General features: G+C 43.4%; 2 protein-coding genes across 4 annotated transcripts; one reads left to right on the top strand and one right to left on the bottom strand.

Annotated features, from left to right (window-relative positions):
• The first annotated feature begins 21115 nt into the window (after positions 1 to 21115).
• CAP1 (cyclase associated actin cytoskeleton regulatory protein 1) lies at positions 21116 to 48412 on the top strand. Of its 3 annotated transcripts, none has more exons than XM_056556614.1 (13): positions 21116 to 21422; positions 24480 to 24583; positions 24666 to 24766; positions 25365 to 25442; positions 27128 to 27268; positions 27951 to 28036; positions 28187 to 28292; positions 28970 to 29156; positions 43289 to 43479; positions 44562 to 44685; positions 44773 to 44855; positions 46743 to 46886; positions 47053 to 48412. In XM_056556614.1, exons 2-13 carry the CDS (start codon positions 24490 to 24492, stop codon positions 47134 to 47136), a joined length of 1419 nt encoding a protein of 472 aa, XP_056412589.1. In that variant the 5' UTR covers positions 21116 to 21422; positions 24480 to 24489; the 3' UTR covers positions 47137 to 48412. The 3 variants fall into 3 exon arrangements, with proteins under 3 accessions (XP_056412589.1, XP_056412588.1, XP_056412590.1); XM_056556613.1 differs by having other exon boundaries at positions 21116 to 21465; XM_056556615.1 differs by lacking the exon at positions 21116 to 21422 and adding an exon at positions 24186 to 24330.
• Positions 48413 to 49767: 1355 nt separating this feature from the next.
• Positions 49768 to 66664, bottom strand: PPT1 (palmitoyl-protein thioesterase 1). Its single transcript, XM_056556616.1, has 10 exons — positions 66539 to 66664; positions 66189 to 66401; positions 66007 to 66116; positions 63101 to 63228; positions 62694 to 62764; positions 59603 to 59705; positions 56709 to 56799; positions 54575 to 54673; positions 54406 to 54477; positions 49768 to 50047 (listed from the first exon to the last, which is right to left on the bottom strand). Exons 1-10 carry the CDS (start codon positions 66555 to 66557, stop codon positions 49925 to 49927), a joined length of 1029 nt encoding a protein of 342 aa, XP_056412591.1. The 5' UTR covers positions 66558 to 66664; the 3' UTR covers positions 49768 to 49924.
• Positions 66665 to 72089: the final 5425 nt, after the last annotated feature.

The raw sequence follows: 72089 nt of genomic DNA, 5'->3' as shown, positions 1-72089 counted from the left end.
AAATGCAAGGGTGGTCTGAACTTCCCTGACATACATCATTACAACTTGGCGTGTCTCTTCCGCCACTGTATTGACTGGGTGCGGGGAGGAGAGGCTTTCTCGAACATGGTCCTGGAATCGGAACTAACCCACCCATGGTCGCTCTCTGGCCTACTTCACACGAGATATGGGTCAATACCTAGGCCTTTACGGAACTCTTGTATAGTTAAGGATACAGTTGCTGCTTGGAAGAGGGGCAGATCTCTTAGGCACCTTCCCTTTTTACTTTTACTTTTTACGGCAAACACATGCCGCTGTGGTCGTTACAGGAGTTTCCCCTGGGGAGGGACAATAGCATGTTTCGAGCATGGAGGGCGGCAAGGATACTTTTCACTAAAATGTGTGTTTCCCCCCCAAATTTCACATTTTTGCAAGGGTTAATAGCAGAAAATACCCCCAAAATTTGTAACCCCATCTCTTCTGAGTATGGAGGTACCACATAAGTTGACCTGAAGTGCACTACGGGCAAACTACAATGCTCAGAAGAGAAGGAGTCATATTTGGCTTTTTGAGAGCAAATTTTGGTCGGGGGGCATGTCGCATTAAGGAAGCCCCTATGGTGCCAGAACAGCAAAAAAAAAAAAACACATGGCATACCATTTTGGAAACTAGACCCCTTGAGGAACGTAACGCGATCCCGCATCATATCGCGTCGGTCCCGGCGCTCATCAACGGCCGGTAACCACGGCTAATACCACACATCGCCGATTGCGGCGATGTGCGGTATTAACCCTTTAGAAGCGGCGGTTAAAGCTGACCGCCGCTTCTAAAGTGAAAGTGAGTGACCCGGCTGCTCAGTCGGGCTGGTCGGGACCGCCGCGGTGAAATCACGGCGTCCCGAACAGCTGACAGGACACCGGGAGGGCCCTTACCTGCCTCCTCGGTGTCCGATCGGCGAATGACTGCTCCGTGCCTGAGATCCAGACAGGAGCAGTCAAGCGCCGATAACACTGATCACAGGCGTGTTAATACACGCCTGTGATCTGTGTAAAAGATCAGTGTGTGCAGTGTTATAGGTCCCTATGGGACCTATAACACTGCAAAAAAAATGTAAAGAAAAAGTGTTAATAAAGGTCCTTTAACCCCTTCCCTAATAAAAGTTTGAATCACCCCCCTTTTCCCATAAAAAAATAAAACAGTGTAAAAAAAAATAAAAATAAACATATGTTGTATCGCCACGTGCGTAAATGTCCGAACTATAAAAATATATCATTAATTAAACCGCACGGTCAATGGCGTACGCGCAAAAAAATTCCAAAGTCCAAAAAAGCGTATTTTGGTCACTTTTTATACCATTAAAAAATGAATAAAAAGTGATCAAAAAGTCCGATCAAAACAAAAATCATACCGATAAAAACTTCAGATCACGGCGCAAAAAAATTAGTCCTCATACCGCCCTGTACGTGGAAAAATAAAAAAGTTATAGGGGTCAGAAGTTGACATTTTTAAACGTATAAATTTTCCTGCATGTAGTTATGATTTTTTCCAGAAGTGCGACAAAATCAAACCTATATAAGTAGGGTATCATTTTAACCGTATGGACCTACAGAATAATGATAAGGTGTAATTTTTACCGAAATATGCACTGCGTAGAAACGGAAGCCCCCAAAAGTTACAAAATGGCGTTTTTTCTTTGATTTTGTCGCACAATGATTTTTTTTTCTGTTTCGCCGTGCATTTTTGGGTGAAATGACTAATTTCACTGCAAAGTAGAATTGGCGATGCAAAAAAAAAGCCATAATATGGATTTTTAGGTGGAAAATTGAAAGGTTATGATTTTTAAAAGGTAAGGAGGAAAAAACGAAAGTGCAAAAACGGAAAAACCCTGAGTCCTTAAGGGGTTAATACCCCACAGGGGTTTCACAACTTTTGCATATGTAAAAAAAAAATTCACATTTTTGGAAGGGTTAATAGCAGAAAATACCCCCCAAAATTTGTAACCCCATTTCTTCTGAGTATGGAAATACCACATGTGTGGACGTCAAGTGCCCTGCGGTCGAACTACAATGTTCAGAAGAGGAGGAGCGCCATTGAGCTTTTAGAGAGTGAATTTGTTTGGAATGGTAGTCAGGGGCCATGTGCGTTTACAAAGCCCCCCGTGGTGCCCGAACAGTGGACCCCCGCACATGTGACCCCATTTTGGAAACTACACCCCTCACAGAATTTAATAAGGGGGGCAGTGAATATTTACACCCCACTGGCATTTGACAGATCTTTGGAACAGTGGGGCGTAAATGCTCACTGCACCCCTTATTACATTACGTGAGGGATGTAGTTTCCAAAATGGGGTCACATGTTGGGGGGTTCATTGTTCTGGCACTATGGGGGCTTTGTAAACACACGTGGCCTTCAATTCCGGACACATTTTCTCTTCAAAATCCCAATGGCGCTCCTTCTGTTCTGAGCATTGTAGTTCGCCTGCCGAGCACTTTACATCCACATTTGGGGTATTTTCTTACTCAGAAGAAATGGGGTTACAAATTTTGGGGGGCTTTTTTCCTATTTTCCCTTGTGAAAATGAAAAATTTAGGGTAACATCAGCATTTTAGTGAAAATTTTTTTTTTCATTTTCCCATCCAACTTTAACAAAAATTTGTCAAACACCTGTTGGATGTTAATGCTCACTATACCCTTGTTACATTCCGTGAGGGGTGTAGTTTCCAAAATGGGGTCACATGTCGGTATTTATTTTTTTGCGTTTATGTCAGAACCGCTGTAAAATTAGCCACCCCTGTGCAAACCACCAATTTAGGCTTCAAATGTACATAGTGCGCTCTCACTCCTGAGCCTTGTTGTGCATCCGCAGAGCATTTTACGCCCTAATATGGGGTATTTCCGTACTCAGGAGAAATTGCGTTACAAATTTTGGGGGTCTTTTTTCCCTTTTACCTCTTGTGAAAATAAAAAGTAAAGGGCAACACCAGCATGTTAGTGTAAACAAATTTTTTTTTACACTAACAGGCTCATGTAGACCCCAACTTTTCCTTTTCATAAGGGGTAAAAGGAGAAAAAAAAATTGTAGTGTAATTTCTCCCGAGTACGGAGATACCCCATATGTGGCCCTAAACTGTTTCCTTGAAATACGACAGGGCTCCGAAGTGAGAGAGCGCCATGCGCATTTGAGGACTAAATTAGGGATTGCATAGGGGTGGACATAGGAGTATTCTACGCCAGTGATTCCCAAACAGGGTGCCTCCAGCTGTTGCTAAACTCCCAGCATGCCTGGACAGTCAGTGGCTGTCCAGAAATGCTGGGAGTTGTTGTTTTGCAACAGCTGGAGGCTCCGTTTTGGAAACACTGCCGTACAATACGTTTTTAATTTTTATTGGGGGGGGGACAGTGTAAGGGGTGTATATGTTGTGTTTTACCCTTTATTATTTGTTAGTGTAGTGTAGTGTTTTTAGGATACATTCGCACTGGCGGAGGTTTACAGTGAGTTCCCTGCTAGGAGTTTGCGCTGCGGCGAAAAATTTGCCGCAGCTCATACTTAAAGCAGAAAACTTATTTTAAGCCTGCCCGTGTGAATGTACCCTGTACGTTCAACATGGGGGGGGGGGGGGCAAACCTTCAGCTGTTTCAAAACTACAACTCCCAGCATGTACTGACAGACCGTGAATGCTGGGAGTTATACTTTTGCAACAGCTGGAGGCACACTGGTTGGAAAACCTTCAGTTAGGTTCTGTTATATAACTCCAACCAGTGTGCCTCCAGCTGTTGCAAAACTACAACTCCCAGCATGTACTGATCACCGAAGGGCATGCTGGGAGATGTAGTTATGCAACAGCTGGAGGGATCGCAACTACAACTCCCAGCATGCTTTGCAACATCTGGAGAGCTACGGTATAGAGACCACTGCAAACTGTGGCCCTCCAGATGCTGCAAAACTACAAATCTCAGCATATAGAGACCACTATATAGTGGTCTCGGACTGCAGCCCTCCAGATGTTGCTAGGCAACTTAACAGCTTCCGTCGGATCCAGGGAGCTTGCTTCACGACATCGCCGCCCGCCATCTCCGACGACGATCGTCGCCCGCAGCCTCCGCAGATCGGTAAGTGGACTCCGGCGCCGGTCCTCTGTTGTTTCCCCGTTCTGCCCCGCCTATTGTGGGTGGGCAGAACGGGGAAAACGAAAGTTAACCCCCCCGCCCCCGATCTGCTATTGGTGGTCACGTCTAGACCACCAATAGCAGGGATAGGAGGGGTGGCACCCCTGCCATCTCACTCCTATCTCTTCAGGGGGATTGTGGGTGTCTTGACACCCGCGATCCCCCTTATATTCTGGGTCACCGGGTCACCATAGACCCGTAATGACCCGGAATCGGGCAAATTGCAAGTGTGAATTCACTTGCGATTTGCGGCGATCGTCGACATGTGGGGGTCCCGGGACCCCCTCGGCGTTTGCATCGGCGTTTGCCTGGGACACCTGCTGAATGATTTCAGCAGGCGTCCGGTTTCGCAACCCGCCCGGCGGATGCGAAATTCGCTGGGACGTACGAGTACGTCCCTGGTCCATAAGACCCAGGGCGCAGGGACGTACTCATACGTCCGTGGTCCTTAAGGGGTTAATGGTGCTCAGAGATCAATTATGCTCAACATGTGATAACTTCCGGGAAGGAATCTGAGTCTGTGGGTCTAGAATGGCAGTGGGGTTGGGGGCGGAAATGGATTGGAATGTGGGGGCAGCCCGTGTTATTGTTTATTTTCTTTTTTTGTGTTTTCTGTGTTTTTCTTTGAACTCTTTCACCAATCCAGGGGATTGTCCTGGACAGTGATGTCTTGTTAAATATGATAAAAATTAATAAAAATCATATGTTAAAAAAAAAAGTGAGACTACAGACCTGACCTACAGTCATTTTTGTAGGCCAGGTCTGAACTGGTGTATGTTTGAGGTGTAATTAAGGGCACTGCACTAAACTTTCCAAAGTCCCACAAATTTTAAGCAACAGAGAAATTTCTGCAACTTTTCTAGAACCAAAAAAGTCTCTAAACCTGTTGATAAATTCAACTCAAAGACATACGATGGAGCCCAAAGCTGGAGAGAGAAGTGTTCAGCTGTATGCTTCTCATGGCTCTATTTAACAATTTGTGGGGATCTGAACACCCAGACCCCGACTGAATAAATTTGTTGACAGGTCTGCACAAACACCCGGGGATGGTGATGATAACGCTTTTAGCATATATAACGCGTTGTCGAGCATTATATATGATAAAATCTGCTGATTGGTTCCCTTTAAAGAGGTACCTAGGCGCTTAACATCTTAACCCCTTTCAAAAGGATAGGGGATAAGATGTTAGATCGCGGGGATCCTGCCACTGGGGACCCCCGCGATCTCTCCTGCAGCACCCCCGTTTTTCAGCTGCACAGAGCGAGGATCACTCTGTGACTGATGACGGGCGGTGCAGAAGACGGAGTATCATGACATTCGGCTCCGCCCCCTCATGAGGTCACGCCCCACCCCCTCAATGCAAGTCTATGGGAGGGGGTGTGATGGCCGTCTTGCATTGATGGGCGGGCAGGGCGTGACATCACAATATTACTTCCCCTGCACCACCCGTCATTAGCCACAGAGCGATCCTCACTCTGTGCAGCTGAAAAAGGGGGTGCTACAGGAGAGTTTGCGGGGGTCTCCCGCGGCAGGATCCCCACAATCTAACATCTTATCCTTTTGATAGGGGATAAGATGTTTAATGCCGGAGTAACATGTTAACAAGTTTTACTAAACCCGTCAGAGAATGGTTTCTCTGTCAGATTTCACCGACATCAGGATACCACATAGGCTGTAGAAGTGAAAGTAAACACAATTCTGAAGAAAGTACCATAATAAGTACTAAGTAAGAATTTTTTAAAAAATTATTAAAATGTGTTCAGTTTTTAACATGGGAGCAGATCTTACAAGTGAACACAGTACTGCTGCAACAGTTACAGACAGATCAGACAAAATAAACATTTACATTTGGTGACTCACAGAAGACAACTTATCTCATTGTTCTTGTTTTATTTTTCTCAACTGGTCTAGACTGTCATGGCTTTTTCCAGCTACATTTCATTTTTGCAGAGTTTACTGCTTAGACATTTTTGCTACTCATATTTTCAACTGATCCTCACCCCATACACATTATATAAAAGATGTTTAGAGCAGATCTTACAAGTGAAAACAGTACGGCTGCAACAGTTACAGAGGGATCTATTTACATTCGCTGACTCACAGAAGACATCTTATCTCATTGTACTTGTTTCATTTCTTTTTTACCTGGTCTAGTCTGCCATGACTTTTTCTCATTTTTGCAGAGTTTACTGCCCAGGCATCTTTGTTATTCACTTCTCACCCCATACACATTAGATAAAATATGATTAAAGATGATTAAATTGCCAATTTCAAAATGTAACAAAGTAATTGTTTTAGCTGAAGGACTGCCACCTTCTGGAAAGAAGTTGGCTGTGTTGAAAAGTTTTGGCCAATAGTAGACATTAAAACTTTCATCCACAGATAATTGTTTTGGGAATTTCTCAGAAAGTTCCCAGAACATTCCCAGAAAGATCATTTGTCCTTCGCCTATTGTCATTAACCCCTTAAGGACTCAGCATTTTAAAATTTTTGCATTTTCGTTTTTTCCTCCTTACCTTTTAAAAATCATAACCCTTTCAATTTTCCACCTAAATATCCATATTATGGCTTATTTTGTACGCTATTTGTAGTGACATTAGTAATTTTACCCAAAAATCCATGGCGAAACGAAAAAAAATATATAATTGTGCAACAAAATTGAAGAAAGAACACCATTTTGTAACTTTTGGGGGCTTCTATTTCTACGCAGTGCATTTTTCAGTAAAAATTACACCTTATCATTATTCTGTTGTTCCATACGATTAAAATGATACCCTACTTATATAGGTTTGATTTTGTCGTACTTCTGGAAAAAATCATAACTACATGCAGGAAAATGTATTTGTTTAAAAATGTCCTCTTCTGACCCCTATAACTTTTTTTATTTTTCCACATATGGAGATGGATGAGGGCTAATTTTTTGCACCGTGATCTGAAGTTTTTATCGGTACCATTTTTGTTTTGATCAGACTTTTTGATCGCTTTTTATTCATTTTTAATTTAAATTTTTTTAAAAAGAAAACTGTCTATTGTTTTGTCCCGCACTATCCACATGTACCTGTGGATAGTGCGGGAGACGCTGAACATTTTGAGTCCTACCTTGCCCGGATCCGCTGCGCCGTTCGCCCGTAATAGCTGGTTTTCGGTATATTCAAATTAGCTGCTAACTGGCACGGGCGGGGTTACTGCCTTCAACTGGCACTGTGACGTAACCGCCGCCCGGCCCGCAGCACCGCTGGCTAATGAATATTCATACATTGTCTTACACTCTCTGTCTCATCTCGGCCAAGTCCTGGACGATACTGCGCATGCGCGGGATTTCCTACTATACCCGGAAGCGGTCTTCAGCATTGCTTCATTTGTCCGGAGCTGCGCTGGAGTAAGGGTGCATGCGCAGTATCGACCAGGACTTGGCCGAGATGAGACAGAGAGTGTAAGACAACATATGAATATTCATTAGCCAGCGGTGCTGCGGGCTGGGCGGTGGTTACGTCACAGTGCCAGTTGAAGGCAGTAACCCCGCCTTAGCCAGTTAGCAGCTAATTTGAATATAACAAAAAGCAGCTTTATCGGGCGAACGGCACAGCGGATCCAGGCAAGGTAGGACTCAAAATGTTCAGCGTCACCCGCACTATCCACAGGTTCTGGTGGATAGTGCTGGACAAAACATATGACAGTTTTCCTTTAAAGTGAACAAAAAATACGCTATTTTGGACTTTGGAATTTTTTTGCGCATACGCCATTGACCGTGCGATATAACTAACAATATATTTTTATATAGTTTGGACATTTACGCGCGCGGCAATGCCACATATGTTTATACTTATTTTTATTTACATAGTTTGTTTTTTTTTTTAATGGGAAAAGGAGGGTGATTCTGACTTTTATTAGGGAAGGGGTTACAACATTGCACACACTGATCTCTTATGCATGGCATTGATCAGTGTTATTGCCGCTCGACTGCTCCTGCCTGGATCTCAGGCACAGAGCAGTCATTCAGTGAAAGGACACGCAGGAGGCAGGCTCGGGATCCTCCCGGTGTCCTGCAAGCTGTTCGGGATGCCGCGATTTCACCGCGGTGGTCCCGAACAGCCCAACTGAGCAGCTGGGATGTTTTCGGTTTCACTTCAGATGTGGTGGTCAACTTTGATCGCCGTGTCTGATGGTTTAATACGGCGGGAGCCGACACAGAACGTAGATATACGTCCTGCGTCGTTAAGGAGTTAATCATGTATGGCCATTCTGAATAGTTTAATAACCAATATAGACTAAAATGTGAATGGCTACATATGCAAAACGATTGTTCATCAGATGATCATTTATTCAAATAATGTTTAAATATTAATCCCTTCCTGGCCCTGCAAATGTATTTTTTGGCTCATGTTTTTTTCCTCCTCACATTCTAAGACCCATAACTTTGTATTAGGGGTTGTTTTTTGTGGAACAAGTTGTACTTTTAATTGGCGCTACTTTTTTTTTATCATATAATGTATTATGGAGCCAAAAAAAATATATCTGTAAGGCAAAACTGAAAAAATATGGAATTTCGCAAGTTCGTGGGGCAAAATTTTTCCATAGTTCACATTACGGTAAATATGATGTGCTGACTTTACATAGTTACATAGTTAGTATGGTTGAAAAAAGACATACGTCCATCAAGTCCAACCAGGGGATTGAAGGGAAGGATGTAAGGGGATAAGGGAAAGGGATGTAGTTTTATAATTCTGCATAAGCATTAATGTTATTTTGTTCCAGGAATGTATCTAACCCTGCTTTAAAGCTGTTAATTGTTCCTGCTGTGACCAGTTCCTGAGGTAGACCGTTCCATAAATTCACAGTCCTCACGGTAAAGAAGGCGTGCCGCCCCTTTAGACTAAACCTTTTCTTCTCCAGACGGAGGGAGTGCCCCCTCGTCCTTTGGGGGGGTTTAACCTGGAACAGTTTTTCTCCATATTTTTTGTATGGGCCATTTATATACTTATATACGTTTATCATATCCCCCCTTAAACGTCTCTTCTCAAGACTAAACAATTGTAACTCCTTTAATCGCTCCTCATAGCTAAGATGTTCCATGCCCCATATTAGTTTAGTCGCGCGTCTCTGCACCCTTTCCAACTCCGCAGTGTCCCTTTTATGAACAGGCGACCAAAACTGAACAGCATATTCCAGGTGAGGCCGTACCAATGCTTTATAAAGGGGGAGTATTATGTCCCTGCCCCTCGAGTCCATGCCTCTTTTTATACATGACAATATCCTGCCGGCTTTGGAAGCAGCAGCCTGACATTGCATGCTATTTTGTAGTCTGTGATCTACAAGTACACCCAGATCCTTCTCTACCAGTGACTCTGCCAGTTTAATCCCCCCTAAGACATACGACGCATGCAGGTTATTAGTACCCAGATGCATAACTTTACATTTATCCACATTGAACCTCATTTGCCAAGTGGATGCCCAGACACTTAGTCTATCCAAGTCATCTTGTAACTTATGCACATCCTCTATAGACTGTACTGTGCTACAAAGCTTGGTGTCATCTGCAAAGATAGAAACAGAGCTGTTAATACCATCCTCTATATCATTGATAAATAAATTAAACAGCAGCGGGCCCAGTACTGAACCTTGGGGTACACCACTAATAACCGGGGACCAATCAGAGTACGAATCATTTACCACCACTCTCTGGGTACGATCTATGAGCCAGTGTTCAATCCAGTTACAAACTAAAGTTTCCAAGCCCAAGGACCTTAACTTACCTGTCAGATGTCTGTGAGGGACAGTATCAAATGCTTTGGCAAAATCCAGAAACACTATATCCACAGCCATTCCTCTGTCAAGGCTTCTACTCACCTCTTCATAAAAGCAAATTAGATTGGTTTGACAACTTCTATCCTTAGTAAACCCATGCTGGCTATCACTTATAATACTATTATCCCCTATGTATTCCTGTATGTAATCCCTTATAAGTCCTTCAAACAATTTACCCACAATGCACGTTAGACTTACCGGTCTATAATTGCCTGGCGAAGACCTAGAGCCCTTCTTGAAGATTCTATGGAACAGTACGATTCCAATAATATCAAAGTAACTTCGATAGCAGAAGAGGTATGAAAGGAATCGCACTCACCACAAAGAAGATCCCAGACGAAATAACTTTAATCCATATAGCGGGGTAAAACAGCAAACATAGGAATAGACAATTCCAAACGAGCGAGGAGAGAGAGCAGCCACTCTCAAGACGTAGGGGCACACGGGGAGTGGCAACTAGTTTTGCGTCAGCCGACGCTTCTTCCAGCCAGGTGTGTGCGTTCTCCCACAGGTAATGATCATTTTATAGGCAGAAAGGGAAACAACATAATGTGAACAGTGACAAATACATAATTTTTAGAAAGTGAAACAAAGTAGCAAAAATGCGATAAAATGATTAAAACCAAATTCGGCTGGGGGATGCGGGTGTACAGGCTTTCGATGTCAAGAGACACGAATCCCACAGGCAGGCCCATTATTGCTGGTATCTCCTCTCCCACAGAAGCTTTGTCCAGCTATCTAGAATGGCTTATTTCTCCCCTTTTAAGGGGCATCCCTACGCTTTTGAAGGACACTAGCGAGCTCCTTACTGCCTTTGATAACTTTTTTTTTTGGCAGGACTCCTAAAAATTAGTGTCTCTTGACATCGAAAGCCTGTACACCCACATCCCCCACGATGCGGGTGTACAGGCCATCTCCACCTTTTTGCGCAACACTAACAAATCCAACGACTTCATCGACTTCGTCAGTGAATCCCTTTATTTTGTCTTGCAGAATAACACTTTTTTGCATGGTGAGCATTGGTACAGGCCGGGCCATGGCACTGCCATGGGCACACCTGTCTCATGCACCTATGCAAATGTATTTCTTTCCATTTTTGAACAAGACTATATTTTTTTCATCATTGAATCCTTTCATCAAATTTATTAAATATTATTTGAGATATGTTGATGATGTGTTGATTGTGTGGGAGGGTTCATCTGACGATTTCGATGCCTTCGTATCTTTCCTCAACAGGACGAATACAGTTAATGTTATTCACTAGTCATTTTGGGGGTAAAACAGTCAACTTACTAGATATTCACCTAGAAATCGTGTCTAACATTTTACATACCACTAACTTCTGTAAAAACATAGCAAAAATTCCCTTCTACATTATCAGAGTTCTCATCCTGATTATATTAAAAATAATATCCCCTATAGTCAATATTTACGACTAAAACGAGCTAATAGTGATAATAATAATTTTTTACAACAAGCGAAATCCCTCACCACTCGTTTTCTCGAACGAGGTTACCCTCCCTCTGTCCTCGATAAAGCACTTAATCGAGCTATACGAAAACCCCGTGCGGAATTATTCAAATCCAATACAAAAAAGAAATTTACCAGAAATTCGGCTGACTCCCATTTGGTTTTTTCATTTGCCAACTCCCCCATGAACGACACGATTAAAAGAATTATACGCGACAATTGGTTCATTATTGAACATGATGCCGATCTGGGGCCGTTGGCACGAGAAAAACCTATTGTCACCTTCCGCAAGTCTCGAACTATCGGTGATCTTTTAAAGAAAGGAAAACAGAGTCTACAGGATAAAAATAAGGCTTGGTTAAGAGAATGTTTGCCTAAGGGAAATTTTCCCTGTAAAAATTTTAATTTTTGCCACCACAATATTGCAAAGAGAAACTTTGAATTGGGGGGCACGAACATCTTCCTTAACCAATTCATTACCTGTCAGTCTACTTTCATCGTTTATTGTATTATTTGTCCTTGCCATACGCGAGCACTTTTATTCTTTAAAAACAAAAAAGGGCTCCCCCTGCTTTGTCTCCCACATGATTGAATATCATGGAGGCAGGACTGAGGGAGTTAAATTTGCTGGCTTGGAACGAATCGAGTCAGCCCCAGAGGGCGTAGACCTCCATACCCATCTCTTACGTCGAGAAACATTATGGATTATTAAATTGGAGGCTACTGGCCCTCTCGGGCTGAATGAAATGACTTTTCCACTTTCCTGTGAATTTTTGCAGTTATGTGTTTGTGTTCTTCTATTCTACTTTGTTTCACTATCTACAAATTATGTATTTGTCACTGTTCACATTATGTCGTTTCCCTTTCTGCCTATAAAATGATCATTACATGGCTGGAAGAAGCGTCGGCTGATGCAAAACTAGTTGCCACTCCCCCTGTGTGCCCCTGCGTCCTGAGAGCGGCTGCTCTCTCTCCCTGCTCGTTTTGTCTATTCCTATGTTTGCTGCTTTACCCCGCTATATGGATTAAAGTTATTTCTTCTGGGATCTTCATAGTGGTGAGTGCGAGTCCTTTCATACCTCTTCTGCTATCAACGTTACCTTGGTTTTTTGTTTGCACATGCCATTCTGAAGCCGCACCTCCATCTCCTATCCCTCCTGTTAGCAGCAAGTGTCCGTTTATCAGACTTATCCTTTTGAGCCCATACTCACTCAGCAGTGCCTGGTAGTACTCTTTCTGCCTACATTCCAATAATATCAAACTTGGATAATTTTTGTTTTGTTTAATGATAAAAAAAATAAAACATAAATAAATAGAAAACCTGAAAAAAAAAACTGACCTTCTAACTTTTATTATTTTTCCACTGTGAGAAGGTGAAGGGCATTGTGGTTGATGGGCGGTATGTGTCACCAAGGCTCCTGGCCTTGGTGAAGTAAGAGACGATAATTATCCAGTGTCTGTGCTGCGATGCAGACTGACACTGTGGCTGTAGTATGGCTGGAAGGCCAATCCGGGATGGCTCTCACTGGGAATGCTCAAGTGTTGTGTGGGGGCCATTCCCCACAATCCAGGCCACCTTTTGTTGGCCTTAAAGGCAGACTGTCTCACCAGCTGAGGGGGATTTTGCATGTTGTAGCTCACACTGCCAGAGAGAGCTGAGTGTGGAGATCTTCCTTGAGAGTGTGGAAGCTGGTGAGCAGAGTGCTTGGAGGCTTGGAAAAGACTTGCTTGATGCTGCATGGCATGGACTTAGGTGTGAACAAACACCTAAGGAACGCAGGTGGACTTTTGTTACTTTTTCCCTTTGTTCTGCATTTAAGAATGTTTGCCAAGTGTGAATAAAACACTGAAGTTTGATTTGAAAAGTCCTGTTTCCGTGCCTCTATACTGCAACTGCACCTGTCTGCAAGAGCGAGTCATCACATTTGGTGGAGGATGCGGACAATGCAGTGAGGACAGCGGTTGAATTGCAGTGCACTGTTGCCAAGAGCCAAGCCTGGGAGAACCCACTGGAGTTGTTCCTAGGGGCAACGAACCTGACAAGTGACTGTCAGTATGGCGGGTGTGTTTGTCCAGTGTCTGCAGTGTTGCCAAAATGGAGGCCGTCGTGAAAGCGCTCATGGAGGCCAACTTGCCACAGCGGGAGACCAACAGGCACCAGCAAGAGTCTAAAAAGCATCAGCAGGAGACTAACCAGCTACTGTTATAGCATGTAATGGCACTACAAGCCACAGCGATGACCCAGAATACCCCTGACACTCGGAAAACGGTTCGGATGGCGATGCCAAAGATGACTCCCTCGGATGATGTCGAGACCTACCTGGCGGTCTTTGAAAAAGTGGCCATGAGGGAGAGGATACCCTGGGACCAGTGGGCTGAGGTCATCGCTCCGTTCCTGACGTCCGGATCCCAGCAGGCGTACTTTGACTTGTCCGATGACCAGGCTGCCGACTATGATGTCGTCGTCAAGGGTGAGATCCTGGCAAGACTGGGGGTAAATGTGTGGGTCTGGGCCCAGCGAGTACGCCAGTGGGAATATAAGCCAGCTGAGCCTACCAGGCCGCAATACTACGACCTGTTGCAACGCCTGCAAAAATGGCTGCAGCCGGAGATGTTGAGTCCCACTGCCATGCTGGACTGTCTCCTGGCCGATATGTTCTGGAGGGCTCTGCTTTACTCCCTTCAGAGCTGGATTGGCCAGGCGTCCCCTAGCAACACACTTGGGATGGTAGACCTGGTAGAAAGGTTTGAGGTCACCATGAAACTGCGGAAGGGAGCGGTTAAACCCAGGAGGTCCCCACCCTTGCCCAGGCATCTGGAAAGCCCTAAAATCCCCGCCCAGTTGCTGTGTTGGGGGTGTCAGGAACCGGGGCATGTTCAGGCTAATTGTCCCCAGCGGGATAAACCTATGGACACCAACTATGCACTCCGGCTGTCCCTGTATGCCCAAAGACTGTGTGCCATGGGTGTCCCCAGGGCAGGGGACTTGAGTCACCTCTGCCAGGTAAAGGTGGGAGGTAGTGTCGTGGAGGCATTGATAGACTCAGGTAGTATGGTGACTTTAGTGAGGTCCAACCTGGTGCCGCCCACTGAGTACACCTGCCAACAAGCTGGGGTCTTGTGTATACACAGGGACTTAAAAGACTATCCCACCGCCCTGGTGACTTTGTCAACAACAGCCGGCCGCTGGACTAATGAGGTAGTCGTTGCCACGAAGTTACCATGTGAACTCATAATAGGGAGAGACTATTGGGGTGGGGTGACCACCACTACGGTGGAAGAGGACGTGTCGTCACCACTGAGTGTAATGGTAGGAACTGCCGTCAGGACTAGAGTTGGCAGACCTCCGACTATCTCAGGCCTGGGAAAATGTATTAATTGTAGAGGGTGCACCACAACAACCAGGAGCCGAGACTATATACACGTTTTGTGGTCCACAAAGGGATGCTGTATCGGGCAAACCAGGTTCGGGGTGAGAATGTGGAACAATTGTTGGTGCCTAAAGCGTATCGGATGCTTGTGTTAGAGTTAGCCCATCATCATGTTCTAGGGGGGCACCTGGGCCAGCAGAAGATGCAGGACCGAATTTTGCAGTGCTTTTACTGGCCCAGTGTGTATAAAGAGATCGAAAGGTATTGTGAATCTTGCCCAACATGCCAAATCACTAGCCCCCAGCCAAATTACCGTAGTCCCCTGGTCCCTCTCCAATTATCGAGGTCCCATTTGAACGGATCGCTATAGATCTGGTAGGCCGTTCCCGAAATCCACTAGGGGGCACAACACATCCTGGTAGTCCTGTACTATGCGACTTGGTATCCCGAGGAGCTACCTCTGCGACATACCTCGGCCAAACTCATAGCTAAGGAGCTAATGGAGATGTTTTCCCAAGTGGACTTACCTAAAGAGGTATTGACTGACCAGGGCACCCCGTTTATGTCAAAGGTAATGAAAGAGCTCAGTAAGTTACTGCAGGTAAAAAAGCTACGGACCTCCTTGTACCTCCCGCAGACGGACGGCCTGGTAGAAAGGTTTAACCAAACATAAAAAAATATGGTAAAGCGAGTGGTGGCTAGAGATGGAAACAATTTGGATCTTTTGCTGCCCTATCTCATGTTCGCAGTGCGAGAAGTTTGTCAAGGACAAAAATGCCAGGGTCACCTGGTCTTTTTTGTCCTTGCAGAATTTCAAGTTTAGGGTTGAACACAGGGTGGGTCAGTTGCTAGGCCACGCCGATGTCCTGTCACGAGTCCACTGTTGCACAAGTTGAACAAAAGGGAGAGGGGGTATGTGAGAAGGTGAAGGGCATTATGGTTGATGGGTGGTATGTGTCACCAAGGCTCCTGGCCTTGGTAAAGTAAGAGCTGATAATTATCCCGTGTCTGTGCTGCGATGCAGACTGACACTGTGGCGTTAGTATGGCTGGAAGGCCAATCCGGGACGGCTCTCACTGGGAATGGTCAAGTGTTGTGTGGGGGCAATTCCCCACATTCCAGGCCACCTTTTGTTGGCCTTAAAGGCAGGCTGCCTCACCAGCTAAGGGGCATGTTGCAGCTCACACTGCCAGAGAGAGCTGAGTGTGGAGATCTTCCATGAAAGTGTGGAAGCTGGTGAGCAGAGTGCTTGGAGGCTTGGAAAAGACTTGCTTGATGCCGCATGGCATGGACTCAGGTGTGAACAAACACCTAAGGAACGCAGGTGGACTTTTGTTACTTTTTCCTTTGTTCTGTATTTAAGACTGTTTTCCAAGTGTGATTAAAACACTGAACATTGATTTGAAAAGTCTTGTTTCCGTGCCTCTATACTGCAACCACACCTGTCTGCAAGAGCGAGTCATCACACCACCTACGAAGCTGTGCTAGGGTTTATTTTTTGTGCCATGAGCTATTATTTTTAAAGGTACGTCCACGTCCAAGTTGTGGAGAGAACGCTCCTTGGGGCGAGACGGAGGTGGGCAAAAGGATGGAAGAGCAAAAGACCTGTAAGGAGGAGCCTCGTGAGCCAAACCCTGAAGGAAGGTACGAACATGAGGGCAGAAGCCAGGGGGTGCTGAAAAAGAATGGAAAGCACCGACAACTGCCCCTTGAGGGAACTAAGTGCCAAACGCGTTTCCAGCCCCGACTGCAGAAAAGAAAGCAGGTTTAGCAAGGAAAAAGCAGCGGAAGACAGGGATCAGGCCTCGCACCACCGAAAGTAGGCGCACCAGGTCCTGTAATAAATCCTGTCAGAGGATGGTATACGCGCCCAAAGCATGGTGCGAATGACTCAGAGATAGAAACCGCGAGCCCTCAGCACTGCAGTTTCAACAACCATGCTGTGAATCACAGCAGCAGTGAATTAGGGTGGCAGAGAGGACCTTGAAAGAGAAGGTCGGGCCGATCCGGGAGCCGCATGGGAACATCCGCCACGAGACAAACTACGTTGACGAACCACGAGAGCCGGGGCCAATCTGGAGCCACCAGAATTGCTGAGACGCCTTCTGCTTTGAGCTTCCTTACTCCCCTGGGCAGGAGGGGAAGCAGGGGGAAAAGGTAAGGGAGGGAGAACTGACACCAGGGAACGCCATTGCTGCGAGGCTGTGAGTGCCCCCTGGCACTTGATATAAGCCACAGCTGTGGCGTTGTGTCCATTTGGACCCGAACTGGACGACCCCTGAGTAACAACTCCCAGTGAAGGAGACAAAGAAAGATGGCCCGAAGCACCAAGATGTTGATGGGGAGAAGGGCTTCCTGGGGGGACCAACGGCCCTGAACCGTCCGGTCCTGAAACACACACCCCCAGCTGAGGAGACTCGCATCAGTCGTTAAGACCTGCCAACGCAGTAGGAGAAATGACCGTCCTTCCCGGAGGAGAGCGAAGCCACCAAAGGTGTGACTGACGAGCCGTATGGGGCAGACGGATCCGGTGGAGGAGGGACCGAAAAGAGTTGTCCCAAAGAGACAGGAGGGCCCACTGAAGAGAGTGGCACCGAAGCTGAGCTTTTTTCTGCTTATTCCTAACATGCAGCCACTCACTATCCATAAGCTATAACCAGCTTATTGAAATCAATAGGCCAATTCTTTGAATGTTAAAGATACTAAACATACAGCCAAAAACAGAACAATTCAGTGGTATGACCCTGACCCCGTGACCTGCGTTGTCATTGTATAAACTGCCTTTTACCACTTAATAAAGGCAGCATTGGTTTCATCTATAACGAGTCCTCAGGTGTGCGCCTCCAAACCTGAATGTCGGAATTTTGTCCTTAGTTATAAGGTAACCTTGCCAGGTTTTATCCCTACCAGCTGATTTCTCTGCATCAGACAGGAGAGAGAACAGAGGAGTGCTATCAGACAAGAGAGAGCACAGATGTTACGCCGAGCGCTCCGGGTCCCTGCTCCTCCCCGGAGCGCTCGCGGCGTCCCTCTCTCTGCAGCGCCCCGGTCAGACCCGCTGACCGGGAGCGCTGCACTGACATTGCCGGCGGGGATGCAATTCGCATAGCGGGACAAGCCCGCTCGCGAATCGCATCCCAAGTCACTCACCTGTCCCGGTCCCCGGCTGTCACGTCCTGGCGCGCGCGCGCCAGCTCTCTAAGATTTAAAGGGCCAGTGCACCAGTGATTGGTGCCTGGCCCAATCAGCCTAATTAGCTTCCACCTGCTCCCTGTCCATATTACCTCACTTCCCCTGCACTCCCTTGCCGGATCTTGTTGCCTTGTGCCAGTGAAAGCGTTTAGTGTTGTCCAAAGCCTGTGTTCCAGACCTTCTGCTATTACTATTTCACTACGAACCTTGCCGCCTGCCCTGACCTTCTGCTACGTCTGACCTTGCCTCTGCCTAGTCCTTCTGTCCAACGCCTTCTCAGCAGTCAGCGAGGTTGAGCCGTTGCCGGTGGATACGACCTGGTTGCTACCGCTGCAGCAAGACCATCCCGCTTTGCGGCGGGCTCTGGTGAATACCAGTAGCAACTTAGAACCGGTCCACCGACACGGTCCACGCCAATCCCTCGCTGACACAGAGGATCCACATCCAGCCTGCCGAATCGTAACAACAGAGGAGTCCTATTAGACAGGAGAGAGCACAGAGGAGTGCTATCAGACAGGAGAGAGCACAGAGGAGTGCTATCAGACAGGAGAGAGCACAGAGGAGTGCTATCAGACAGGAGAGAGCACAGAGGAGTGCTATCAGACAGGAGAGAGCACAGAGGAGTGCTATCAGACAGGAGAGAGCACAGAGGAGTCCTATCAGAGAGGAGAGAGTAGAGTGGAATGCCATCACAGAGGATTGTTATCAGACAGGAGAGAGAACAGAGGAGCACTATCAGACAGGAGAGGGCACAGAGGAGTGCTATCAAACAGGAGAGAGTACAGAGGAGTGTAAGCCCACCCTCACTTGCTGGACTTTGTCCTTGCCTGTGCTCAGATTGGACAAAGCCATGATTTTATTAGCCATGTAAAATATAAAATAAAATTTTCTTATGAAGTATATTAGGAAGGTTAATGTTTTGCCAAGATGTACAACATATAAAAAGTTTTTGAATCCAACAGTGCCCATTTAAGCAAGTATTTGGCTACAAAGTTCTAAAGATTTAGGGTACATTCACACAACAAAATTTCAGCAATTCCACACAAATTCCATGTGGTAAAGCTTGCTAAACAGAATTGCGGAATTCCACCAGAATTCTGACATCCCTAAACATAGAAGTCTGCCAAAATTCAAGCCCCATTTAGTTAAATAGGATTTTGCCCGCAATTCTGCAAAATTATAAGACTGGACTTATAATTTTTTGCAAACTTTCCGCAATTTAAATTCCGCCATCTAAATAGGGAAGAGGAATCCCATTGAAGTTAATGTGCAGTAAATTCCGTGCATTATTCTGTATGGAAATTCCACCATGTAAACATGGCCTTAGGAAACATTCACACGTACAGGATCTGGTGCAGATTTTCCTACCCATTGACTTCAATGGATAGGAAAATATACAGCAGCAAATACGCAGCAAAATACGGCACATGTAGGGTGTATTCACATGAACAGTATTTGCTGTGCATTTGATATGCAGGATTTGAAGCTGAAGATTTTATGCTACAGCTATCAATGTGAACTAAATGACTGAACACAGCTTCAAATATGCAAACCATACTGTACGTGTTATTAGCCTCTTAAACAGGTATCCTGCTGCCAGAGTATCATCAGAGTTACACTTTAAGTTCATGGAAGCAGCTTTGCCCTATTTAACCCCTTAAAGACCAAGGACGTACCGGTACGTCCCGAGCCCCCTCCCTTACTACAACGCAGGGGCCACGGCATCATAGCGGGTCGGGCCCGGCACCTAGCAATGGCCGGGACCCGTGGCTAATAGCACACGGCACTGATTGCGGTGCCGTGCACTATTAACCCTTTAGACGTGGCGTTCAAAGTTGATCGCCGCGTCTATAGTGAAACTAAACTGCTGCCGGTTAGCTCAGGTGGCTGTTCGGGATCGCTGCAGCGAAATCGCTGCATCCCGAACAGCTGTAGGACACAAGGAGGGTCCCCTTACCTGCCTCCTGGTGTCCAATCGCCGAATTACTGCTCAGTGCTTGAGATTCAGGCATGAGCAGTCAAGCGGCAGAATCATTGATCTATGTTATCCTATGGGATAATAAAGATCAATGTAAAAGATCAGTGTGCAGTGTTATAGTCCCCTAAGGGAGCTAGAACACTGCAAAAAAAAAAGTGAAAAAAAAAAAAAGTTAATAAAGTTCATTTAACCCCTTCCCTAATAAAAGTTTGTATCACCCCCCTTTTCCCATTTAAAAAAAAAAAGTGTCAATTAAAATAAACATATGTGATATCGCCGCATGCGAAAATGTCCGAATTCTAAAAATATATTAATTAAACCACATGGTCAATGGCGTATGCGCAAAAGAATTTCAAAGTCCAAAATAGCGTATTTTTGGCCACTTTTTATTTCATGAAAAAAATGAATAAAGTGATCAAAAAGTCACTTTTCAAAAAGTCTATTGGTACTGCAAAAAACTTCAGATCGCGCCGCAAAAAATGAGCCCTCCGACAAAATCAAACCTATATAAGTAGGGTATCATTTTAACCGTATGGACCTACAGAATAATGATAAGGTGTCATTTTTACCAAGAAATGTACTGCGTAGAAACGGAAGCCGCCAAAAGTTACAAAATTGCCTTTTTTCTTCAATTTTGTCGCACAATTATTTTTTCATTTTCCGTTTTGTCGTAGATTTTTGAGTAAAATGACTGATGTCATTACAAAGTAGAATTGGTGGCACAAAAAATAAACAATCATGCGGATTTTTAGGTGCAAAATTGAAAGAGTTATGATTTTTAAAAGGTAATGAGGAAAAAACAAAAGTGTAAAAACTGGAAAACGCTGTCCTTAAGGGGTTAATACGGTGATAGGTCTATTCTAGTGTCACATACATTCGCCCACTCAAAAAAAAAAAAAATAATCTTGCTTCAATCTACAGCGTGAGGTGGACGTGTGCTGTGCTGTAATAACACAACCTTGCCCACAGAGGTCACCACACTAGACTCCTGGCCCCCCTTATCAGCCCCAGAGCTCTCCCTGACCACCGCTTGCCCCACCCCCGCAGCCTGCCAGCTCTGTGACCATCTTTGGTAACAGAACGAGCCTCATGCTCCCGATTATGTCATCCTGTCGACCACGTCACGGCTTGCTCTTCCTTGTTTCTATGGTAACAGCCCACATCCCGTACTTCTAAGGCAGGTGCATTCGCCATCTTTAAACTGGGCAACCACCGAGAGTATCATAAACGGTGAAAGCCAAAAAGAGCATTGCACCTCAATCCCTATACAGGCACCGAAATGACGAGCGACAATGGCTCCTCACTACTACAGTAGCGCCCGCCTTATCTATGCGAATTTAAACGACTACTGCGCGCTCTCTCATAGCCCCGCCCACAGGCTGTGTCACGGAAGTGATTTCCCGCGGCGCCTACTGGGAGGTGACTGCCGGAAGTGGGGCAGCAGAGGAGTCGCGGCGGAGGTGAGCAGGGCGGGGCTCCTGTGGTGACTGCTTCGTGTTGCCGGTATGTGCGGGCTGTGTGTATGTGCTTGCGTCTACCTGTGTGGGGGAAGACGCGGGTGTGCAGCGTTATTAGTGTGAATGAGCATCTGTAGCGTTACAGACTATCCTCTCTATGTGTACTAATGCTGGTGTATGGTGGAGGGCATGTCAGGCTGCAGGGGGTTAATGACAGGGAGCTAGGGAAGTGTGGTGCCCTGTCAGTCACATACCTTCTATCTACACCTATCGCAATGAGAACGAGTCTGAAGTTGTGGTGCCCTTTCTAATACTTGCTGGGGGCTTGACATGCAGTCACTTGCCTTATATTTACACAAGTGTTTCCCAACCAGGGTGCCTCCAGCTGTTGCAAAACTACAACTCCCAGCATGCCCGGACAGCCGTTGGCTGTCCAGGCATGCTGGGAGATGTAGTTTTGCAACAGCTGGAGGCACCCTGGTTGGGAAACACTGATGTTTACCTATCGCAATGTGAACGAGTCTGAGGGAAGTTTTTAGTTCTTGATGTGTTGTGATCTGCAGGCAACATGTTATGGACCAGGGGGGCTGGGCGGATTACACAATTATATAATCAGTGGTCTCCAAACTGTGGGCATGCTGGGAGTTTTAGTTTTGCAACATCTGGAGGTCCACAGTTTAGAAACCACTGATATATAGCATCATGAGAAAAAAAATCTTGGATAACTTGTGCTTGTTCTGCCTTTAGGAGTCCACCTACAGCTCTCCTTATGCACACTTAGTACCGCCCACTGGACTCTTAAAAGCAAAGCTAGACAAGTTATCCGCAAAACGATGTATCTGTCTGCTCGGTTCCTCCTGTTCTAGAACATAAAGCCTGCACATTGAAGTGCATTTTCAGCGTGACAGGTTCCCTTTAAAGGGGCATTTCCATCCTTTATTGTTTATCCATAGGAAAGGCCATAAATGTCTATTACAGCGTCCTCTTTGGCCTTCTTGCAGCCGCAGGAGGTAATTGAAACGGCTGAGCTGGCAGGTTGCGTAGATCCCAATAGACTTTAGGCCGAATGGGGGGGAGAGAGCACAACGCTGATGTGAGTAGTCCAGTCTTGAAAAACATGCCCTATCCTAAGGATAGGGGATAAGTTTCAGATTGCGGGGGTCCAACCGCTGGGGCCCCTTGCGATCTCCTGTACGGGGCCCCGGCAGCCCACGGGAACGGGGCGTGTTGATCACTGCATGATGCAGCGGCTGACTCACCTCATCAATAAAATGCTATGGGAGAGCTGGAGATTGCCGAATGCTCTGCCATAGAGTTGTATTTAGGGGGCATGTCAGCTGCCGCTTTGTCAGACCCTCGTGATCTGAAACTTATCCCCTATCCTTAGGATAGGGGACATGTTTTTCAGGACTGGATATCTTCTTTTAATGACTCTGTCATTTGTTGAAAATTTTGCCGTGTAGCGCAGACATGCCAAAAGTTTACAGTCTCACTCCTGAGACCTGCTGCAATCACGGGTTACAGCTGGGTGAAGGGCACAGCAGCGCGCACCTCACTCTCAAATTGTCTCTAAAATCCAACCCTTTCACTATGGAATGAAAAGGTCGGATCTGCCAGCTGGGGAGAAAAGCATGCTGCCCTGTACAGCACCGGCATATAACTTGTGATGACTGCAGCGGGTAACAGGACTGAGACCCAGTGCGATCTAAACTTTTGACATGTTTGGACAACCTGACAAAAGTTTAGTAAAATGATAGTAACACTTTAATAGAACTTGCATGAACAGCATAAGATTATGAGTGACACTGCTCATGTAAGCGAAGCTGATGGTACTACATTGTTTAAAGTCTGTGGGAGTTACCTAAACTTCCTGACCATCTCCTGCAGATCAAGCAGGTGAGGCGAGGCCCTATATCAAACTTTTATGGCGTATCCTGTTGATAAGCCATAAATATCCAGGTGGAAATGCCCCTTAAACTGGTACCAGGTATAGCAGAGCTGAAGCGGCTGGCCACCAAAATTGTGCACTGCGCCATTACTATGGATGACTCCACCTTATCATACTATTGTCGGGGGGGGGGGGGGGGGGGGGAACAGATGTCTGTCCAGTTAAATATACTAGAAATGTATTTCCTTCTTTTTACACCTTTTATGTCTGACTTTAAAGGAGTACTCCGCTGCTCAGCGTTTGGAACAAAATGTTCCAAATGCTTAAAGCCGGCGCCGGGAGTTTGTGACATCATAGCCCCGCCCCGCATGATGTCACATCCCACCCCCTCAATGCAAGTCTATGGGAGGGGGCGTGACAGCAGTCACGCCCCCTCCCATAGACCTGCATGAGGGGGCAGGGCATGATGTCACAAGGGGGCGGGGCTAAGATGTAATGAGCACCCGGCTCTAAGCATTCGGAACATTTTGTTCCAAACGCTGAGCAGCGGAGTACCCCTTTAAGTTGTCGACATATTTGTGAGTTGCCTTTTGTAAGGAAGGAAGAGTTTGCAAGGCACATGTACGCTTTGCTCGTATGCAGCTGTTATAAATAGATCTGGACTGATGTTTCGTAATCCCAGCCTCTATGTACATTTTTGTTCTCGGTATGTTAGGTTTAGTTCTCCTTTATATAGTCATTTTGCAGTTCTAGAGCTCATGCATGTGGGAGAGGTTAGAAGATAACTTTAACCATGTGATGGGCGTGTTTGGAGCGATCCTGCAGATCACGGATATAAGTAGCATGCCTAATGATTGGATTCTAGGTTATTTTGAACCTTGGAAGTAAAAGGCGGTGCATTTGTGGAATGTCCTGGTATCTGCTCTGACACGTTCAGTCACTTCCTGCAGTATTGATTGAAGCTGCAATACTTGAAGTCTTCCTCATTCTGAGCTGCAGTGGGGCTGAGGAGCACAGTCAGTGGTCTGTTATATATTTTCACTATAGTTTGTCTTTGCTGAAGGCAGATTTTCCTTTGTTTGTAGAATTACAGTTTGGGTTTGTTCTTTTTGGGGTGTTTTTATGTTTCCTAAGTTTTTCAGTTTTCCATTTGTAATACATTTTTTTCATAGGTTGTAAATCATGGCGGAGCTACAGAATCTAGTTGTACGTCTGGAGAAGGCTGTAGGAAAGCTGGAGCTTCTTTCAGGAGGCTCAGGAGGATCAAGTGCTGCAGGTGGGAAGGTTAAAGCTTTATCAGTAATAATAATAGATTTATTGATCATTAATGTCTTTTCTCTTATGGGATTTGATTGTAGAAACTGCACAGTTTGTTCAGGCCTATGATGCCCTGATCAGTAGCGCTGTAGCGGACTTTATGAAAAGCAGCAAGGAAATAGGTGGAGATGTGGAGACTCAGGTGAGTGCATCTAAAAATGATCTACTGTGTTGCCTGTGTAAGGTGGCAAGCATACATGTTTCTGCAAGCCCCAGTCAGATACATGGGGCAAGTCCAATAATGTCTGCAACAAATCTTCTGTAAGTGATTATACCATAAGTTCCATGTTACTCAGATACTTGCTAGTAGTTGTTTCCTAAAAATGAGATTGCTGTTCGTAGGTTCTCATATTTTCACACAGCAGTATATTGTATCAGTATTTATATGCCAAAGCCAGGGGCCTAACCTAAAAAGACAATTTATAACGGAAAGATTTGCATCTCCTCTCTACACTGACCAAAATATTGCCCTCTGAAAGTGGCTTTAGAGTTTGTTCAGGCATACTGGAATGTAGATTTTAGTCCTTAGTCCTTTTGGTTGAAATCCAGTTTTCTCTTATTTATAACAAAGAAAAGTAGCTGCTCTGAGATGTTGTTATAATACATTAGAATATATGGCATTGAACTGGCACTATGACTCTCTAAGGTTATCTCTAGTAACATTGTTCATGAACTGACAATGACCATTTATATTCCTTAGTGTGCGGTCTGTACAGTAAAACATTGTTTCTTTTTTGTAGGCTGGGTTGTTACTTGCGGGACTAAACCTACAACGTGACATCTTGGTTAAGGCTTCACAGTTTCAGCAGCCGGAAGAGGTAAAGTTAATTTTGACACAATATTTCCTTTCTTGCATATCAGTGTTTCCTGTTTCATGTTTAGACTCTGTTCCTTGTTTCTAGACCTTTTGTATGCAAGTGTTGCAGATATTGTTCTGTCTATTATAAAACTACACACAGACTGCAACAAAACACAGAGTATTGTGTATGAAAAATATTGTGGCTGAATGTCTATAATGTTACTTCAAATGAATCTCTAGAAAGGGCTTCATGTATGTATGTACTCATCTCATAGAACAACACAAGACAACTCGTTTCAATTACTTATAAAAAAAAAAATTGTGAATTTTATTACATCGTTTAAAGTCAAAGGACATTCCAAACAATTGTGAAAAAAAAAAAAAAAAAACGGAAAAACTCCCACTGGGGAGACAAACAAAATGGCCACACAACCTGCTCACACATGTAACTTGTATAGAACTAATGTAGAGGGAACAGCTAATGCCTACATCCTCTATGTATATGGGCAGTGTTAACACTTCAGAAAATGTAAATAAGAGGCACAGGTACAGCTATACATACCAAAGATAGTGCTGAGTAACAAATGCGGAGCATTCAAGTACTCGAAATGACTCCATAGTTTTCTTGTGGCGTTCGATTATATAACTATGAAAATTCATCAATGATTGCATGGCAGGAGTTTTTTCCCGTCCTTTCCTGGGCAGGCATTAGCAGCAGGTGCCGTAACCTGATATGTGCTGTAAAAAAAAGGGATTATTTAAAATTGTCACTAATGATAAATTTGCAACCCTAGTAAGGAAAATACTCTATGGAAGACAGTTTTGAAAAAAGAAAAGCAATGATCCCCCTCATGAAATATTTTACTTTTGAGGGGCAATTTAGTTGTTATAATAGAAATCCTGATTCTGAGTATTGCTGAGTAAAATTCACTTCGTATGTACTAGTCCTTGTTTAACAAATTTGTGGATATTACTTTGTTACATGCTCTGTATGTTTTTATGGATTTCTATGGTGTTTCGTCCCGTGAATGGATGCACAGGTGTATTCTTGAATTCTGTGTTTGTAGCAATGGTAGCCACTAGGTCCACAAGGTGTCCTCCTTAAAGAGGTATTCCGGGCAAAAACATCTTATCCCCTATTGAAAGGATAGGGGATAAGATGTCTGATCGCGGGGGGCCCGCCACTGGGACCCCCTGTGATCTCCCTGCAGCAGCCCGCATTCTATGCGTAGCTGCGTCTGAAGTTTCGGAAACCGCCGGGCTTGTTCAGGAACCTCAGACGCAGCTGCGCATAGAATGCGGGCTGCTGCAGGGAGATCGCGGGGGGTCCCAGCAGCAGGCCCCCCACGATCAGACATCTTATCCCCTATCCTTTCGATAAGGGATAAGATGTTTTTGCCCATAATACCCCTTTAAATTACATAGAACATTCAGCAGTTTGTAATGGGCAATCTGATCGTATTGCTGACATGTCACTTCTATAATAAAACCTAATTAGTAATTTAATTGTTTTATCTTTATCTGCTGGAACATACTGATAAATAATGCAAAAAGTTTTAGCTACATCTTGGAAAATTCTACTGAAAGCTGCTTTTCCTCTTCAGTGATATACCATAAGCATGAGATCATTAAGTAGGTAATGTGGAAAATGTTGCAATAATATATCTAAATTTTCTTTGTTTGTAATTTTGTCTACTATTTAAGGGTCTTTCTGCTCTCCTAGCACCTCTATCACAACAGATTCAGGCTGTTCAACAATTCAGAGAGAAAAACAGGGGCAGCAAATTTTTCAATCATCTTTCAGCTTTGAGTGAAAGTGTTCCTGCTCTTGGATGGGTAGCAGTGGTGAGTTGTCAAGCATCCATTATTTTTCTCTCTAATCCCTTTTTCCTTCTTTTCTTCTAGTAAATTATAGCAACATGTGTGGGTGTGTGTATGGTCCCCCATTGCTTTACAGAGAATGACTAGCATTGTATGGTTGAACTATTCTGAACATAGTGTTAGAATGGAAAAGGTGGGATTTTGATTAAAGTACATTTTTACTGATAATTCCCTAGATTCGAGGGCTAGGTTTCAGCTGTCTTATTTATTTTTTCTGGTAGCGAAGACTGTAAGGGCCCCTGCACACTACGGACATTCCACTCTAAATAATTCTGAGCGCATTCCGCTTGCAGCAGAACTTCTGACGAAGAATTTGAAACTGCCGAAAGAATGAACACGTTCACTCTTTTGGCAGAATACACTCGAAAAGGCCATTAGTCAATAGGATTTTGAATTCTGACTCTTGTATCCACTGAAGTGCTAATTTGCTCAGTGTGCTGGGGCCCTAAGTGCTGATTATGCATAGGAGCATGTATGTTCTGTGACTGACAATCCTTTACCGTAAGTGAGACTTTAAAAGTGTCTGTTAGAAAGCCTCAAAGTTTCTGTGTGACAATTATGAGAAACTGCATCTTCTACGTGATTTTTGCAGTATTATTTATAACTATAACATTTACTTTTAATATATTTTCATTTCTCTTTTAAGTCGCCAAAGCCTGGTCCCTATGTGAAGGAAATGGTGGACGCAGCAGTGTTTTACACCAACAGAGTCTTAAAGGAATACAAGGATGTGTAAGTTTATTTTATTTTTTTTACACGTTTGTTTTTGTTTTTTAAATGGTTACTTACGCTAGGAGCAGTTACTCATTGCTCATGCTGTAAAGGTGACAAACATTCATGGCCACACATGGTGAACAGAAGTGATGCATTGTATACCTACAGTGAAAAGAAACATGTAGATTGGGTCCGCGCATATCTGAACATCTGGACAGAACTTCAGGCCTACATCAAGGAGCATCATACAACAGGCTTAAGCTGGAGAAGGACTGTAAGTGTACTTTATTATGTGTGTATATATGTGTGTGTGTGTGTGTATATAATATAATATATTATAAAAAAAATATATATATATTAGCTGAGTACCCGGCATTGCCCGGTTTTTCCTTCCTAATCCTTGTTGGGGAGGAAAATAAACAAAGGAGGAAGCTTTTGACTTCATATCCCATCCTCCTATATTGTCATATCCCGACCTCCTATGCCGACCCGTAATATGTGTACCAGGTATTGAAATATCTCCAGCCGTACGGAAGTTATGTGGGAACATTTCCCAATGAGTTGCATGGGATTTTAAACTAAAACCCTGACCCTCACAAATGTGGGTAGTTAAGGGTTAAATTAACTATCCTATATTTTAAGTGGACATATAAGTAACATGTGACGAAGTATTATCGAAATATCTCCATCCGATTGGAAGTTATGCAGTAACATATATTTCCCATAGACTTGTATTGGACTTTAAACAAAAACACCGCCCATGACAAATGGGGGTGAGTAAGGGTTAAATCACCTATCCTATGTTTGTTGTTGACATATAAGTAACATTTGTGCCACGTTTCATATTAATATCTTTAGCAGTTTGGATGTGATGCTGGAACATACATACATACATACACACATACATACATACACACACACATTGATATACTGACTTTGCTTAATTTGAAGGGACCAAAGGCCAGCCCAACTGCTTCAGCACCAAGTGCACCATCTGCTCCCAAGGTTGGACCACCTCCACCGCCTGGAGGACCACCTCCCCCACCCCCACCAGCTCCAGCATCAGCTCCAAGTGATGATTCTGTGGCTCGTTCACAGCTCTTTGCAGACCTTAACCAGGGAGAGAAGATCACCAAAGGTAAGAAGCAGGCTTAAATTCTTTATAATTTGTTAAAGATAGGATGTGTAGCTGTTGTAAAAATATTGCAACTTAGTCTGCTGCTTCAGTGTACAAAAGGCCAAAAAGAAAACAGTTTTGGTTCATATGACATAAAGAAGCAATTCATATTCATATTGTCACAATCTTCAAAGGCAATTCATGATACTATTGTACTGTATAATAAAGGTGTAAGAAGATGAAAATACAATGATAAAGCCAAAACTAGCCACAGAAAGAGACAATAGGAGAGATCCCTATGAGTTTATTGTATAATATAGTCCAGCAGTGTTAGAGTTTCTGTATGCAGCTTGTTAGATAATGGAGTTGATAGTACTAGGATGAAGGGGGAAAAAAGGTTATTTCTTGGTGGCTTTTCATTGGGGGATACCTTACTGATGGGTATATGCTCTTGCCACTAGGAGGCGCTTACACTAGGAAAAAAAAAAGTCCGCTCCTCCTTGGCAGGATATACCCGCCCACTGGAAGTTTTAGATAGTGTCAGTACGAGGCAAGACACAGGTCTGGGAGCTCCCTAGACCTGGTCTTTTTAATTCTTTTCTAGTAATTTCCTCAGAAATTTGCTAAATGGAATTGCAGAATTCCACCCGAATTACTACAGAATGTGTTCTCAGAACACAATTCTGCCGGAATTCAAGCACCATTGATTGATTTCAATGGGGTTCCGTCATGGAATTCTGCAAAAAAGACTGGTCTTCTATTTTTGCGGAAAGCAGAAACTCTGCAGCAAAATTTCAATGGAGCATGTGCCGTCTAGAGGTAGACTGCCCGTGCTCCTGACTGAGTGGGACGGGGTCCCATTCAGGAGATTGCGGGGGGGCACTAGGGGTCGAATCCCCCTTGATTAGCTATTTATTCTCTATCCTGTGGATAGAGGATAAATTAATTCTGGCTGCAGTACCTCTTTAACCCTTAGAGGATGCAGCAATTTTTTGTTATTTTCTAGCCTAGGGATTAAGCAATAGCTTTACCAAGTTCCATTCAAAACCAAACCAGGAAAAAAAAACTATAGAGAGTATAAATCGGTTTTAGCTAGTGTCAGTAAGAGGCAAGACACAGGTCTGGGAGCTCCCCAGACAAAGGTTATAGATTTGTTTGAAGCAACAAGCATTTTCAGTAATTTGAAGAGCTTGGGAGCATTGGCTAAATGGTTCAGAATTCCAGAGGAATGGAGTCTTAAGGTGTTATAGGAGAAGGGCCTATGCAGAACATGTGTGGGGTGGTTATGTAGGAGATATTAAGGGGCAAGGATATGTACATTAGTGTAAGGCAATGCTTCCAATCAGTGTGCCCTCAGCTGTTGCACAACTACATCCCACAGCACAGCTAGAGGCACACTGTTTTGGAAGCTGTGTGATCAGCAGCCAGTAAAGCCTCTAACAAGGAAAGAGTATTTAAAGGAAACTGACAGATGGATCAAGCCCACTAACCTGAATATGCTATATCCTGAAAGAAATGATGTATTCCTTACCTCAATTCCTTCAGCCGCTTCCAAGCTATAGCATCTTTCAATATACAAGGGTTTTAAAAAATAACTTCACCTCTGACGCCATTCCCTGGGTCCTGTTTGCGCTGCCCCACTCATCAATATTCATCTCTTTGATGATCAGGGAGGTACGAGTGGGACCCAGGGGATGGCCTCAGAGGTGCAGCTAGTCTTAAAACCCGCCCCTGGTACAGTTAAGTGTTCATTTGCATATTGCAAGATTATGCTATATCTCGGGAACGGCTTAATTGATTGGGGTAAGAAATACATCTTTTCGCTCAGGATCTCCCACATTGACCATCTGCATATTCAGGTAAGCAGGCATGATCCATCTCTGTTTCCCTTTAAGAATAAACTGAAGAGTTGCCCAGGGAAAGGTGTTACTGTAGTCAATCAGTGGCATGATGACAAAGTGAAGGTATGAAATAATATTGCTGTAAGTCAAGCATTATGGATAGACATTAATCATCATAAACTGAATGTATAATTATATACATTTAGTATAAACCGACTTAACATAGACATTTAATGGCAGTATGAAAGTATATGCACAATCCTCATGTGTTACTGATAAGCAGTCTTAGCAAGGCTATTATCCGTCTGCCACCTTATTTGTTGTGGTACATGAGGTCCTGTGTGTAGTCCAGGTGTTTAGGTTTTAGATTTACTCTTTATCTCAAAACACAGTGCATGTTGTAGCTTTATTTTTTTATTTTTTTTTTGAGAACTGTACTGTAGTGAACTATCCAAAAGATAGGGAATAATTCTAGATTGTAGGGGGGTAGAGTCCAACCGCTGGGACCCCCTGTGATCTCCTGCCGACCCCACACAAAGCAGCGGATAACACACCCCTTCCATGTATCCTATAGAGATACATGGTGTGGGCGTGTTGGCCGCAGCTTCCGGCAGATTGCCAGGGCCCCAGGCAGGAGTTCTATAACTTATCTCCTATCCTCTGGATAGGGGCATAAGTTGTATTTCATAGTAGAGAGAAAAAACTCGGCACTGCTTCCTTAATTGTTAGCACCTGACATCCAATGCCTCTGCTGGCTCAACCACGTCTGATGGTGCTCACTGGTAATAGCAAAGTCCAATGCAAACAATCCGTAGAAAAGAGAAAAGAAAACCAGGGCAACTCACCAAATACGTAAACTTCAAGCTTCTTTATTGATCCATGAAGGGTATAAACAGTGCAAGACACGGGTGGACAAAAAACAGGGGGACGTTAGTTCGGGGCTACGGTGCCGTTTCGCAAGATATGCTTCAACTGGCCCACATCGTCTTCCAGCCGGAAATACATTTAAATATCCCTCCCCTCCGTTGCCATAGAAATGAGCCAAACAAAAGGTAAGTGCAATTAAAAATGTTAAAAACAACTGTGTGATACACCTAAGATTTTCATTTATGTTAATAATGCACTGAGCTCAGTACGTTCATTGAGACCTAAAGGCCCCATTGCTTCCAACCGAAGAATCCATTTCGTTTCATTTCTTAACAGCATTTCTTCTCTATTTTTCCCAGCAACACCATGTTCGATCCTTTCAAGTCCGGCAAAACGGAATCCATATTTTTCTCTAGAATGAAATTCATTAATATGTTGAATAAATCTAGTGGCTCCGATGCCGGTCCTGAGGGATCGAACATGTTCGCGGATTCTGTGAAATAAGGGCCTTTTTGTCTTCCCAATATAAAATAATTTACATTTACATACCAATGCGTAAACCACATGAGAGGATCTGCATGTAATACATTGTTTCACATTAATAGTATTACCTGCTAATTCTACATTTCATATTTAGAGAGCAAAATGAACATGAACCGCAAGTAAAATTCCCTTTTGGGCGTAATTCAGACAGCCAATTCTGTCCCGATGCGTTTTTTCCTTTTTTCAATAAATCTCCAACTGTTTTAGTTTTTCTATATGTAACAATCAGTTTTTCATTAGTAATTACTGCTATGTCAGCATCTTCTTGTAAAATATACCAATTATTCGTTATTGCTTTTTTCACTACATTATTAATAGGAGTATTTGAAAAAGAAAAAACGCAACGTTTGTTATTTTTTCTGTCTTTCGTTTTCAGCAAAACCTCTCTTGGTATTTGATCTATTTTCTTTCTTGCATCTAAAATTAAATTAAGAGGATAACCTCTCTGTTCCAATCGATACTGTAAGTCATCTGCCTGTTTTTGAAACAGTATGGGACTGCTATTAATTCGTTTTAGTCTGACTAGCTGACTGTATGGGATACTATTTTTAACCTGGGGGGGGATGGGATGATTGATAATGTAACAATGAATTTTTGGCAATCGATTTTCTAAAACCAGATGTCACTATATTGCTATCCACAATATCTATCTGTACATCTAGAAATTCAAGATGTTGATCTCCAAATACATATGTAAAAAACATGCTAACTCCATTCACTTGGTTAAGATACTCAACAAAGGCAGCAAATTCATCCTGTGAACCATCCCAAATAATAAAGAGGTCGTCCACATATCTGAGAAAAAGTTTAATTTTACCAATAAAGGGGTTCTTGGATGTGAACACCCACTTGTCTTCCAACATGGAGAGGAAAATATTGGCATAAGCACATGAGGTGGGAGACCCCATGGCTGTACCATGTGTCTGTCTATACCAATCCCCTCCATATTGGAAGACATTATTACTCAACACGAATGTAAGGGCTTCAGTAACAAATTCAATAAAGTCAGGTGACTTGCCTGTTTTCCGTAGGATAGTGGTCATAGCCTCTACACCCGAATCCAAAGGGATTCGGGTGTATAGGCTCTCCACATCCACGGAACACAGTTTTAAACTAGGTTGCCAATGGAAATTATTCAAAATTTTAATTAAATCTCCGGTGTCCCTGAGATAAGAAGGTAATTCTCTCAATAGAGGCGATACTAACCAATCAACATAACTGGACAAATATTCAGTCGGTGACCCAATCCCAGAGACAATAGGACGCCCCGGGGGCTGGGTCACCGACTTATGGATCTTAGGCAAAATATACCAAGAGGGTTTTTTAATGTTCCTAGGGAGGAGACGTTCAGCACTTTTTCTACTGATAACCCCTTTTTCATGAAATTTCCGAAGTAACGATCTCAAGTTGTTAATTATTTGTGGACAGGGATCTTTTTTTAATTTACAGTAGGTGTTCTCATCTCCTAACTGTCTAAGAGCCTCTGTGTTATAGTCAGTAGTTTTCCACAGAACAACCCCCCCCACCCTTATCAGCCTTGGTAACAACAATATCTTCCCTTTTTCTTAATTTATCTAGGGCTATTTGTTCTCTATCTAAGATGTTGCTCTGGACCTTCGGGTAAATGAGGGCTTTAACTTCTTTTAGAACTGACTTCTGGAATATATCAAGTGGACTCCCAGGTGTAACAGGAGGATTAAACAAAGAGGGATTACCTCCTGAAAAAAACTTATCACTAGTACTATCTGTTCTATCAGACACCTGATCACTAATATCAGCAAGGAACGTGACTAATTCCCGCTCCTCATCATTAAATTCACTAGGTACACAAAACCCTAAGGGCCCTATTTTACAGCTAGTTTCACCTTCGAGTAAGATTACATTTTTATTTTCATTATTTACTGCAGAAAAAACTTTTTTTTTAATTTACGGACACCCTTGAATAAGTCCTCTTGGAACTGGACATAGTCGAATTTTTCTCTAAGACCAAAGTTCAATCCTTTGTTCAATAATGAGATTGTGTCCTCATCCAACTCTTCATCCGTGAGGTTCACTACTATATTTTCAGGAATTACTTGCGCCAAGTTACATTCTTGCGTTTGGGTACGCGTTTTCTCAGAATTCTTTGATTTTCCTCTCACTCTTCGGGTTCTGGGTCCAAAGGGATTCTGGCAGCTTTTTGTTTGATGTTCCCTGCGTCTCCAGTCGACTCTGTCGAACCACTGCTGTCTGTGTCAGTTGTCATAAAATCCGAACTTTTATTTTTATTCCTGCTTAAATTTGACTTCACCGGGACATTTTTTGAGACTTTTCGATTAGCATTAGACTTTTTATTCCAAGTGAAGACCTGATGGTTCTCAAAGTCTCTTTTGTCTCTTATAAATTTGTCCCGCTTTATAATCTTAATTTTTTCTTGTACTAGACCCAATTTTTTCTCTAAATTATGCAGGAAAGTATTAAATAACGGTTCAGAGAGTCTTGTTCTTAATTCACATTTAGCTTTGCAAAGGTCTGCTGTTACCATTTCATATTCAGTTTTGTTTCTCTCCAGTACTAACTTCTGGATTTCCAGAGAATGTAGCAGATGTAACTCATCCCATGCTTTTATAAATTCGGGATCATCTGTATACTGTGAAGGAGTTTTGTATACACGCAATCCTCTGGGAATACGTAAATTGGTCACATAGGCTTCTAAGGAGTTAATAGTCCAAAAGAGCCTAGTCTCTTTTTCAGCCAGGGATTGAACTTTGAACTCCAGTGATTTGGTGCTTAACAGCGAAATTTCATCTTTGTATTCACAAGACGCGAAGAACATCCCCACGTCCACCCGGCCTGCACTGATAGCCGTCTCTGAGGCAGTATTAGGAGAATCCATCTCCATAATGGAATGTGCTATTATAGCGGCTGTAGCGTGCTCAGAGTTTAGAAACAATAGTCCATAGACAATATTCAATAGTAGAGAGAAAAAACTCGGCACTGCTTCCTTAATTGTTAGCACCTGACATCCAATGCCTCTGCTGGCTCAACCACGTCTGATGGTGCTCACTGGTAATAGCAAAGTCCAATGCAAACAATCCGTAGAAAAGAGAAAAGAAAACCAGGGCAACTCACCAGCCCTAGATAAATTAAGAAAAAGGGAAGATATTGTTGTTACCAAGGCTGATAAGGGTGGGGGGGTTGTTCTGTGGAAAACTACTGACTATAACACAGAGGCTCTTAGACAGTTAGGAGATGAGAACACCTACTGTAAATTAAAAAAAGATCCCTGTCCACAAATAATTAACAACTTGAGATCGTTACTTCGGAAATTTCATGAAAAAGGGGTTATCAGTAGAAAAAGTGCTGAACGTCTCCTCCCTAGGAACATTAAAAAACCCTCTTGGTATATTTTGCCTAAGATCCATAAGTCGGTGACCCAGCCCCCGGGGCGTCCTATTGTCTCTGGGATTGGGTCACCGACTGAATATTTGTCCAGTTATGTTGATTGGTTAGTATCGCCTCTATTGAGAGAATTACCTTCTTATCTCAGGGACACCGGAGATTTAATTAAAATTTTGAATAATTTCCATTGGCAACCTAGTTTAAAACTGTGTTCCGTGGATGTGGAGAGCCTATACACCCGAATCCCTTTGGATTCGGGTGTAGAGGCTATGACCACTATCCTACGGAAAACAGGCAAGTCACCTGACTTTATTGAATTTGTTACTGAAGCCCTTACATTCGTGTTGAGTAATAATGTCTTCCAATATGGAGGGGATTGGTATAGACAGACACATGGTACAGCCATGGGGTCTCCCACCTCATGTGCTTATGCCAATATTTTCCTCTCCATGTTGGAAGACAAGTGGGTGTTCACATCCAAGAACCCCTTTATTGGTAAAATTAAACTTTTTCTCAGATATGTGGACGACCTCTTTATTATTTGGGATGGTTCACAGGATGAATTTGCTGCCTTTGTTGAGTATCTTAACCAAGTGAATGGAGTTAGCATGTTTTTTACATATGTATTTGGAGATCAACATCTTGAATTTCTAGATGTACAGATAGATATTGTGGATAGCAATATAGTGACATCTGGTTTTAGAAAATCGATTGCCAAAAATTCATTGTTACATTATCAATCATCCCATCCCCCCAGGTTAAAAATAGTATCCCATACAGTCAGCTAGTCAGACTAAAACGAATTAATAGCAGTCCCATACTGTTTAAAAAACAGGCAGATGACTTACAGTATCGATTGGAACAGAGAGGTTATCCTCTTAATTTAATTTTAGATGCAAGAAAGAAAATAGATCAAATACCAAGAGAGGTTTTGCTGAAAACGAAAGACAGAAAAAATAACAAACGTTGCGTTTTTTCTTTTTCAAATACTCCTATTAATAATGTAGTGAAAAAAGCAATAACGAATTATTGGTATATTTTACAAGAAGATGCTGACATAGCAGTAATTACTAATGAAAAACTGATTGTTACATATAGAAAAACTAAAACAGTTGGAGATTTATTGAAAAAGGAAAAAACGCATCGGGACAGAATTGGCTGTCTGAATTACGCCCAAAAGGGAATTTTACTTGCGGTTCATGTTCATTTTGCTCTCTAAATATGAAATGTAGAATTGTAGAATTAGCAGGTAGTACTATTAATGTGAAACAATGTATTACATGCAGATCCTCTCATGTGGTTTATGCATTGGTATGTAAATGTAAATTATTTTATATTGGGAAGACAAAAAGGCCCTTATTTCACAGAATCCGCGAACATGTTCGATCCCTCAGGACCGGCATCGGAGCCACTAGATTTATTCAACATATTAATGAATTTCATTCTAGAGAAAAATATGGATTCCGTTTTGCCGGACTTGAAAGGATCGAACATGGTGTTGCTGGGAAAAATAGAGAAGAAATGCTGTTAAGAAATGAAACGAAATGGATTCTTCGGTTGGAAGCAATGGGGCCTTTAGGTCTCAATGAACGTACTGAGCTCAGTGCATTATTAACATAAATGAAAATCTTAGGTGTATCACACAGTTGTTTTTAACATTTTTAATTGCACTTACCTTTTGTTTGGCTCATTTCTATGGCAACGGAGGGGAGGGTTATTTAAATGTGTTTCCGGCTGGAAGACGATGTGGGCCAGTTGAAGCATATCTTGCGAAACGGCACCGTAGCCCCGAACGAACGTCCCCCTGTTGTTTGTCCACCCGTGTCTTGCACTGTTTATACCCTTCATGGATCAATAAAGAAGCTTGAAGTTTACGTATTTGGTGAGTTGCCCTGGTTTTCTTTTCTACGGATTATAAGTTGTATTTCACTGGAGTACTCCTTTAACGCCATATCAACCACCTACTGTCTTTTGATGGTGGGCGGTTCAGGTCCACAGTTTGCAGCAATGTGTTGAAGTCATGCAGTTGAAGGGGATTTGCATCACTAGCAGCTCCAGTTCTTAGGGCAGCCTTTTTTTCCTATATGGCCGATCAGAAGCTACAAACGTTTACACCATGTGCTCCCCACAGTCCATTGCTTTGGCATGATCAGAGGGAACTCCCCACTTTGAGTTGTCAGGTTTTGTAGTGACCCACTCACACTGGGGGAAATTCTGCTCTGGCACTGAGGATCTAGAAAGGATCCCAAGGCTTTGTTTAGTGAGCCTGCTGTTAGAGCTGCACTCATTGCGCCATAACACATAGTATAAAATAAAGATGTGTGAAATGGAAATCTCTTAAGGTCTGCAAAAAAGTGATTTATTACGATAAATATTTTATAATGCATGCATTACAAACTTACACATAATAGATATACAGACATCTGCAGGGGTGTGGAAATTTAAAAAAAAACTATTTGTCCAAGGGACTAAAGCTGAACACAATCTACTTGTCCCTAAAGAAAATCCACTTGTCCTGGCAGATAAAATAATTTCCACCAAAATAGTCTGATCCCCCCCCCCCCCCCCCACTAGACCACCAGGGATGGATATAAGATCCTTTAGACACTGCTGACAGCGGTGATCTAATGGGTTAATAGGTGATCGCAGCATGACAGGGTATTAGAGGTGGGAGAGCTGTATTTCCTCTTACCCCCGAGACAAGCCCAGAAAAGTCTAGATATAACTTTTTGATCACCATAAAACATCTCTCATATGAAGTGACCAAAAATTAGCAATTCTGGACTATTATTTACAATTACACCGTTCACCGTACGGTTTAATTAACATTATATTTTAATAGTTTGGACATTTCCACATGCAGCGATACCACTTATGTTTATTTTTGTACATTATTTTTATTGGAAGAAAATTGGAAACTTTTATTAGGAAAGGGGCTTATTCACATATATACGCACTTTTTAAAATATTTTAATCACTTTTTTCAGTCTCAATAGGGACTTATGTTACTGGGGGGAGGGGGGGTTCTGCTTCTCCAGTTTATGTGCTGCATTTTGTGTCAGAAAATGCTGGAAGTTGCATTTAGTTACTAGATAACTACAACTCCCAGCATGCCCTGATACAGTCTATGGTTATGTGGGTGTTGCAGCATGTTGCACTGTATAGTAGGACAGTAAGGTTATTGTGTAACATGCTGGGAGTTGTAGTTTTGGTTTGTGTCAGCTGCAGAGCCATAGTCTGTGTCAGGGAATACTGGGAATTACAGTTAGTAACTACAACACCCAGCATGCCCTGATGCAGCCTATAGCTCTGCAGCTGACCCGAACCAAAACTACAACTCCCAGCATGTTGCACTTTATAGTTCTACAATTTAGGTTATGGTCCAACATGCAGGGAGTTGAAGTTTTGGTTCGGGCGTGTTTGTGTGCATCCGTGGGGCTCTTGGTCGGCGGGTGAGTATGAAGGGGGTAGGATTCTGGGGGTGCAATTCAGTGCGGGTGCCACTAAAAATAAATAAAAATTAGATGGCACAACTGCCCTAATGGCCGTCTGCCCCTATACAAAACATTTATGCATACACATATCATACATGCACCAGCCACTGCCCCCATATACATACACACACCCCCGCCACTGCCCCCCCACATCATACATTACATACACACATACACTCACACCATACATATACACCATACATATGCACACATCATACATACATACACCCGCCACTGCCCCCCTCACATCATACATTACATACACACATACACTCACACCATACATATACACCATACATATGCACACATCATACATACACCCACCGCTGCCCCCCCATCATACATTACATACACACATACACTCACACCGTACATATAACCATACATATGCACACATCATACATAGACCTGCCGCTGCCCACCCCACATCATACATTACATACACACATCACACTTAGACATTATACACACATCATACATTACATACACACATCACACTTAGACATTATACACACATCATACATCACATACACACATCACACTTAGACATTATACACACATCATACATTACATACACATCGACATTATACACACATCATACATTACATATACACATCACACAGACATTATACATCACATACACACACATCACACTTAGACATTCTACACACATCATACATCACATACACACACATCACACTTAGACATTATACACACATCATACATCACATACACACATCACACTTAGACATTATACACACATTATACATTACATACACATCACACACACATTATACATTACATACACATCACACACAGACATTATACACACATACACTCACACCATACATATCCACCAGTGTTTCCCATCCAGGGTGCCTCCAGCTGTTGCAAAACTACAACTCCCAGCATGCCCAGGGCATGCTGGGAGTTGTAGTTTTGCAACAGCTGGAGGCACCCTGGTTGGGAAACACTGATATACACCATACATATGCACACATCATACATACACCTGCCGCTGCCCCCTTATCATACATTACATACACACATCACACATACACTCACACCATACATATACAACCACCCTTCCTGCCGCCGCCTGTATTCTCGGTCTCCTCACCTGATCCGGCCATGAGTGGGCATCAGAGCTGTAGTCCCGGCCAGTGTGAGGTGAGATTTCCGTCCTCCCCCCCTCTGTGTTTTCCCCGTGCAAACAAGCAACCGCCCCGTGGTGGATTAGGTCCTGTCTAGACAGAGCAGGGGAGGGGGAGGGGAGGAGCTGTGTGCGGGGGATGGAGCTGTGTGCGGGGGATGGAGCTGTGCACGGAGCTGTCTACGTCCTTTCTCTCCCCCTGCTGTGTCTTCTGAGCTCCTTCCATTCACCGGGAGGGGAGATAAGGGGGCTCTGCAGTCAGCTGGAGGCCGCCGCCCCCTCCATACACTCAGAGCCGGTGTGAGGTGTAGACTTCCATCGGCTCCTGCAGCTCACACCGACATTACAGAAAAATAAGGGGGAAGTCTGTCTGTCCCTGCCAGCCCGATACAGGACTAAATCTATAAACAATTCACCTGCCCGGCGCCCAAAACTACTTGTCCCGGGCGTCGGGCTATAGGATTTCCACATCCCTGATCTGTAATATTCTGAATTTGATTGAATCTGAACTATTTCTGCCTTAAAGGGGTTCTCCGGTGCTTACACATCTTTTCCCCTATCCAAAGGATAGGGGATAAGATGCCTGATCGCGGAAGTCCCGCTGCTGGGGACCCCATGATCTTGCATGCGGCACCCCGTTTGTAATCAGTCCCCCGGAGCGTGTTCGCTCCGGGACTGATAACAGGCGACCACCGGGCCTGCGGCGTGTGACGTCACTCCTCCGCCCCTCAATGCAAGCCTACGGGAGGGGGCGTGCGGGACTCTCGCGATCAGGCATCTTATTCGCTATCCTTTGGATAGGGGAAAAGATATGTAAGCACCGGAGAACCCCTTTAAAAACAAGGCCTGAGACCTGGTTAAAGTGGTACTCCACTCCTAGACATCTTATCCCCTATCCAAGGATAGGGGATAAGATGTCTGATCGTGGGGGTCCTGCCGATGGCGACCCCTGCAATCTCTCATGCAGCACCCACTTGTCGTCAGCCTCACAGAGTGAAGATTGCTATGTGTCTGACTCACGATACAAGGGCCAGAGTATCATGACATTACGGCCCCGCCCCCTCGTGACTCCACAATCCCACCCCCTCAATGCAGACTATGGGACGGGGCGTGATGGCTGCCACGCCCTTTCCCATAGATTTGCATTGAGGGGGTGGGGCTGTGATGTCACAATACTCCGGCCCCTGTACCGTGAGTCATCAGACACGGAGCGATCTTCGATCCATGCAGCTGATAAGTGGGTGCTGCGGTAGAGATTGCGGGGGTCCCCAGCAGCAGGACCCCCCCGATCAGACATCTTATGCCCTATCCTTTTGGATAGGGGATAAGATGTCTAGGGGCGGAATACCCCTTTAACCCCTTAACGACGCAGGACGTATATTTACGTCCTGCGCCGGCTCCCGCGATATGAAGCGGGATCGCGCCGCGATCCCGCATCATATCGCGTCGGTCCCGGCGCTAATCAACGGCCGGGACCCGCGGCGATGTGCGGTATTAACCCTTTAGAAGCGGCGGTCAAAGCTGACCGCCGCTTCTAAAGTGAAACTGAAAGTATCCCGGCTGCTCAGTCGGGCTGTTCGGGACCGCCGCGGTGAAATCGCGGCGTCCCGAACAGCTGATCGGACACCGGGAGGGCTCTTACCTGCCTCCTCGGTGTCCGATCGATGAATGACTGCTCCGTGCCTGAGATCCAGGCAGGAGCAGTCAAGCGCCGATAATGCTGATCACATGCGTGTTAATACACGCCTGTGATCAGGATGAGAGATCAGTGTGTGCAGTGTTATAGGTCCCTATGGGACCTATAACACTGCAAAAAAAAAAGTGTTAATAAAGGTCATTTAACCCCTTCCCTAATAAAAGTTTGAATCACCCCCCTTTTCCCATAAAAAAAAGTGTAAAAAAAAAAAAAATACATATGTGGTATCGCCGCGTGCGTAAATGTCCGAACTATAAAAATATATCATTAATTAAGCCGTACGGTCAATGACGTACGCGCAAAAAAATTCCAAAGTCCAAAAAAGCGTATTTTGGTCATTTTTTATAACATTAAAAAAAATGAATAAAAAGTGATCAAAAAGTCCGATCAAAACAAAAATCATACCGATAAAAACTTCAGATCACGGCGCAAAAAATGAGTCCTCATACGGCCCTGTACGTGGAAAAATAAAAAAGTTATAGGGGTCAGAAGTTGACATTTTTAAACGTATACATTTTCCTGCATGTAGTTATGATTTTTTCCAGAAGTGCGACAAAATCAAACCTATATAAGTAGGGTATCATTTTAACCGTATGGACCTACAGAATAATGATAAGGTGTAATTTTTACCGAAATATGCACTGCGTAGAAACGGAAGCCCCCAAAAGTTACAAAATGGCGTTTTTTTTTCGATTTTGTCGTACAATGATTTTTTTTTCCGTTTCGACGTGCATTTTTGGGTAAAATGACTTAATGTCACTGCAAAGTAGAATTGGCGACGCAAAAAATAAGCCATAATATGGATTTTTAGGTGGAAAATTTAAAGGGTTATGATTTTTAAAAGGTAATGAGGAAAAAACGAAAGTGCAAAAACGGAAAAACCCTGAGTCCTTAAGGGGTTAAGGACACAGGTACACAAGGGGAGATTTATCAAAACTTGTGCAGAAGACCAATAAAGCAGTTGCTTATAGCTACCAATCAGATTCCAGTTTTCAGAGGTATTTTTAAAAATGAAAGCTGAAATCGGGTTGCTATGGCCAACTGTTCCTTTGCACAAGCTTTGATAAATCTCCCCCTTGCATATATTGAGATGACCTTCAGTACTGAGCATACCTGCACCCTTCTTCCCAAATGTGTAAAATGAGATAGTAATCTATTTATTACACTTTGTGTTCTAGCTCTGAAACATGTGTCTGATGATATGAAGACTCACAAAAATCCTGCTTTGAAGTCTCACAGTGGACCAGTCCGAAGTGGACCTAAACCATTCACAAGTCCTAAACCAACAAACCTTAGTTCTCCTGCAGCCAAACCAGCACCTAAGAAGGAACCACCTGTGCTTGAATTAGAAGGCAAGAAATGGAGGGTGGTGAGTAGTCAAGGCATGTGACCAGAGTGGTGGTGTTTTATTTTGTGCTTTGGTTTAAGTCAGACTGAGGAAGCTTGGAGCTAGATTAGGTTGTTGTGCAAGGATTATTCTGCCTGTGCAAGTTAAATATTGTGGGTGGATTGCTGTATGTTCCCTATTTCAGGAATGGGACAAATTATGATTGGTCCTTTACAGGGGAATGGTAGGCATGCTTTTATGCAAACCAGTGATCTAGCTCTAATGAGCAAGCAAAAATGTTATATTGGGACACTAGACTAGAGTTCTTTATGCTCCCATATACCCCTTTCCCATTGTTTATCAGTAATTTACTCTACCTCTCCCATGACATATCATAATCTATATTGGGGAGACCACAAACAGATGTCTACGGCTGCAACAATTTTTAGAATATATAATGTATGTGTTTTTATTTTTTTCTCCCTTGTAAGGGCTATACCCTCCCTCCCTGTTTCTTACCTGTGGCCAGATAGGAGGGGCAGCACATTCCTTGGTTGTCCATCCTACGTGTCCCCAGCAACCTCTTTAGTGAAGAGGAGGGCAGCAGACATCTTCCACTTCCGTCATCTTCTCTGCTTCTCTTCACTAAACAGGCTGCCGAGGACCCCAGTTGTCTATATACATAGTGATAATCGCTAAGTGTATGAGAACTTTAGAAATTGGCTGACCAACCAATTATGACAACTAGTTGACAACTATTTCCGTAATCGATTAGTTTTAACCCTACAGATGTCAGTAGAGAGATGACGTTTAGGGAGAAAAGCTGCTGCCACAGCTGTCTGGCTGCAGCTTACCCCTTCCCCTAGTGAACACCCCAATGGTTATCCTTGATAAACATTTATGCATATGGGAAGGTCAGGAGAGAGAACGGTTGGTTGAACTAAGGGTTAACCAAAAGTTATTAAAAAAATGTATGGTGGCATCTAAACACATAGTGGCAGGACTTGTTAATGCCCATGCTATTGTATCCCTCCAATGATTCCACACATACCTGTTCATCACCTACAGAAGGCAGTAAGCTAATATGCTATCACTCCTTTTGAAACAACTGTTTGCTTTTACAGGAAAACCAAGACAATGCCTCCAATCTGGTTATAAGTGACACTGAGCTTAAGCAGGTGGTTTATGTTTACAAGTGTGTGAACAGCACCCTGCAGATCAAGGGAAAGATCAACTCCATAATTATCGGTGAGTAAGCAAAGCAGACAATTCTCATGAATAGGCTTAACTACTTCCCTGTCTTTCTGTATAATCTTTGTTTTTATTTCTATGTAGACAACTGCAAGAAGCTTGGCTTGGTTTTTGAAGATGCAGTAGGTATTGTGGAAATCATTAACGCTCGTGATGTTAAAGTACAGGTAAGATCCTGTAGATAGCTCAAGATATTGTGCAGGTCCATCTTGATTTACACTCTCCTTAGTTTTTTTTTTTTAAGTTTTTTTTTACTGGTTTGGTTTTGAATTGAACTTGGTAAAGCTATTACTTAATCCCTAGGCTAGAAAAATTGCTGCACCCTCTAAGGGTTAAAGAGGCACTGCAGCCAGAATTAATTTATCCTCTATGCACAGGATAGAGAATAAGTAGCAAATCAAGGGGGATTCGAACCCTAGTGCCCCCCCTTTTTTCCCTGAAAATTTGAACAAAACCAGTTGAGCGGTTGAAAAGTCCATAGGGAACGAACATACATACATACATTTTTATTTAGACTCACATCACTGACTTCCCCTGTAATTTTTGTTGCTAATAGCCACCAATCACAGTTCAGCTTTCATTTCCCACACTGCTGAGGTAAAATAAAAGCTGCACTGTTATCGGTTGCTATTTCTTATACTGCTGAGGTAAAATAAAGATGCAATGTGATTGGTTGCTAGAGCTTAGCTTTTATTTCTTTTATACTGCTGAGGTAAAATAAAAGCTGAGTTGTGATTTGCTGCTATTTGTTATACTGCTGTGGTAAAATGAAAGCTGCACTGTGATTGGTTGCTATGGGCAACACAGATTTTCTTTTGGACAGCTTATATGACAAATATTTGTTTTTTCTCTTATATCAGCGGTTTCACAACACCTTATCCGATCGCAATCATACTTCACGGAAACAATCCTCAGACTATACTCTAGCTTCCCTGAAAATGTGATCAAAATCGGTTGAGCGGTTTATACAAGCATAGATAGACATACATGCATAGATAGATAGATGGATGCATATACTGGGAAAACATGAAATTGCTTCCTTATGTACTATTAAATAAAGTGTATTAATCTAATCATTTTACTATTCTTATCATTTCTAAGTTTTCACTTCCCTAAAGCTTTGTCGTTCTAAAAAGAACTTTTGCCATGTAGAGTTTTGATTGGTTAAGGTCTTAATGCTGAGACCTCCATGATCGCTAGATGTAGCTGGGTGAAGCATGCAGTAGCATGTTGCAAGTGATAGGCTCCATAGACTATATAAGGCAGCCTGTCTCCTACACTGAAATATGCTACTGCGCCCTTTACCCCTCTGTATCTAGCAGATGGTGAGGTCTCAGGGCAGGCGCCACCTTTGATTGTAGCCTTAGGCACTTCTCTGACTAGAGCAGTGGTCTCCAACCTGCGGACCTCCAGATGTTGCAAAACTACAACTCCCAGCATGCCCGGACAGCCGTTGGCTGTCCAGGCATGCTGGGAGTTGTAGTTCTGCAACATCTGGAGGTCCACAGGTTGGAGACCACTGGTCTAGAGGGTACTTGGCTTGGAGTGAGGAAAGGTGGATCATATTGTACAGGGTCTGTTTGTCCTCTAACCTTATAGAAACAAGCTGCATGGAGGCTATGGGCACAAAATGGTTAAACCTTTTTAATAAAGACTATTTATAAAACATGGTGACTAGAGATTAGCGAACTTACAGTAAATTCGATTCGTCACAAACTTCTCGGCTCGGCAGTTGATGACTTATCCTGCATAAATTAGTTCAGCTTTCAGGTGCTCCAGTGGGCTGGAAAAGGTGGATACAGTCCTAGGAAAGAGTCTCCTAGGACTGTATCCACCTTTTCCAGCCCACTGGAGCACCTGAAAGCTGAACTAATTTATGCAGGAAAAGACTTCAACTGCCGAGCCGAGAAGTTCGTGACGAATCGAGTTTACTGTAAGTTCGCTCACCTCTAATGGTGACAGAAGTGTACATGCAGTTTTCTGCTGCTCCATTACCACAAATAGAAATGTGGTCTTGCTTTGCTGTAATGTACATTTATTTTTGTCTTTATTAGGTGTTGGGTAAAGTGCCAACAATATCCATCAATAAGACTGATGGCTGTCATGTTTACCTAAGTACGGGCAGCCTGAACTGTGAGATAATCAGCGCCAAATCGTCAGAAATGAATGTTTTGGTTCCAGGCAGCGGTGGAGAGTTTGTAAGTACAGGATAACTGTTTTGCTGCTATTGCATATATTTTTTGTGTAGTTGCTCAGTGGCAAATTTGTAAATAGACAATTATTTATTTTAGTCCTTTTTTATTACACAGATTATTTATGTTTAATATCTGCTAACTATGCATACATTTTTTTTTTTTTTTGCAGAGCGAGTTTCCCATACCAGAACAGTTCAAGACGGTTTGGAATGGTGAGAAGTTGGCGACTACAGTGACCGAGATTGCAGGGTAGATGCAGTAACCTACCTGCAGTGACATGGGCTGGACACCATGTCCTCTCCAGCCCTCTGTGTTCTTTCTGCTGCTTTTTTTTCTTGAGGATTCCTCTAGCTGTAGGTAGAGACCCAATCCTCACAGCTCTATGCTGATAATATCCTACTCTACCACACCTAACTAGTGCCAGAAGTCCACTGAGAGCTGCTTCTGCTAATCTGCTGTCCTGCCCCTCCTGTGCCAATGAAAAGGGACAGGTCCCGACTGTCATAACCATAATTCTGGGGAGTGGCTGGATGTCCGCTAAAATAATTGGACCAAAGTTTAACTTGCTAATGAGCACTTTGTAAATGGAACTTGTTCATTCCATACACTGGGAAGAATACAGCTCCCAACGCCTGACTATTGGCCAATCCTTTTCAGCACTTCCAGGGTTTACTTTTTCTACATAAATATCTTCAGAAATATGCAATGATTTTCCTTCTCTGAATTACTGTCCTGGGCTGTCACTTCTGTATTGATCCTAAACTAATATAATGCCAATGTGTACTGAACATTTCCAATATGTTGTAAGCAGGTTCTGATATTAAGGGAACAGATTCAGTCCTTACAGACTGTGGAATACTCAAGTTTACAAATCAAACATTTTATTAAAGATTCAAAGTTAAAAATAAACTTGTCTGCTTTATTTATTAGTTATCAAAGTGATGGCTAACTAGTCTGTAAAGAAGAAAGTGGTGTCTTTGCAGCTTATTTTTGTCTTTATCTATGAAGCAGTGACTGGTTTTCCAACACTTAAGGGGGAGATTTATCAAAACCTGTGCTAAGCAACCATTCAAATTGCTTCTTTCATTTTGCAGAGGCATTGTTTAAAATGAAAGAAGCGAGCGGATTGGTTGCTATGGGATTTTGATAAATCTCCCCCTAAGGTCCTGTGTTTATGGGGCTGTACGTCCAGCCATTACACCGTGGTAATTGCAATATAAACAAAGTGCAGTACTACTATGAAAATGGATGCAGTTTTTAGTTATACAGTACAGCTGACAATGTTCACACTGTAACCCAAGAACACTGCCTCAGATTTTGTGATTTTAAGTTTTAAACCAAAAAACATGTATAGATCATAATGCATTAGATAACAAAATGAGTGTCTCCTTTTTATTTTCCTCCTTTTGGTTTTGTAAAGTACTTGCCCCATGAAGTTTTGGGCCAGAGTCATTAGGGGAAAATGAATCTCCATACCCAGATGGTAGTTTTTTTTTTTTTTTTTGCCTCAGTGGCAATTTGTTTTAAATCACATCATGCCCAGGGTATGGCCTCTTTCCTTTCAGACTTTCTTCCAATTTTAAATGCCATATCTGCATGTATATTGGCCAATTTCTCCATAGAAATCAGGAAACAATCACATATCTTGCAATGAGAATTTTTTTTTTTTTTTTTACTTCTAATATTTTTGTGGCTTTAGTCCCAAAGAAGTCTACACTAAATGCATCTGAGGCATGGATGCAAGCCACACTGACATGGAAGTTTGCTGCATAGTAAACTGCTGTTTCCCTCATAACAACCAATCACAGTTCAACTTTCATTTTACCAGACATGAAAGCTTAGCTGTGATTGGTTGTAATTGGCAAAACCAGACAGTTTGTTTTGGGCACATTGATAAATCTAGGCCATGCCCTAGCTGGCTATATACCAGTGGTCTCCAGACTGTGGACCTCCAGATGTTGCAAAACTACAACTCCCAGCATGCCCGGACAGCCAACAGCTGTCCAGGCATGCTGGGAGTTGTAGTTCTGCAACATCTGGAGGTCCGCAGATTGAAGACCACTGCTATATACCTTAGCTGTTTATTTCCCATCTCCATTAGATGACCTGTTATACAGGTCTTTTTTCTCTAATAGTTTCTGAACACAAAAGGAATGTTTATAGGTATTTTAGTACTATACAAAATTCCTAGAGTAAAATGTGTCCACTATAATTATGTGAACTTAACTATGTAAACTATTAACCTAAACTTATCCTAGGTGAAACCAGCAGTGATCAGCTGTTATTACAAGGCAGAAGCTACCAGTGTGTCCTGCAGCCAAAGCATTACATTGTGGCAACTAAATTAACAGAACCAGGAGACTTGAAGCAGCTCTCTAGCGACTATATATGCCATAATCGAGCATATGAATAGATGTTAACTGAGCTGGTTTTACAGAAGTAGCTTTAGCTAACTGTCTAGAGCCACAGAGACACCACTTCTCATTTTCATTTTGTAGAAAGTTTCAGCATGACATAATTACACACATCCATAAAAAAAAGTATTAGACATCAGTGAGAACAGTCCATATTCCTCCGTGTTCGCACTAAAATGTGGGAGCCTACAATAAGGCTGGGTTCACATGGCAGAACTTCCTCTACTACATGACACACAAGCAATTTGAAACAGATTCCAAGCAGAATTTCCATGTGGAAATTCTGCATGTAAGTAAAGTCCCATTGATGTCAATGGAGGTAGAGGAAACTCTGCTGTGTGAACCCAGCCTTATACTGACATTTATTCAAAAGTCACTATAGGGTTTGATCTGGGTATTGCATTACATAGAAGTGTTAGCTAGTAATTAAACAAGACATCTCTATGGGTCTAAAACCAGCCAGCAAGTAGTTTATTTTTATGTGAAGTATTAGATTGTAGAAAGAGGCTGGTATTTGAAGGTTTATTCTTGTTACTACCTACAGTCTTCAATACTAGCAGTATGAATCCAGTGCAATTGACAGAAGTGCTCTTCTCCAAGATCGTAATCTCAGTACAAATAAAAATGTTAACGGACAAAGGGCAAGATGTTCTCATTGAACCATTTCTCTGAAAACTGCAAGTGGTCTCCATCTGCAGCCAAAAACACCAACTTTCCAGCCTTGTCCATTTCCCTCAAACCCAAACGATCCTATCAGGATAAAGACAATAGATAAAGCATCAGGCTATGAAACATCTTATCCCCTATCCAATGGGTGGGCACTGGGTGAGAGGCTGTGTCCTGCACATCTGACTTACATAAAGAAAAAAAACCAAAAACATACATTGTAATGTTTAGGGTGCGTTTCCACCTGGCGTATTCCTCGCTCACTATACACACATTGCTTTCTTGTGGCAGCCCTATGTGCACAGTGAGTTTGAGGCGGAGCAGCGTGTCACAGTCACGCCGACACACGGCCCCCACCTCCAAAACTCACTACATGCATAGGGCTGCCGCCGGAAAGCCCTGTGTGTATAGTGAGCAAGGACTACGCAGTGTATTTCCCGCTGCTGCCGCCGGAAAGCCCTGTGTGTATAGTGAGCGAGGAGTACGCATTGTATTTCCTGCTGCTGCCGCAAATTTTGTGCAGTGTAAAATACGCTGCGTATACGTCAGGTGGAAACACACCCTTAGGGTATGCATGTTCACACTGCGGAATTCCGCGAACGGAGTTATGTGCTGTGAACATAAACATCAGTGTGAATGGGTTTCCGCGAGACCCGTTCACACTGCGGAATTTCAGCTGCGAATTCCGCTGCTAAAATTCTTCCGCGCAAAGAAAGAACATGTTGATTCTTTGTGCGAAAGTCCGAACACTGCATAGCTGTCATTGGTGACGGCGCAGTGCCATGTGGTCCTAACGCCGAAGTATTGCGGCAGCGGCTGCCAGAATGGAATCTCCACTCGCGTAATTCTGCGAGCGGAGATTCCGTTCATAATCCGTAGTGTGAACATACCCTTAGGCTGGAACACCTTGCACCCCCTCCCATCCCTGTCCCTGATTGATCAGCTGGAAGTTGAGCCCTGTATCCAAATACTGCACACAATTTGTATGCACAGCATAGGGATGAGATTTGTAGATAGGGCTCAGCTTCCAGCAAGGACTAGGATGAGAAAAGGGAGCAAGGAGGTGTACCAGCCCCCTCCCATCCTGACCTTTATTCTGGTAGCACTTACCTCTGCCAGGAGAGTAGGTAAAATGCAGTCCTCGTCTCTTAAAAGGGGTTATCCAGGAAAAAAATTTTTTATATCAACTGGCTCCAGAAAGTTAAACAGATTTGTAAATTATTTCTATTAAAAAAAAATCTTAATCCTTTCAGTACTTATGACCTTCTGAAGTTAAGGTTGTTCTTTTCTGTCTAAGTGCTCTCTGATGACACCTGTCTCGGGAACCACCCAGTTTAGAAGAGGTCTGCTATGGGGATTTGCTTCTAAACTGGGCGTTTCCCGAGACACATGTCATCAGAGAGCACTTAGACAGAAAAGAACAATCTTAACTTCAGAAGGTCATAAGTACTGAAAGGATTAAGATTTTTTAATAGAAGTAATTTACAAATCTGTTTAACTTTCTGGAGCCAGTTGATAAATATATATATATAAAAAAAAAATTCCTGAATAACCCCTTTAACTCCTTTTACCGACATTCAAGAGGACATTTAGAGGGCAAAAGGCATAGGTCACTTAGGTAAGATTGAGAATCAAAACCTGTGTAGAAGAGTAGTGCAGTTGCCATGGCAACCAATTAGAGCACTTCTTTCAATCTTCAGAATCATTAAAAAAAATAAAACCATTCAGACAGTTTGCTATGGGCAACTGCACCACTCTTCCTCTACACAGGTTTTGATAGGTCTCCTTAGTCTTTACCATCGATCTTCCTCCACCACTACAGACAGGTCTAGTTGCCTCTGTTCTCTCCCCTGGTGCTTGCACTCAATGGGGGACATTTACTAATCTAGTCTATCCTGGGTATGCTTATAGACCAGTGTATGTGGTAGTCTCCTGTCTATTGTGCTCCTAATTTATCAAAGGTCTCACATCCCTTGATAAATTCTGTGCTCAGACTTCAGGGTCTACAGCTTAAACTGCATTTAGACCTGCTCCAACATGGTCTGACATTTCAGCGTATTTTAGCAGATGCGACTTGTCGCACAAAAGTCGCACTTGATAAATTCAGCACCAATGCATTTTCCAATGAATTTCCGTCTAATAGACTTGCATGCATTATTTTCTAAAAATCCTCTACAGCAAAAGTCGCACATATTTAGACTGCGACTTTCTGTGCGACAAATTTAGACAGGAAAAACCAGTCTAAATCCTTTGCTAAATCTCCCCCAATGATTTTCCACAACCCATGACAGCCCCTCTCCAACTACTCTCTATGGAGATTTTGGAGGAGATTTATCAAAACCTGTCCAGAGGAAAAGCTGATGAGTTGCCCATAGCAACCAATCAGATTAGCTTCTTTCACTTTTGAAAAGGCCTTAGAAAAATGAAAGAAGCGATCTGATTGGTTGCTATGGGCGCAAAGGAAAAAACACTTGGTCATAAAAGCATAATTTTATTAGTATACAATTTAAAATATTAGCACATATTTAGTAATGGTAATAAGACAAACAAGATACAAGAATTTTACAGTTCTATCAAACACAGCTATTCCTAGGTAGGTCACCAGGGTTGGGCTGCACTGGCCCTTCTAGTCCACTAGGATCCCCTACCCATTACTGCAGGGAGGCCCTCCTAGAGAGTGCCAACCTGCAACAGGAACCTACTAGTAACAAACTAGCTGGTTTGCAAAAACCTCCACAAATTATTTGGTGAGTATACAGTTTGCAAGCACATAGGTTTCAGTAAAACGCTTGCATACAATATTGATACAAATCAAGCCACATATTTCCAACGCGTTTCGTTGTGGCACATTTTTTGAGGCGGCACAACTCTTCAGGGACAAGTGTATTTAGGCAGGAGCGTAGTATTTCCTATCACTTATCTCACTGAATACATTTATCTAGTCGTGATACGACAAACAGAGGTGTAGATAATATGTAGATGTGCTAGGATAAACAAGCCCAGGTAGGATAGACTGGTAGGTGATGGTCCGGTGAAAATATTCCCTCTTGTGAGTAGGTATATGCCGTCCACTCACTGGTGTGGCAGCGCGGTCCGTGCACAAACTGCTAATACAGGCAGATAAATACTTGTATAGAGATTATATGAATAGGTCTAGTATGAGGGTTATTCTTATATGGTCACCCACAGGGAGATGATCCTTACCAAGCAGTTAGGGCTATGCCAGATGGCGTCCAAAGAAAAGGTGAAAGAGCTATGGAGATGTCACATATCCTGCAGTTAGCTGAACGGATGGGCAGTGTATGCAGGGATCCACGGTGGTGCGGCATCTATACAACTGTTTATCTGCCTGTATTAGCAGTTTGTGCACGGACTGCGCTGCCACACCAGTGAGAGGACGGCATATACCTACTCACAAGAGGGAATATTTTCACCGGACCATCACCTACCAGTCTATCCTACCTGGGCTTGTTTATCCTAGCACATCTACATATTATCTACACCTCTGTTTGTCGTATCACGACTAGATAAATGTATTCAGTGATATAAGTGAATGGAAATACTACGCTCCTGCCTAAATACACTTGTCCCTGAAGAGTTGTGCCGCCTCAAAAAATGCACCACAACAAAACGCGTTGGAAATATGTGGCTTGATTTGTATCAATATTGTATGCAAGCGTTTTACTGAAACCTATGTGCTTGCAAACTGTATACTCACCGAATAATTTGTGGAGGTTTTTGCAAACCAGCTAGTTTGTTACTAGTAGGTTCCTGTTGCAGGTTGGCACTCTCTAGGAGGGCCTCCCTGCAGTAATGGGTAGGGGATCCTAGTGGACTAGAAGGACCAGTGCAGCCCAACCCTGGTGACCTACCTAGCGCCTAGGAATAGCTGTGTTTGATAGAACTGTAAAATTCTTGTATCTTGTTTGTCTTATTATCATTACTAAATATGTGCTAATATTTTAAATTGTATACTAATAAAATTATGCTTTTATGACCAAGTGTTTTTTCCTTTGCGCAATACTAAATTATGTAGGTCTCTATATATCAATTGCTCCCCCCTATTCTATTGCTATGGGCAACTCAGCAACTTTTCCTTTGGACAGGTTTTTATAAATCTTCTCCAATGCGTTTATCACAGGGTTCGGCAAGCAAAAAAAAAAAATAAAAAATAAATAGTTGACCTGTTACCTCTTGCTAAAACAGAAGCAATGTTGGAAGTTCTACCCTTTTATTCCCCCAGGCTTACTGTCCTAGCGGTGTGCTGTCATGGGTTTCAGAAAAATCACATTATCAGTTTCCAGTTACATTTCTCACCATAGGGCAACTAAAATGTACTTAGGCCAATTCACTTGCTACTAAGCCTAAAATATTTATTACAGAACCATAAGAGGCACTCTTGAAATATATAAGGTTTCAAACAAGTGGACATAGTCAATTACCTCAGTATACAGAGAACTCTCTTGCAAGGTGATAGTCTCTTTGCTTTGGCCAGGTTTGTAGAATCCAAACCACTAGAAGAAGGAAAAAGTATTGAATATTCCAAACCTATGGCTGAAACTGTAGAATAAAAAGGTTATTCAAGCTGTTAACTCTTGTTATCATACGAACCTCTGAGTCTACAGGATCCACCATGGAGTCCTTTAGGAATTTCACCATAACAAACTTTTCCAGTGTTTTAAGATTGCGTTTGTAACTCTCATTTACACCCTGTAAAAATAGAACATAAAGTTAGAACCAAATAAAAAAACTAAAATGCTTCTTTACAAAGAAATAAGACAACTCCCCCCAACACTACCTACTGCCAGAAGTTTTAGGTGAAGGCAGAATAGTAGTCTAGGCAAATATATGAAGCCAACAGAATTTGCTTAAAGGGGTACTCCGGCTCTAAGACATCTTATCCCCTATCCAAAGGCTAGGGGATAAGATGCCTGATCGTGGGGGTCCCGCCGCTGAGGACCCCCGTGATCTTCCACGCCGCACCCCGTTAGAATCAGCCCTCGGAGCGTGTTCGCTCCTGGTCTGATTACTGGCGATCACGGGAACGGAGCATAGTGACGTCACATCTCTGCCCCCGTGATCGCCAGTAATCAGACCCGGAGCGAACACGCTCCGGGGGCTGATTCTAACGGGGTGCGGCATGGAAGATCACGGGGGTCCCCAGCGGCGGGACCACCGCGATCAGGCATCTTATCCCCTATACTTTGGAAAGGGGATAAGATGTCTTAGCTCCGGAGTACCCCTTTAAGAACCATTCACCAGAGAAACCTTTAGGCTAAGTTTCCACTTGTTTTCTTTTCCGGCAGTTTTTGGAATACTGCCACTGCAGCTTTTGAGCCAAAGTCAGAAGTGGATCCATAAGGGAGGAGAAGTGTAACTCCTTCCTTTATATGTCCTATTCCTTTTGTGTACACTTCTGGCTTTTTTTTCCTTTTACGTTTACGCAGGTTGCTATACAGGGTCATTATTAATGATCCTGTACAGAAACCTGTGTAAATTTGATACTGCCGCATGGGTAACTATCTGAACTATTAAAATAAAATGTTAATGATTTGCTAACATTTCATTTTAATAGTTCAGAGAGTTACCCATGCTGCAGTATCAGATATGCCAAAAAAAAAACAAAAAAATAATATTATATATATATATATTTTTTTTTTTTTCACTTTTTTTTTATAGCAGTAGGAAAAGGGGAAGCAAATTTTTATTGGTGGAGCGGTTTATTTACATTTCTTTTTTTTTATATAGCAGTGTATATGTACTACATACACACCGCTTTACCCATGGGGGTATGTGCAGAGCATTGCACCCTTGTGTCTGTACTATAGGCAGAAGGGTGCGATGCTCTGCACATACACCCATGGGTAAAGCGGCCATTATATAACCCCCTCTGATGCCCCCTGTGCCATTATATCCCCCCCTTCTGATGCCCCCTTTTTCATTATATCCCCCCCCCCTCTTCTGATGCCCCCTCTTTCAATTAATTCACCCCCCCCCCCCCCCCGTTACTCAGCCCCCATGTGCGCTTCGGCAGGCTCAGGGGCTCGGCGGTCATTGTTGGTACTGGACCGCATCCTCGGTCCGGACGGAGGTGCACGCAATGAGTGACGTCATCGCACACGCCTACGCCGGGACGCTGCCATCCTGCGTGGCTCCCTATAGGCTGCATCGCACAGCTGCAGCCTATAGGAGTTTAGTTACAGGGCAAAACCGATTACCCAGTTATATGTGAATTCCTCAGGCATTTGGCCCTCCTTGCCTGAAGCAGGGCTAAATGCCTGAATAATTCACCTGCCCGACACCCGGAACTGCATGTCCTGGGCGTCAGGCGATACAATTTCCACAGGGACTCACTGTCACTGAGGCTGCTGCGAGATTTTCGGGACTCACGCTTGACCGCAGCAGCCTCCTGGCTGCAGACAACGAATCGGGAGATTATTCGATAACGGGATTTGTCATCAACAAATCCAGTTATCGAATGTAATCGATTTTATCGATTAATCGTTGCCGCTCTGCTATGCACCCCTGTATACTATACGGCCGGGGGAGGTGAGTAGTGATGCTATACCTCATCTCCTTACACTCTGTGGACCGGGCGCTCAGCATCCAACCCACAGAGGCTCGGCTTGGCTTGCAGTAGACTGCCAATCAACCAGAGACTCATTATAAAAAAAAAAATAATAATTCAGACAATTTTAGTTGTATTGTCAACATTTAAATTGATAGGAAAATAAAAACACCTCACCCGTTCCTGGTTGATGTCTGCAAGAAAAATGCTGCCATTTCTGTAGAGGTCTTCATTTAAAGGGTCATGCCAATATTCTGCCTGTACCAAACTGAAAAGGTAAGTGACTTTTTACAGGTTGCACATTGCATATTAGAGTCGAGCACGTAGACACAGTAATCATCCCATCATTCTACCGTGTTTCCCTGAAACTACACCCTACCCCGAAAATAAGACCTAGACCAGTGGTCTCGAACCTGTTTGCAACATCTGGAGGTCCGCAGGTTGAAGACCACTGACCTAGACAATGCTCGGGCTGCAAATATTAAAAAACAAAGAGGCACCGTCATTATTAAAAACTTTTCATATATTGCAGGACTCATTATAATATGACATTTCACAATATACACCTGTTAAAAAAAATGACAAAGAATGACAAAGAAGTTGATCAGACATTCAGGAGTCTGTGAAAGATGAATGACACACAGCGACAGCTATGCTGATTAGCATTCAGCTTTACTAGGAGAAGATAAAACAAATAGAACATGTATTCATAACAATGCTGTACTTTTATCTAAAAAATCCTTGCACTAATTTTATACAGATCCATTCTTATATTTATACATTTTATCCTGTGATAAATTCACCATAATGGCCCTCATTTACTAAGAAAATGGGGTTGTAAGTCTATGTTGCTTTCTTACCCGACTGCTTTTTTCCCCTGGTATTTATTATTATGTCGCATCCTGTTTGTCGCACGTGGGTTTTGTTGGTTTTGGTTTCCAACTCCTCTGAGCTGTTGGGAAAAAATCCACAACAATTCAACAAATTCGGGTTGGAAACCTTTATAAATACGTGGGAAAGCTCAGAAATGTCGGGTTATGCCCCTTTTTCGGGTTTGGGAGAATCCACATCGGGTCTGTCGGGAAAAAATGTCGCATCCTGTCGCAGACTGGCGCATGATGTCTGCGACATGGCGCAGACAAAGATGCGACAAAAAAACCCGACAAAAGAGGTCGGGTTTAGAATAGTAAATGAGGGCCAATGTCTTCTGATTACTGCAGGCAAGCTCCAAGTATCTTCCTCTGACACAGCATAAAACCAGAGAGGAAAGGGTTACAGAGTAGAGAGTACTGATTGGCTGACTGCACAGGCTTGCTCCTGTGAGGGAGACAGACTGACACGCCCCCTCCAGCCTGCACAATGAAAAAGTAACTCACCAGCAGATAAATGCTTATATCTCTGGATATATAGGTCCGAGACACATAAAAATGATATGCACGTGATCAGGATTGGGTCCTGAGTAACATATCACTTTTTTTTGCACTATGACAGGTACGCTTTAAACTTACCTTCGTCCTCCATTCCCCCGTTGCTAAGGAACCGGCCTCACTGTCCTCCGCTATTATCGCTGCTTCCTGGGGATGGGAACGTCACAGAGCCTTCAGCCTATCACCGGCCGCAGCGATGTCCCGCCTCGGCCGATGATAGGCTGAGCCCACTGTGATGTAAGAAGCAGGCCGGGGGACGTTGGGGGGCAGAGCTGCGCCCATCACATGATGATAATTGTGGGGGGGGGGGGGGAGGGTGTAAATAGCGTTAAATATCGTGGAACCGCCATGTTGTTCAATGTACAAACCGTAAATAAATAAGCCCTAGTGTGTTTTTTGTGACTAAAATTAATATAAGACCCGGTCTTATTTTCGGAGAAACACGGTATTCAGTTTTCAACCTGCCTTACAAGAATGAGAGATGACTGTTAGGCTATGTTCACACTGCACATTATTCTGCATGAAATTTCTGCATTAAATTCCACCAAAATGAATTGCCCTTTCGCTTCAATGGAATTCCTGCAGCAGAAATTCTACAGTAGATATTCTGCTGTGAATGGGACAGTGGACTCACATCAGGGTACGTTCAGACGAGTGGATTTAAAGCGTATTTTACGCTGCGGATCCGCCGCTGAAGAACCTCTGTATGCTGCCATTACATGTGCCTGTTTGGAGCGGCAATACGCCGCTACGTGCAGACACACTGAAGCCATGTGCGAGTCGCTGCGCATGCGCAGTGTACTAGCACACATTGCGGCCGCTCCCCCTGCTCTATGAGCTAGGCCAAGAGCTGCCGCGATGTGCGAGTATACTGCGCATGCGTGCGGTGATTCGCACATTGCAGTGTGTCTGCTCGTAGTGGCGTATTGCCGCTCCGAGCAGGCACATGTAAAGGCAGCATACAGAGGTCCTTCAGCGGCGGATCCGCAGCGTAATACGCATTGTAAATCCGCTCGTGTGAACGTACTCTTAAAGTGTATTGGCTATAAATTCATACAGAATTCCACAGCCTTACTATCAGCAACTACTCCACTGTTTTCACTAGTTTTTATACTTGCAGAATAATGCTACATCTTAGGCTGCGTTCACATGGCCGTCTAGACCCGTCTTGTTCTCCCGTCAAAAAATAAATAAAAAACGGACTTAAAAAATAAAAAAGATGCACAATAATGGATGCAAATGGATGTTATCTGTTTGAATCCGTTAGTGTTCAGTTAATAAACCCCCCAGATTTTGTATTGTTCTGAGCATGCTCAGAAGTAAAAACGGATCAAAAAACTGATGCAAACGGATGACATTAAAGGCTTATCTGTTTCCCATAGACTTCAATTTAAAATTTACTGTATCCGTTTTTTCTGAAATGAGCACAGACAGGTGCAAATGGATGTGAAAGGGTTATAAAAAATCCCATTGACCTCAATGGTATTATTTTACAACCCTTTATAAGCCATTTACAAGATGCAACAACGGAACCTAAACGGGGGGGGGGGGGGGGGGGGGAGGACAGGGACAGACGGCGGTGTGAACGCACCCTAAAACTGTAACAGTGACAGTTGTTGCTTTGTAAAACAGCTTTATACTCACTGTTCCTGCACAACCTTCGTGTAGGCACCAACATTTAAAGTCTCTCTGATCCAGTCACAAATATGAGAGCTTTCTCCAGGACACCGGGGGAAGCCATATACCCCTAGAAATAAAGCCAATATAATAATTTTTTTTTTTTTTGAAGTCACAATTCAGCACGCACGCACGCACGCACGCACGCACGCACGCACGCACGCACGCACGCACGCCACTACATACACAATGGCCCAGATTTACTAAGAGTGTCGGGTTATTTTCAGAGTATTCCCCCCCCCCCCCCCCCCCCCCCAACAATTTTTCCTCACATGTTTCGCACATGTCGGGAAAATTCTGTCGCATAGGGAAAAATTTAAAAAAATTTAAAAAATGTAATATAAAAAGCTACTAAGGGGACAAAAGTAACAGGATTAAAAAATAAAAAAAAATTTAAAAAAACACACACTTAACAGATTCCCCACACCTCTAATTATGCAAACCATGCCCCTTTAGTCGGGTTAAAAAAAAAAAATTGAAAACCGTCGAGTTTTTACCAGTAAAAGGTGTCGCACAAAGTGTCGCAGGGGACGCGCGACACAAATTGTGTCGCATAACCCTATAATGAGTCAGGATCAGGTTAGTAAATCAGGGCCAATGTGTCTGCTTTGCCCATAACAAACAATCACAGCTCAGCTTCAGATTGCTCAACCAGCGCAATCTAAGAAACCTTAGCTGTTATTGGTTGTTACGGGCAAAGCAGACACAAGCAAAATGATAAATCTGGGCCCAAAAGTTAGGATCTGTACTCATGTAAAAATGTGACCATTGCAATAAGAAAGTGCTATGAAACGCTTTTCTCCATTGGGAAATCTTAAAAAGCTGTAAGCATGATGTCTTGGGGCTGCATTCATATCATGTCGGGTTCTACATTGGCAAGCTGTCAAAACGGGAAGCTGACACAGAGCCTGACGTGTCCATTAACTTTAGTGGGACGAAGGTAGTCTAAGTGTAACTCTGGAACATTTTCTGAATGTATACACCTCCAGCCCCGCACAGGACACGTATGCTTTGAAAAATGGACCAAACAGAGTTACAATTAGACCTGGCTCTAGGTCGGCCTCATGTCTTTGAGCCTGACAGAAGGTCTAAAACATGGTGTGAATGTAGCCTTATAGGACAAATGCAATAGTTGATCATCTCCACCAAGTTACGTAAGTGAGAGATTTCAGTGACAATATACCAGCTATGTAATATTATGGATCATAGGAGGAGTTAGAGTTGAGCGAACTTACAGTAAATTGGCTTGTAGCGAACCTCGCAGCTCGGCTGTTGATTACTTTAGTCTGCGTAAATTAGTTCAGCTTTCCAAGGTCTCCCAGGTGCCTGAAAAAGGTGGATACAGACCTAGGAGACCTAAGACTGTAATCCCGGACTTTTCCAGGCAACCAGAGTCCTTGGAAAGCAGAACTAATTTACGCAGACTAAAGTAATCAACAGCCGAGCTGAGAGGTTTGCTACAAGCCAATTTACTGTAAGTTCACTCAACTCTAGAGTGAATTAAAAAATGGCAATTTTTTTTTCAGTGTACGGGTAAAAGTGAGTAATGCAGGCCGTCACTGAAGCCTGTCTCCAAGGGCAGGGCCGAAGTGTGCAGAGGATGGGTAAATAGCTGCCCCCATACAGGAGATCACGGGGGACTCTATCGGCCAAATCCCCACATGATAAGAAACCAGTGAATATAAGATGAGTATTATTTCCCCGAAGTTCCCCTTGAACTCCTTTTTCCACTTACAACACATGAGCATCTGGCCAAGTGTTCACGTGTATAGGGGGAAGAGATACCTGTTGGCGGAAACACTGTTCAGTTTACAGCTACTGAAGGTGTATGGCAAAGCTAGTGCAACTTTTAGCTTATTTGTTTATTTATTTTTTAAATTATTTTATTTATTATTTTATTATTTTAATTCAAGCCAGCCACTCAAATGTATAAAACTTATTCACAGCCATTAAAAGTAATTCATAACAAGCAGTACAATTCCATTTAAATGGGCACTGCATAAGAAAATTTTATTTCTTTTTTACAGAAATCATGGCTTACAAAATCATGGCTTTGTCCAAGCTGAAGCACAGACATGGACAAAGTACAGTAAGTGAAGGTGGGCTAGTACAGTCTGATAGGGGAGAGCACAGAGGAGTGCTATCAGACAGGGGAGAGCACAGAGGAGTGCTATCAGACAGGAGAGAGCACAGAGGAGTGCTATCAGACAGGAGAGAGCACAGAGGAGTGCTATCAGACAGGAGAGAGCACAGAGGAGTGCTATCAGACAGGAGAGAGCACAGAGGAGTGCTATCAGACAGGAGAGAGCACAGAGGAGTGCTATCAGACAGGAGAGAGCACAGAGGAGTGCTATCAGACAGGAGAGAGCACAGAGGAGTGCTATCAGACAGGAGAGAGCACAGAGGAGTGCTATCAGACAGGAGAGAGCACAGAGGAGTGCTATCAGACAGGAGAGAGCACAGAGGAGTGCTATCAGACAGGAGAGAGCACAGAGGAGTGCTATCAGACAGGAGAGAGCACAGAGGAGTGCTATCAGACAGGAGAGAGCACAGAGGAGTGCTATCAGACAGGAGAGAGCACAGAGGAGTGCTATCAGACAGGAGAGAGCACAGGAGTGCTATCAGACAGGAGAGAGCACAGAGGAGTGCTATCAGACGGGAGAGCACAGAGGAGTGCTATCAGACAGGAGAGAGCACAGAGGAGTGCTATCAGACAGGAGAGAGCACAGAGGAGTGCTATCAGACAGGAGAGAGCACAGAGGAGTGCTATCAGACAGGAGAGAGCACAGAGGAGTGCTATCAGACAGGAGAGAGCACAGAGGAATACTAGCCCACCTTCACTTACTAAACTTTGTCCATGTCTGTGCTTCAGTTTGGACGAAGCAATGATTTCTATAAAAAAGGAAATAACATTTTCTTATGGTGCATATTAGAAAGGTTAATGTTTTGCCAAGATGTACAACATATAAGAAGTTTCTGAATCTGAAACTGCTCATTTAAAGTTGAATCTCAATACATGTAAGAATTCTTAAACAACTTTTGTTATGTGTAAATGTACCTTGGTGCTGTCCCCCAATTGAGATGAGATTCTTCATTGGAGGTGAAGGACATCTCTGAACAACAGCCCTCCTGTGTAGAAAAAAAGACAAACTGGTTTTGCCAAAAATGCCAAGGTCGTTTACCATTATTTATGTTCTTTGTAAATGCAGTGTCAAACCAAATATAGTTTTAATGTAATTGACTACTTATCCGCACTGCACTTCAGCTGGTATCAGGACTGAAACCCAGTGCTATCTAAACTTTTGACATGTCTGGACTACATGTTAAAATTACACTAGCACTTTTTTTTTTTGCGCAGGCAACCCCTTCAAGGGGGATGTGTAGTTTTGTATAAACCCAATTTATTTGCCACCTATTGGGTTTATAAAAAGTGAGCAGCTTTTCTCAACTCTAGGTTATACTTACAGAAACTGTCCACCCTGTGAGAAACCCATGCCATTGTAGCCATTCTGAAGTCTGGGGTCCTTTGCTAGTTGCTCACAAACAAGATCCAGTTGTTTATTGACATTGAGGAAAAAGCTGTTCTCCATGTCCTGGGTAGGAATAAGAACACATTTTGACTTTGGAAAAAAAGCGACCTATATACATAGCAATGAAAATGATAGGGCACGTATACCAGAGACTTGAAAGACATTTAAGTACATATCCATGTATAGTATCAGTAATAAAGAATACGTCTGACCGATTCCCTGAATGGTCAGATAAATTATAAACCCACATATCTCAGGAACAAAAGGAAACTATGAAAAGTTGTTTGGTCAGGGCATCCTAAGCTATAAAATTATAATGTAATCTAATTGCAAGTTTGTCTGCAAGAGTCCCCTGTCCTCTGCAGCAGCCCCTTTCATCTAGGCTGGAAGGACATCTCTTTGCAGGGGACAGTGGATAGTGTAGGAGGTGCCTAGATGGGAGAGACTGCTGCTGAGATCACAGGACACTTGCCTGGCGTAGGAACGCCCAGGGGACACTTGGCCAGAAATCAGCATATGGCACTGGAGTTATTAAAACATCTTTAATACTGCTGCCATACAAGTACAGTACAGGATCTGAAATCTTTGCTCCCCACGGTGGTTTTGGTAGTTTAGGAGTTGTTAACACTAATGAAAAGTTCCTTTTAGGCTTCCTTCAGATAACTTTTTGCACTACATTTTTGGGGCTTTCCCAAGCTGCAGTATAAGTGGCATTTTTTCTCAAAACACGGTGTATTCGTATAGGTGTTATTTTATGTGGCATATTTATCTTCAGTGTTTTCCTCTTCTTGATTTAAAGGGATACTCCACCCTCAGACATTTTATCCCTTAGCCAAAGGTCTGGATGCAGGGACCCCCGAGATCTCCGGCCCAACACCCCAGTAATCCACATGCACGGAGCGAACGTCACTCTGTGCCGTATTACAACTTGACCCTGCTCCCAGAAAAACAAAGTCCACACACATTTACACATGCATTTTTCCTGTCCTACAAAAAGGTTTATGGGAGGAACAGCACACTTTGGGGAGATTTAGCAAAACCTGTGTAGACAAAAAGCAGTGCAGTTGCCCATAGCAACCAGATTGCTTCTTTAATTCTTGAAAAATAAAAACAATCTAGTTGGTTGCTTTTTGCCATTTGGTCAACTTTTCCTCTGCAAAGGTTTTGATTAATTCCCATCCCCCCCCACCTATTAGCGTATACAGCTTTATAGTGCCCCACTATCCAGCTAACACCTGGCTGTAGCACTTTTTTTTTTCCCATTTCGCCGTAGATTTTGGGTAAAATGACTGACGTCATTACAAAGTTGAATTGGTGGCACAAAAAATAAGCCATCATATGGATTTTTAGGTGCAAAATTGAAAGAGTTATGATTTTTTAAAGGTAAGGAGGAAAAAACGAAAATGCTAAATCGGAAAAAAAAAAACGGGTCCTTAAAGGGGTACTCCGCCCCTAGACATCCCAGGATCGCCGCTGTGGCACTGCGCTATCATTACTACACAGAGCGAGTTCGCTCTGTGCGTAATCACGGGCGATACAGGGGACGGAGCAGCGTGACATCATGGCTCCACCCCTCGTAACATCACGAACCGCCCCCTTAATGCAAGTCTATGGCAGGGGCGTGACGACCACCACGCCCCCTCCCATAGACTCGTATTGAGAAGGCGGGCCGTGATGTCACGAAGGGCAGAACTCGCTCTGTGCTGTACTGATCCCGGGGTCCCCAGCAGCGGGACCGCAGCAATCTGACATCTTATCCCCTATCCTTTGGATAGGGGATAAGATGTCTAGGGGCGGAGTACCCCTTTAAGGGGTTAAAGGGGTACTCCGGTAAAAAACATTTTATTTAAAATCAACTGATGCCAGAAAGTTAAACAGATTTGTAAATGACTTCTATTTAAAAAAATATATATTTATCCTTCCAGTACTTTTTAGCAGCTGTATGCTACAGAGGAAATTCTTTGCTTTTTGAATTTCTCTTTTGTCTTGTCCACAGTGCTCTCTGCTGACACCCCTGTCCGTGTCAGGGACTGTCCAGAGCAGGAGAAAATCCTCATAGCAAACCTATGCTGCTCTGGACAGTTCCTGACACGGACAGAGGTGTCAGCAGAGAGCACCGTGGACAAGACAAAAAAAGAAAATTCAAAAAGCAAAGAATTTCCTCTGTAGCATACAGCTGCTAATAAGTACTGGAAGGATAAAGATTTTTTAATAGAAGTAATTTACAAATCTGTTTCACTTTTTGGCACCAGTTGATTAAAAAAAAAAAAAATGCTTTCTACCAGAGTACCCCTTTAATTTTACATTTCATAAAGTATAGAGTAAAGCAGTTCCTAGCCTCTAAACTAGCATAAGATTTTCTGCTGTTGTCAGATGTATTTGGTTCATTTGTAATTAGAGTCATCTGAGCTTTTGGACTGTATTTAATGTGCAATGATCATGTATATCTGTCCAATGTGATGTTCATGGGGAACTACGTCATGTAGAAATCATAGTAACGTGATGCTGCTTTTCCCTAATCCTATTAACGTCACATGTCAGCAATCCGGATCAGTGTTCCCCAACCAGGGCAACTCCAGCTGTTGCAAAACTCCAATTCCCAGCATGCCCGGACAGCCTTTGGCTGTCCGGGCATGCTGGGAGTTGTAGTTTTGCTCCAGATAGAGGTTGGGAAACACTGAAGTATATAATATATATATATATATATATATATATATATATATATATATATATATATATTCTGCAGGGTGCACAGCTAGAGGAAGCTGACTTCTGCTATTGAGAATGGGGACAGAAAACATGGAGATCCCCTGTAAATGCCCACACATGAGTTCCTCTCACCTCAGCAATAGTGTTTCCTATCTTAAGAGACAGAACATATATTCCAGGGATTTGCTGCTCCACCATCTTCTTGATTCCACCCATACTGAAAGGGTTACAGCAGGAGTCACCTATAACACAGGCTGTGGTAAGAGGACATTACAGTAGACGATAACTGAAGCCATGAGGTATCTGCCTCTTACCCATTCCGTGCCATATGACCAGCGGCAGCGGCCCTCCTCCGTCCTGGAAGGGTTCCCCACACACCAGCACGATGCCCAGCACACACAGCGCCAACCTGATACCCTCCATGTCACAGCCAGCGCCTGACAAGCGACACTTCCTGTTGTGGTCAGCTGACGCCGGCACGTGATCTCCCTTCAGCCGCTGTAGGGCGTGATCTTTGGTGGGCGTGGCTAATTGGATGAACAAGGAAGGTTTCGTTCAGACTGTCGCGGTTTACTGCTACGGCTACCGCTACGGTTTTTGCGACATGTAACCCCACTGCTGTATTTTGTAAACAGCAGGAAAAAAACACTGACATAATACAAACCTTTACTCAGCACATCCATAACACCGGGAACAGTCAATCTACCTAAAAACCCTGCACATCATGGGGGAAATTGATCAAAACCTGTGCAGAGGAAAAGTTAACCAGTTGCCCATAGCAACCAATCAGATTGCTTCTTTCATTTTTCAGGGACCCTTATAATAATGAAAGAAGCAATCTGATTGGTTGCTATGGGCAACTGGTCATCCTCTGCACGTGTCTTGATAAATCTCCCCCTTGGGTGAAATATCTGTATATGCTGTGGACAGCCCCACCATGAAATTTACCCACCACACTGACTACCCAAACAGCTGCTCCTTTTAGGGTATGTTCACACTACTTAATTCCAGCGGAATTACGCAAACGGAATTACGCGATGTGAACATAAACAGTGCCGCGCAGTCCTACCGCCGAAGCATTGCGTCGGCGGCGGCCGCCAGAATGGAATCTCCGCTCGCGGAATTCTGTGAGCGGAGATTCCGTTCATAATCCGTAGGGTGAACATACGCTAAGGCTAGGTTCAGACTACGGAATTTCCGCCTGCAATTCCGTTTTTTGAAATTGCAGGCAGAAATTCCGCTTGCTAAAATGTATAGTGTAGTGAATGGGTTTCCGTTCACAAATTCACACTTCGGAATTTGTCAAGCGGAATTTGTAAACGGAAAATCCGCTTGGAAATTTCTGCCTGAAGAATGGCGTTGCTCTTTCTTCAGGCAGAAATCCGCGCGGAACACATTGCAGTCTATTGGAGACTGCAGTGTCCGCGCGGTCCTAGCGCCGACTGATTCAGTCAGCGCTGGTCGCACTCAGAATATCCGGGCAGAAATTTTCTGCCTGGAGATTCCGTAGTCTGAACCTAGCCTGAGAGTGACAACCAAGGTTCCCCCATAAAAGAGGCAGCAAGGGTGCTCCCAAAACAGTGACTGCCAGAATGCTCCCATAAGAGTGGCTGACCATGTGCTCCCATAAGAGTGACAGCCACTGACAATGTGTTCCCATAAGTGTGACAGCCAGGGTCCTCCCATTAGAGTAATGGGCAGGATGCTCCCATAAAAGAGACTACTAGGGTGCTGCCATACTGCCAGTGCCATAAGGGTATGTTCACACTACGTATTTTGAATGGAATCTCCGCTTGTAGAATTCCACGAGCGGAGATTCCATCTGGCAGCCGCGCCGTCACCAGACGGCTATGCAGTGCTCGCGGACTACTGCGCAAAGAATGAACATGTTCTTTCTTTGCGTGGATCAATTTCAGTGGCGAAATTGTCCGCCGCTGAAATTCCGCAGTGTGAGCGGGTCCGCGGAAGACTCATTCACACTAATGTTAGCAGTTCACACAGCAGAATTTCAAGCGCAATTTAGCGCGCAGAATTCAGCGCTAATTACGTAGTGTGAACATACCCTAAGGGTGACTGCCAAGGAGCTCCCATAAGACAGACTGCCAGGGTGTTCCTGTAAGGGCTCGTTCACACGAGCGGATTTTTTTTTCAAACCCGTAGCAGATCTCCCACTGCGAGTTTGAAAAGGAGCGGGGCCTCCATGCGATACCCACAGCAGATTTTTCGCACAGCAGATCCCGTGGAATTCCGCGAGTAGAATTCCGCGCTGTGAACATTACCATCAGTCTAAATGGGTTTTCCGTGAGACCCATTCACATTGAGGAATTTTAGGGCAGACAATTCCACCGCTGAAATTCTTCCACGCATAGAAAGAACTTTGCACGTAATTCCGCGAGCACTGCATAGCCGTCAATGGTGATGGCGCAGTGCCGCACGGTCCTACTGCCAAAGTATTTTCGGCAGCGGCTGCCAGACGGAATCTCCGGAGATTCCGCAGTGTGAACATACCCTAAGAGTGACTGGCAGGGTGTTCTCGTGAATGCTTTTTTTTATTGGAAGATCATAAGGGAAATGGTATGCAAAATGCAAATATAAGATGGAAAATTGTTAAAGTGAAGAAGCAATTAGTTCAAGCCAGAAATCTTCGCACCCTTGATAGTCTTGGATGAGTTGAGTACCATCTTAGAAGGTCGGAGGGTAGTCAGTCAAAGACTGGAACCTTAAATAGGTACAGTCTGGGTCTGGCAAGCCGGGAAGAGGCAACAATGGAGTATTATATATGAACAAAGAACAAATACAAAATGGGAAAAAAAGGAGTAAAAGATGGAAGTGCGAGTATAAAAGGGATTGTATGTACGGGTGTTTTTTTGTTTTTGTTTTCCTCTCTCTCTCTCTCTCTCTCTCTCTCTCTCTCTCTCTCTCTCTCTTGTTGCTTTCTCTCTCTCCTCCTTTTTCTTCGCTGTCTCGGCCCTCTACACCTTCTCTGACAAATTAAGATATATTTGGAAAATAAAAGAAAGGAAGAAACCTGGTCAGAAAGGGAGAGGAGAATAGGAGGGTAGCATAGGTTGGGCTGTAGGCCCAAGGTAATGAATTTTGAGATAGGTATAAGGGAGGGGTTATAAACTATGTAAAAGATGAATGCTTGGGTATACTCTTAACAGGGACAGCCAGGGTACTACTATAACAGTGACTACCACTGAGTAAATAGCCAGAGTGCTCCCATGAAGGTGACAGCCAGCAGAGGCGTCATTTGTAGTTTCTGGGCCAATTATAATACTGGTCTCTTATGGGGCAGCTGTGCTTTGGGGCCCCCTTAAGCACCAGGGCCCAGTGCGACTGCTACCTCTGCTATCTCTGACAGCCAGGTATCTCTCCTTAGAGGGAAAGCCAGGGCGCTCCCATAATATTTACTGCCAGGGGACTCTCATAACAGGGAAAGTCAGGGTGCTACCATAATAGAAACTTCAAGGGTGCTCCCATATCAGTAAAAGCCAGGGTGCTCCCATAATAGTGACAGCCAGGGTGACCCATAACAGTAACTGCCAGGGTACTTTCAAAATAGAGATATCCATGGTACGCTTATAATAGTAATAGCCAGGGTGCTTCCATTACAGTGTATGCCAGGGTAGTCCCGTAATAGTGACAGCCAGGATGCTCTCATAACAGAGCCAACTTGCTCCCATTGAGTGAAGAGGCAAAGTGCTCCCAAACAGTGACTGCAAGTGCAAGAGAAGAAAAGAAAATGCACATCAATGATTCTCATTTTTCAGAAAATAAAGAAATATATAAAAATACAGTACCTTTAAAAAATCATAAATAATACTGTATAGTTGTCATTCTCATTTATGCCATTAACCATTGTTTTTTAACCTGTGTATAAACAAAAAGGGTTTAAAATACACTTTCCTATATATAAAAAAAAATGCCCATATAGTAAAACAATAGATTTGTTTGTTTACATGATGAATTGGTTGATAGCTATGGGCAATTGGTCCACTTTTCTTTTGCACAGCTTTTTATAAATATCCCAATAAATGTCTAGGACCAAAAGTAGTAGAATCACATAACAATATAGAACAAAAATACAAAAAGATAACAACAAAGTAGCATGTAGATACCATTATTGGTCATAGCTTAAAGAAATATGTATCCTAATTTGGCATAAGACCTAAATCCAAATCACAGAAACTGAGATTGTGTAAGTTACCTGCTACGCCAATTCTAAATGAATAGCCAGTGGACCATAAGTGGAACTCATTAGATCTTCCTATTACCTAAGATGCAATATAGAGAACAGGTAACGTAGCACTCACCCTCCGGTAGATGAATATAAAATCCTTTATTTCAACATCACAGAACAGCACAGGACATAAGGGACATGAAGAACAGGTTCACTGTGGCTCTCCACGAGCCCAGGATAGGGGAGCAAGGCTCCCCTATCCTGGGCTAGTTGAGAGCCACGGTGACCCTGTTCTTCATGTCCTGTGCTGTTGAAATAAAGGATTTTATATTCATCTATCTGAGGGTGAGTGCTACGTTACCTGTTCTCTATATTGCATATTAGATTGCATTTCTCAACGTTGGCACCGCAGACCTCTCGTGTGATTCTGAATTGCGCTTTAATCCATTAAAGGGGTACTCCGGTGGAAAAACATTTTTTCTTTCTTTTTTAAATCAACTGGTGCCAGTAAGTTAAACATATTTGTAAATTACTTCTATTAAAAAATCTTAATCCTTCCTGTATTTATTAGCTGCTGAATACTACAGAGGAAATTCTTTTCTTTTTGGAATGCTCTCTGATGACATCACAAACACACTGCTCTCTGCTGACGTTATTATAATAATAATAATAAGTCTTTATTTATTGTTGTCCTTAGTGGGATTTGAACCCAAGGCCCCAGCACTGCAAGGCAGTAGTGCTAACCACTAAGCCACCATGCTGCCCTTAGCATACATCTGCTATGCACGGTTGCTAAAATGGACAGAGATGTCAGCAGAGAGCACTGTGGTCGTGATGTCATCAGTGTTCCCAAAAGAAAGGAATTTCCTCTGTAGCATTCAGCAGCTAATAAGTACTGGAAGGATTAAGATTTTTTTATAGAAGTAATTTATAAATATGTTTAACTTTCTGGCACCAGTTGATTTAAAAAAGAAAAAAAAATTGTTTTTCCACCGGAGTACCCCTTTAAGGTCACACACCACTGAAAATATATAACTTGTCTGGTGCCGAGCTCTCTGCTTCTTTATATGAACTATATTACCTAAGATACCTATTAGGTCCTCCAGGCAGTACCAAGTGGTGGACTGAAAATGTTTCAGCGTGTTTTTACTGTCCTTCCAGAAGGTATGGTATAAAGGGCTTCCATTTTTTTCAAAGAAGGATTTGGCCATCTGTTCCTTATTTCTGAGATATAAACCATTTTATTGTTATCTTGACATTGAACTTTTGTTTAAGCTGTTAATATCCAGGGGTTTTCCACCCATAAACATTGTATGAGCTGTAGACTCCTTTGTATCCAAGGTAAGGTGACATTTGGTATCACAGACCTTTGGGGAGGGTGGCACAGAGGATACATAAACGGAAGTGGTAGGGGGGCATTGTATGCACTTGTACAGGAGATACGTGCAATGTGAATGAGATGTGGGGCATAGGTCTTGGCTGAGAGTCTGAAGGAGCTCCAGAACCAGTGTGGCTCATGTGGTGGGAGTGGGCTCTCCTTACCACTGAGTGAGCGGCGAGTGGCTGCCCAAGGGGGACCAGTAAGTGGAATGTAGAGTAACAGCTTTGCCAAAGCCTTGAGCTTCACAGTCAGCTCCTGGAAAAGGCTGAAACTTATTTCATACACCATGAAAGCACCTCACTTGTTGGTGGAGACTGGTTGTACCTGATTTCATCTGTTCTACAAAAGGTTCTGAAAATTTGACTACTGTGTAATCAGTCATTATAGACAGAGACACCACCCAGTGAGGCTCAAAGGAGATGTCTCATGAATTATATGCGACCATTATGCCGGGGCTGCCAGAATATAAAACAACAAACAGGACTCACCTGCCTCCGCTCTATCGGTTCCCCCGATATCACCACTCCAGACCTCCCGCTGCCGTCTTCTTCCTGGTTGCCCGTGGTCAACTTGTCACAGGGCTGCTTAGCTAAGCACTTTTTTTCAAATGCTCTCTATAGACAGTTTTGTAAGCCAGGTGTGGGCTGGTGT

This window comes from Hyla sarda, chromosome 2, assembly GCF_029499605.1.
Source record: "Hyla sarda isolate aHylSar1 chromosome 2, aHylSar1.hap1, whole genome shotgun sequence".
NCBI lineage: Eukaryota > Metazoa > Chordata > Amphibia > Anura > Hylidae > Hyla > Hyla sarda.
This window is presented reverse-complemented; position numbering and strand designations above follow the sequence as displayed.

Coding starts and splice junctions, on each gene's coding strand:
- CAP1 (XM_056556614.1), top strand. CDS start 24,490: ATGGCGGAGCTACAGAATCTAGTTGTACGTCTGGAGAAGGCTGTAGGA. Junction 44,686..44,772: donor GATCAACTCCATAATTATCG/GTGAGTAAGCAA, acceptor ATTTCTATGTAG/ACAACTGCAAGAAGCTTGGC. Junction 46,887..47,052: donor CAGGCAGCGGTGGAGAGTTT/GTAAGTACAGGA, acceptor TTTTTTTTGCAG/AGCGAGTTTCCCATACCAGA.
- PPT1 (XM_056556616.1), bottom strand. Junction 63,229..66,006: donor TAGGAAACACTATTGCTGAG/GTGAGAGGAACT, acceptor ATTCCTACCCAG/GACATGGAGAACAGCTTTTT. Junction 54,674..56,708: donor CAGACATCAACCAGGAACGG/GTGAGGTGTTTT, acceptor CTATTTTTACAG/GGTGTAAATGAGAGTTACAA.